The sequence below is a fragment of the Schistocerca cancellata genome, chromosome 9 (genome assembly GCF_023864275.1).
Source record: "Schistocerca cancellata isolate TAMUIC-IGC-003103 chromosome 9, iqSchCanc2.1, whole genome shotgun sequence".
Taxonomy (NCBI): domain Eukaryota; kingdom Metazoa; phylum Arthropoda; class Insecta; order Orthoptera; family Acrididae; genus Schistocerca; species Schistocerca cancellata.
The window spans coordinates 511,956,659-512,028,747 of NC_064634.1; the positions used below are offsets into that span (position 1 = coordinate 511,956,659).

At 42.4% G+C, this 72,089-nt stretch overlaps 1 protein-coding gene across 1 annotated transcript; it reads right to left on the reverse strand.

Annotated features, from left to right (window-relative positions):
• Nucleotides 1-1,311: 1,311 nt before the first annotated feature.
• LOC126100897 (CARD- and ANK-domain containing inflammasome adapter protein-like) lies at nucleotides 1,312-38,568 on the reverse strand. The gene is made up of 4 exons (XM_049911563.1): nucleotides 38,378-38,568; nucleotides 38,209-38,256; nucleotides 12,734-12,809; nucleotides 1,312-1,841 (listed from the first exon to the last, which is right to left on the reverse strand). Exons 1-4 carry the CDS (start codon nucleotides 38,463-38,465, stop codon nucleotides 1,352-1,354), a joined length of 702 nt encoding a protein of 233 aa, XP_049767520.1. The 5' UTR covers nucleotides 38,466-38,568; the 3' UTR covers nucleotides 1,312-1,351.
• Between the last annotated feature and the right edge of the window lie 33,521 nt (nucleotides 38,569-72,089).

Below are 72,089 nucleotides of genomic sequence, written 5' to 3' on the forward strand. Positions count from 1 at the left end.
TCGATACGGTGTTTCGAAACAGTGAAACAGTTTGTTTTGTAATCTAGTAAACCTACACATTTTATCATCTTGAATGTCTACTGTATAAGTATGTCCATATAAACACAAATGAAGTGCGAGAGCGCTAATCATATCGCAGAAAGTATGAAACTATCACTTAGGCGTCTTGGCAGTTTCGTATTTCCTGCAGCAAATGCGCTGCTTTCGTGTCATGTGACTTTCATTCTTTTCAATTGGCCGAGGAAAGCCTTAGCTGAAGACAGAAGAACCACCACGAACGGAACTGGAGGTGGGAGCAAAACAAGAGATATGCTACTGGGATTCCCACATTCCATTAGTATGGCTAATATACCCATCCTGCTAATTTCCATGCACACAAAGGGAATCATTGTGGATAATAGACACACTGACTATAGACTCACAAATAACGCCAAATAATTCGAATAAATAACAAAATATAACAGAAAAAATTGTGTTTCAAGGTGTTTCAAACCGTTACTATAAATTTACGATGCTTCCGTTCACCATTACACTATCAGTGATATGTGAAACAGATTGCTTGAAATTATACCTACATCAAATTTATATACATGTCTTATAACTGTCACTCTACGCCTTTTTTTTATTTAAAATGTTGTAGTCTAACTTGCGTTTCTTAATATGATTACTGTACATGAACAGAGAAGCGTATCTTACAAAAAAGTGTAATTTAACTGAATGATTTTCACATATTTATTATTTTGAATGCGAATAGTATGCGTTGTTTTATTGTTTGGTTAGTGTTTATAAAGCAGATGTTACGCCATTTCGGAATAGGACAGTCAGCTGGAAACGAAGCTTTATTTTCGGATATCTTGAGCTTCATGCTATTGCTTGTCAAAAAGATTTCGACACCCTTGAAAGTGTTTCATGAAGTGGTATGTTGTGTTTCAGTACCTGTGCCGAGCCCGAATCTCGTCCGACACAGAGCGGAATGAAACATCACTGTTTCGATACAATTAGTCCGTTCCATGCGCAGGTGGACTGAAACAGTCTTATTTTGAAACAACGATACAGTTTCTGTGTCTGGCTCGAGATCCGAGACAAGGGCGGAATGAAACACCACTGTTTCGAAATAGTGAACCATAGCCGTTCCGAAACACTGAAACAGTTCCAGGTATCGATACACTGTATCGAAACATAGAAACAGTGGCCAAGTCTAGTTTGTAGATATCTGTGTATGTTGCTATTGTTGTAATGTTACTGAAGTTGTTCTACATTCTATTCAATGGTGGGTAAGCAAAGTGGTTGCAGAATAAATTATCTGAAAAATTCACGTAGAAAGCTTTATTTCTCTTTCTCCACAGACGTTCTAGCTAGACCTCAGGACGTCTACCAGCTGCTGGTGGCCGTTCGCCCTGGCGAGGTCCAGTGGGCTGCTCCCGCGGACGTCCCTGGCATCCTTGTCGGCCCCAGCCTCCAGCAGTGCCCTCACCGTGTCTACGTAGCCACGCTCCGCCGCCCAGTGCAGCGGCGTCTGCTCTTCGTCGTCCTTAGCGTTGGGGTCGGCAGAAGACGCCGTCAGCACCCGAACCACGGCTACGCGATCACTTCCTGCAGCGAAGTGCAGAGGGGTAGCCTCGTAGTCGTTCCTTGCGTCTACCTCCGCCCCGGCCCCAACCAGGCTCCTCACAACCTCCACATGTCCCCAGAATGCTGCCCAGTGCAAAGCAGTCCACTCCAAGTCGCTGTCCCTCGCCCTCACATCCGCCCCCGACGCGAGAAGCGCCTGCAGGTCCCCAACTGCCCCGTCCTTAGCCGCCTGGACCAGTCTTCTGTTCTTCTCCTCTTGAGAAAGGTTCCTGCACAAAACAGCAGGATAATTACACTTTCCTCCAAACACACACACACACACACACACACACACACACACACACCTCATTATGAGTTTTACCACAAAAGCCACACCGTGACTAACGTTAAAAGAAAAAGAATGTTGCCCGGTGACAAATAGCGAATCTGCAATAATCTCCTTTCTACGATACAGTAAAATGAGAACGTCTGTTTGTATTATGGTACAGATGTACAGAAGTACAGGGCTATTACAAATGACTGAAGCGATTTCATAAATTCACTGTAGCTCCATTCATTGACATATGGTCACGACACACTACAGATACGTAGAAAAACTCATAAAGTTTTGTTCTCCTGAAGCCGCACTTCAGGTTTCTGCGTCAGAGCGCTCGAGAGCGCAGTGAGACAAAATGGCGACAGGAGCCGAGAAAGCGTATGTCGTGCTTGAAATGCACTCACATCAGTCAGTCATAACAGTGCAACGACGCTTCAGGACGAAGTTCAACAAAGATCCACCAACTGCTAACTCCATTCGGCGATGGTATGCGCAGTTTAAAGCTTATGGATGCCTCTGTAAGGGGAAATCAACGGGTCGGCCTGCAGTGAGCGAAGAAACGGTTGAACGCGTGCGGGCAAGTTTCACGCGTAGCCCGCGGAAAATTGGCTCATGCCACAACTGGAGACCGACAGCGCCGACTTCATCTTTCAACAGGATGGTGCTCCACCGCACTTCCATCATGATGTTCGGCATTTCTTAAACAGGAGATTGGAAAACCGATGGATCGGTCGTGGTGGAGATCATGATCAGCAATTCATGTCATGGCCTCCACGCTCTCCCGACTTAATCCCCCATGCGATTTCTTTCTGTGGGGTTATGTGAAAGATTCAGTGTTTAAGCCTCCTCTACCAAGAAACGTGCCAGAACTGCGAGCTCGCATCAACGATGCTTTCGAACTCATTGATGGGGACATGCTGCGCCGAGTGTGGGAGGAACTTGATTATCGGCTTGATGTCTGCCGAATCACTAAAGGGGCACATATCGAACATTTGTGAATGCTTAAAAAAACTTTTTGAGTTTTTGTATGTGTGTGCAAAGCATTGTGAAAATATCTCAAATAATAAAGTTATTGTAGAGCTGTGAAATCGCTTCAATCATTTGTAATAACCCTGTATTGTCCTCTGTAAGTCACCATCCACTCTTCATTACAAGTTCGCATATTCCATCCTTCAAGAAATCGACTGATGACATTTTATCACATTGATTCTTGACACTGAATTCCTTGTTGCTCAGGAAGCTGTTATTAAGCAGTCATTGACGTCCATTGAAGGAAACGCATCCTGCAGTCAACACTAGTTTTCTGTGTGAAGCAATCCCTTCTAATGCTTACAAACATAATACAGAAAGTAGTCACATCTACAGATAATCACACAAAATTTTCTGCCATGGCAGTACTAATAATTGAATCCATTTATTTGCAAATATATAGATACAGTCTTGTTGGACAAAGCATCTTATTACCAGAAAGTCATTTAATCAAAATATTTCAAACATGGCAATGACAGTAACTGTGTAGCCACACCTCTATGCATGAATACAATTATTGTCACATGCCCACATGGACACTTGTTAGAATAAACGTTATTGTATGACAACCAACATGCAGACATGCAATCACTCACACAAACACACACACACACACACACACACACACACACACACACACACACACACACACACACATACATAATTTTAACCTAAATTGTTGCTGTGATATGTCTGAAGGCAACAACAAAACTTTCAAGTCAATGGGGATAAATTAATGTCTCACGAACTTATCTGAATTACCATTCGAAATACTGTTCCAAGAAATTACAGATTTCCTGAAAAAATTATAGGCTCCACACCACTGATGTGCACACTGAGAACTACACGACGTCATTTGCATGTGACAGCCTCTGTCACTAACAGACAATATCAGAACTACTTTATAACCTAAACACTATTAAGAAGAAATTTATTGCATTATTCAGCTAAGTGAGATTTTACAACTTCAACTTGTAAATCCACTTCGATCAACTGATCAAGTACTCACTTTCTTCCTCCATATATATATATATATATATATATATATATATATATATATATAGAGAGAGAGAGAGAGAGAGAGAGAGAGAGAGAGAGAGAGAGAGGAGCTAACGTCGCTCTTTCGACTGAAAAATCACACATTTCGTATATTCAAAATGGGTCTTAGTGTTCTGAAACTGTTTCAAGTAGTTTTGATCCAACAAGTTGGTTTACCCCCCACTGTGCTTTTCTGGGTGTGGCCTGGAGGAAGTGGCGCACCCGTGATTGCCTCTTGGGTACACAACGGTTGAAATGTAGCCTACAGTCTGACATGGAACACCAGCAATGTTCCAACACAGTTTTTAAAAAGCAGAGAGTACTGGCACCTGTCAGAGTGATGTCTACAGATTGAATCCTAAGCTGTAGAATTGGTGAGTTTAGTATGGAGCAACTGGGCTCGTTGACATACACACGCTTGACCGTCGCTGTAACCTGATGCAAACTGCTTAGGATCACTGATGTTGTACGACATTTAGCCTACCACGTACTCTCATTGTTTCCGTACGTTTTTGGAGTAGGCACTTTAATTACTTCACCATGAATTCCACTGCAAGAACCCCTCTGGATAGCCGAGTTACCAGAACGCTGTATTCTCTTAGGACAATCATGGGTGACCAGTGTGTTTGCCTGTTGAAAGGCTCGGTATTCTATAGTGTTACCTATAGCAGGAAGAGATTCTGTTTTCCATGAGTGTGGTTACTGGGGCAAGCTGTGGCATCAACTTGGAGGGGTGTGCCCAGGCTGTGGACTTAGGACGACCCTAGGAAGTTTGAGCGAGGTCAGGGCATGTGGTGAAGTAGCCAACTGGTTAAGGCGACTGTTTGTGATAGGCAAGAAATTGGCCTTGAAGTCTCAATATCGTTCAAATTTTAAGTGGTCACTACATATGGAAGTATCCAAAAAGCCAGTTAAAGAAAAAATATTTAAGATTCTCATAGTTTCTTAACACACAGTCCACAACTTGTCTGATGCATGCACATAATTTTTGTTTGGCAGTATGTTTCGACATGTGAGATTACTGACCTCAAGCAAAAGCAAGTTATTTTTACCAGCTATTGGCGAAAAGCAGTGCTCATGCCATAATTTTGATGCGCTTATGCCCATTTTCTCAATCTTGCTTGCTGTGGTGTAAATGTTCCCTACTGCCCTTTCAAGACGAGGCACACGAGAAAGAGGCGTAGAAGGCAGAACACCTTCAACTTCTGGCAGCATAGTAAATAATTTTCCAACCAATTTACCATCTAGATTAACAGTCGGCAAAATCGTATACAATTGTGTTAAGGCAGTGATGTCAGTTGATGTAGACACAACTCTCTTGGTACCTCTAATTTCCGTAGTCTTCTCATATGCATTTCCCCTTCAAATCCCGATTCGTCGGCGTTGAAAACAAATTCTTTACTGAACAATGGGATAAGTATGTTTATCTCATCTACAAATTTTCGGGCCGATTCCGCAGTTTGCTGCGCATCGTCAAGCTGACGCATCGTTGGAAATTTCGTTATCTTACGTCTTCCAATTCTATAGCACTCATTGAAATTATGCTACCATCCACTGCTCCCCTTGAAAGCACTGTAATTTATGTCGTGCGCAGGTTGATGTGCGTAAGGTGGTAGGCCACTATAATGCACATCCTGCAAATTTTATCGAGCATCTCGAAACACGCAACCACCAGGTTTTGTAACACGGCTCCTTGTGCCCCCTTGAATATCTGTATTTCTTCTTATACACTACACGATCATATTGATGCAAGCTTAATCGGAATCTGTTCATAATCGTTTTTTTACTATGCTGCGTTTAATCTTCCATGTACGTAATAATGTTTAGCACCCGCTCCTTGGACAACAATATTCCTTTACTAAGCTTCACTGTGGGCGTGATTTGTGGCTTCCTGTCCAGCAAGGATGATGAAATACACGGCTCGACATCTGTTTCAGTACCAGTTTCACCTGTGAAGCACATATTGTCATCATTGTAGTCCTCATGTACGTTGACCACCCAGTCGAGCGTATACGACACCACATTCCACTGACTCATCTTGCAGAAACGCTAATATTTCATGTGCCACTTCTTTCTCACTCTGCGAAATTCCTTCGGTTCCTTTCTGACGAAAAACTTCGACAATTGTTGTTGTAGATATAACACAATGTTTTCTTTACGGGTATTTGTCGTTGCCTTTGGTTTGCTTGGTATCAGCAGCACTAGCACTGAGCACTGTTGTGAGTTAGTCGCCGGCTAAGCAGTTCGGCTGCGTTCCGTGGCCTCGTGCTGTGCTCACCGTTGCACGCCTCCAGTCCGGCATCCTGCTGCCATTGCCAGGTACTATTGTGGTTGCTCGGTGGATGTCGAATGCTGTAAACATCGTTGGTCTTTTGTGACCTCACACTCAAGGGGTTCCTTGTCTGGTCTGTTCGCGGTGCTTCGTTTTCCGTGTGGCTGCAAAGGCAGTAAGAGAGACAGAGGCGCCGTATCTGGTAACCTAGAGACGGAGAAGGGAGCGCGCGCCCTGCAGGGCCGTGCTGGCGGCACGCGTCGCGTCGCGTCGCGCTCGCGCCCGCAGCGGCGCAGCGCAGGCAGTCCGCGTGTCGGTGCCGGGTTCGTGGCCCTGCAGCTGGGCCCGCTCCCGAGTCGTGATGCAGCCTGCGGTTTGGCTTCGGTTACGCCTCGCCTGTGGAACTACAGTGAGCATTCTCGAACTTTATAATCGAGTTCCTCGATCTTTGTACAGCTAACCGTAATCTCGCTGTGCTTGAGACTTACAGGTTCGCTTTAGGCAGTGGGGGCGAGCGTGAAGGCAAGTGTGTGCCCAGTTGTCCCACACTCGACTTAACTGCTGAAATTTTGAAGATATACAGGGCTATTACAAATGATTGAAGCGATTTCATATATTCACTGTATCTCCATTCATTGACATATGGTCACGACACACTACAGATACGTAAAAGAACTCATAAATGTTTGTTCGGCTGAAGCCGCACTTCAGGTTTCTGCCGTCAGAGCACTCGAGAGCGCAGTGAGACAAAATGGCGACAGGAGCCGAGAAAGCGTATGTCGTGCTTGAAATGCACTCACATCAGTCAGTCATAACAGTGCAACGACACTTCAGGATGAAGTTCAACAAAGATCCACCAACTGCTAACTCCATTCGGCGATGGTATGCGCAGTTTAAAGCTTCTGGATGCCTCTGTAAGGGGAAATCAACGGGTCGGCCTGTAGTGAGCGAAGAAACGGTTGAACGCGTGCGGGCAAGTTTCACGCGTAGCCCGCGAAAAATTGGCTCATGCCACAACTGGAGACCGACAGCGCCGACTTCATCTTTCAACAGGATGGTGCTCCACCGCACTTCCATCATGATGTTCGGCATTTCTTAAACAGGAGATTGGAAAACCGATGGATCGGTCGTGGTGGAGATCATGATCAGCAATGCATGTCATGGCCTCCACGCTCTCCCGACTTAACTCCATGCGATTTCTTTCTGTGGGGTTATGTGAAAGATTCTGTGTTTAAACCTCCTCTACCAAGAAACGTGCCAGAACTGCGAGCTCGCATCAACGATGCTTTCGAACTCACTGATGGGGACCTGCTGCGCCGAGTGTAGGAGGAACTTGATTATCGGCTTGATGTCTGCCGAATCACTAAAGGGGCACATATCGAACATTTGTGAATGTCTAAAAAAACTTTTTGAGTTTTTGTATGTGTGTGCAAAGCATTGTGAAAATATCTCAAATAATAAAGTTATTGTAGAGCTGTGAAATCGCTTCAATCATTTGTAATAACCCTGTATTTTTAACACAGCTGTGTACGGTTGTCTTTCATTGAAGCCATCTTGTGGCAATCGTGCGACGTAATTTATGCTGAAACTAATCGAATTTCTCTGTTTGTTACAGTGCTGTGTGCGATTTTGCCGTTTCCTGAAATAACTTGCACAGTGTGCTGAGGCAGTGGCAGCTGCAACAGGTTAGAACAAAAAGGCGCCATTCACTGTGTGTAGGCTGACTGAACGTTTGGTGCGCCATGGATTAGTACTACGGGGTAATGCATAACAGGCTCATATGTCCATGGCCGTTTGGGGATAAGGAAAAAATTTAACGACCATAATTTACAATGTCTATGTGTAGATATAATTCAAACTGTTCTCTGGAATTATTGGACTTAAATCATTTTTGGGAAAATAGTAATTATTCTCATTTTGCTTGAGACTACTTCGATGTACATAAATGTTTAATCGAAACTGTTTCTATTTTCTAAGAAAACAGCCTTAATTTTAAGTGTTGTCTAGAATTAACAGTATTTATGTATAGTTTTCTACTAGAAAGGAATGTTTTACTCATGTATGCCTCTTCCTGGATTGCTCACGTACCATTGCGTGTACTGTTGGCCTTAAAGTTAAAACAGATTTTGAGAAGAGCTCAGTGGCTGACTCCTCAGGAACCGCAGTCTCCACGCATACTAGCTCCAAGGTTAAGTTCTGCCCTTCACCTCACCCTCCTTTGGCATATTATTTGGTTTATCGCTTCCTGCTTATTATTCCTTGATCTTTTCCTTTTGATGATCGCTATAGACTTAGATTCACAATTATTTATATATACCGGGTGATCAAAAGGTCAGTATAAATTTGAAAAATTAATAAACCACAGAATAATGTAGATAGAGAGGTAAAAATTGACACACATGCTTGCAATGTCATGGGGTTTATTAGAACCAAGAAAAAAAAAAACAAAGTTCACAAAATGCCCGACAGATGGCGCTGGAGAGCAAAACGTCAGTGACTGCGCATGACAATCGTGTGTAAAAGGAGCTGTAATGAGAGAGAGAATCAGATGCGCCAGCAGTCGCAGCATGTTGACGTTACATGAAAAGGCGCTTTTAGTGAAGCTGTATTTACAGAATGGGGAATGTTAGCGTTCAGCGTTCAGCGTTACGATCCAATCCCATAGGAAGGGGATTCTAACGGGTAAAGGTCCGTTGACAAATGCAGCTGTGGCGAGAATGATTTCGAAGATCGAAATCACAGGTTGTTTAGACGATAGACCCCGTAGTGGCCGGCCGAGCCCAAGGCGTAATGCTGCTGAAACAGTTCAGAAAGAAATGGACACTGTAGGGGGTTCGTCGATGAACGGGGAAGTCTGCGCTCTTGCAGTCGCACGTCGCACCGGCATTGCATACACTACTGTTTGGTTTGCACTAAGGTGTATCCTCCGATGCTATCCGTACAAAATCCATCGGCATCATGAACTGTTACTTTGCGATTTAGTGAAGCGGAGGCCATTTACGGCGTGGGCGTTTCAAAAGATGGCGGAAGATGACGATTGGTTGAGTAACTTATTGTGGACCGACGAAACTCATTCCACGCTCCGTGGGCTGTCGACGCCCACAACTGCAGAATTTGGGCTACCGAAAATCCTAGAACTGTCGTGGAAACTCCATTGCACGACGTAAATGTGTTGGATGTGTTGGATTTACCACATCTAGCGTCATCGGGCCTTTTTTCTTCGAGGAAATGCGTGATTCTGATTTCGTAACTGCTACCGTGACGGGTGAGAGGTACGCCGATATGTTACAGAATCGCATCATCCCCAGCCTGGATGATAAACACCTGCTGGAACGTACGATGTTTATGCACGATGGCGCTCCACCCCATATTGCTAGACGCGTGAAAGATCTCTTGCGCGCGTCGTTTGGCGATGATCGTGTGCTCAGCCGCCACTTTCGTCATGCTTGGCCTCACAGGTCCACAGACCTCAGTACGTGTGATTATTGGCTTTGGGGTTACCTGAAGTCGCAAGTGTATCGTGATCGACCGACATCTCTTGGGATTCTGAAAGACGACATCCGACGTCAATGCCTCAATATAACTCCGGACATGCTTTACAGTGCTATTCACAATATTATTCCTCGACTACAGCTATTCTAAAGGAATGATGGTGGACATATTGAGCATTTCCTGTAAAGAACATCATCTTTGCTTTGTATTACTTTGTTATGCTAATTATTGCTATTCTGATCAGATGAAGCGTCATCTGTCGGACATTTTTTGAACTTGTGTAATTATTTGGTTCTAATAAAACCCCATGTCATTCCAAGGATGTGTATCAATTTGTACCTCTCTATCTACATTATTCTGTGATTTACTCGGTTTTCAAATTTATACTGACTTTTTGATCACCGGGTATATTATCAAGGCTTTTTGCAGCTGCAATGCATCAAACTCATTCCGAGATTCTTTCCGTCTAGAAACAATTTGGAAGATAGAGAACCATCACTGAAAACAGAAATTGCCTCCAGCACACAAATACGTTCACTACCTCTGGGTAAGAATTTAGTTTCTTAGGATCTTTGCAGTATAGGTGTGACGGATTTGTGTCCTGATTTGAAGATAATTCACACTACGAACGCGGAGAGGGATGTACAGAATCACTTATCGTCAACATTTATAGGAGGAACGACTTATCCGGACGGCTATAAGCTCTCCTTTACTGAAATCATTCACTAAAGCGACATTCCATATTTTACTGTAATACTTCATTAACGCCGCTGCAAGTCGTGCTATACATGTGGTGAACACGGCCTTGTAGTGATGTAACTCACTGCAGGAGAGAGATGGCAGCATCGTCAAGAGAGAGAGTGGAGCAAGCAGCTGCGACGCGGGGGCGGCTGCGACGCGGGGGCGGCCGTGGTCTGCGGTGGCCGGCGTGGGCGGGTGGGCGGCGGGCAGCGGCTCGCTGAGGGCAGTCGCGCTCGGGGGTCACCCGCACACAAGTAGCAGAAGGCAAACTGCCAGCGACAATAGAGCGTCTCGTAACAATAATGACTCACCAGTGGGCTAATCAGCAGTAATGGCTCACCTATGTAGACTGTTAGTATATTAGTTTAGCTACCCTCAGTAATAACGAAGATAGGAAAATGTATTGCTAGACCACTGGACGAAGTCGCAATTAGGAGTTACTTCGTATTTAAACACGTTGTCGAATAAAAATGTTGCGATATCGGGCAGTATCTGGAAGCACTGGGGGGAGAACAGTCACAGCCAGGGCTGGCAAATGCCTGGCCACCACAGACCATTGGGACGGCAGCGTCGGCCTCAATAATATTGTTGTAGCAGTCAGTCATTCTCCGGTATAGTTTGTTGTCTTACATATTAACATTATGTACTATTATGTTGCACCAGAGCAGAAGATTCACTGAATTTCACCTTCGAAATGACTGAAAGTTTAGTGATAGGAACACTATATGGAGCAGTATGTGTATAACGAAAAGTTCAAAGTACAGGGTAGTTTCACTTGAGCTAAAGAGTTTAATACTGTCTTGAACGTTAAGAACTGGCTATACGTGAGCAGAGAGAGTGATTCAAACATACGTACACACACCTGCTGATAGAAACGCCACACTGGCACCTTTCCTATCTGGACTGTACTGGCAGTCGACAGACTTTTTGGGAGACTTTCCAGTAGGCGCAGGCTTTTGTCTTGTGTAGCTGCTCAGCTCCTCACGTCTGCACGGGGCGCAGCTCAGCTCGGCCCTCACATGCTCGACGACGTGGTGTGTGGTGCGTGCTGCCTAGACGGAGGTCCGAAGTTCGACGGCGCCGAATGCTGAGTTCCCAGAAAGGGCGGTAAGCACATTAGCTAGCTCGCTTTTTGCACGAGTACTGGCGAGCCCGTTCTGTACCTGGTCAGTCCGGAGCCCGGTGTGACGGAACGCGCTGCTGTCTCCAGGCCCAACTGGCTGGGTCGCTGACCCACCCCAGAGGCAACGTGGCCGAGCAGCGCCGCCGCTCTCGGCAATGCAGCCTGGACGCAGCACGCCCGAGAGGGCCGCGGTTGCCGTCCACACGTTCCGAGTGTCCAGTAAACGCCTACTGCGAGTTGCTCAGTAAATGAACGTAATTAGATCGAGGATGTCAAATGAAAAACCTTTCAGGTGTCAAATTTCATTGGGCAACCAGTTTTAGCGTTTTACTACGCCATTTTCAGGCCCCTGACAGACGTGTAGGAATAATCTATCTCAGTTGTGATCAAAACAGGGGACAGCAATATTATCGACTCGGCAGGTGAGTGTTGAAGTGGTAATTGTAACAAATATCCACTAACACCAGTATTGCCGACTCCTGTTTTGATCACAACTGAGGTACATTATTCCTACACGTCTGTCAGGGGCCTGAAGATGGGGTAGTAAAATGCTAGAACGGGTTGCCCTATAAAATGAGGTTGAAAAATAACGGCTGAAAAGCCGGCAGCTGTGACCGAGCGATTCTAGGCACTTCAGTCCGGAACCGCGCGACTGCTACTGTCGCACGTTCGAATCCTCCCTCGGGCATAGATGTGTGTGATGTCCTTAGTTAGGTTTAAGTTTTTCTACGTTCTAGGGGACTGACGACTTCAGATGTTAAGTCCCATAGTTCTCAGAGCCATTTGAACCCTTTTTTTACGGCTGAAAGATGTTTAATTTGACATCCTCTACCGAACAGCCGAGTCCCGCAACAATCGCTAAAAAGATAGACATACAGAGATAATTAGATGGCTCGCAGTGTGGTCGAACTGAAAATCGTGGAGATAAGACTTCTAAGTAAGCTCTAACAAGTCATTTTCTACCTACGTTCCCTGCTAGGAAACAGAGTTTAATTTAGAGGTTCAGTGAATCTCTTATTAGAAGTCAATGAAAGCATCGTGAGTGCCTTACAGCACAGAAACATGTAAGGAAAGTAGCAAACATTGTTGCCTTGGATATATGCACACGCAGAGCCAGGCAACACAGACGAATCACTTATCTCGCACTTACCTGGTTTCTGACGGCGTCTGCAGGAGCACAGCTGTGGTCTCGTTGGCTTCCTGACCTCGTTCCACCGTGGAAGATTCTGAAACATGGAGTCACTGAGCAGCCCTTTGCCCTTACGCAGTACCTTATACAGGGTGAATCAGGAGGAAAGATACATGCTTTGTGGGGTAATAGTATCAGTGATTCTGAACAAAGAACGTCATATGAACATATTCCTAATAGTTTCCGAAGAAACTATTGCAAATAATGACAACAGGACAAATTGCAGGGGATAGTAAATGAAACATTGTGATTTGATGTTTCGTTTGCCGGCCGTGGTGGCCAAGCGGTTAAAGGCGCTACAGTCTGGAACCGCGCGACCGCTACGGTCGCAGGTTCGAATCCTGCATCGGGCATGGATGTGTGTGATGTCCTTAGGTTAGTTAGGTTTAACTAGTTCTAAGTTCTAGCCGACTGATGACCTTAGAAGTTAAGTCGCATAGTGCTCAGAGCCATTTGATGTTTCGTTTAATCATGTACATTTTCTCACAAAAGACGTTCAAAAAGTCTACCATCAGTTCCAACGCGTTTTTCAGACCTTATATACAGCTGCTTTGAGCTCATTCATACAGTCCTCTACTTGAGCACAAGCATGTAAAATATGAGCAAGGTGTTTCTCCTTTGTGTCCACTTCGCACGTACCGGTGTAAACCTCATTCTTAATCCAATCCCACAAATTGAGTAAGATCATCATTCGTATTCATGAACAGCGGCTTTGGAATTCTCATTGCAAAATCCAGAGGCAAAGATCACTGCACTGTACTCTGCTTATGTGACGACCTTGGCGCTTAAATACACTGACCTGTACGGTTTTCGCTGCACGCATAACAACACTGCAGTACACTGGTGCCACCAGTATAGTACTGAGACGCAGGGTAGAAAATATGTGTGCAGTGGCAGGACTCGTCGCCATGCCGTGTCTATGTGGTGTGTGCACTGAAGTGATCAGTAACGACAACACTACATATCCCCGTGACACCTTGGTTCTATTCGTATGAGAGTGCTGGTGAAGAAGAACATGAGACTGACATCTGTGATTCTCAGACAGCTGTATATTGGATATGCTTTATGCTTAAAAAAAAGTGTACGTTCATTTGGAGCTTCTTGTCCAGAATCACCAATACTATCACCCCTCAAGCTTGTTACATGGTATGCTAATTACAGCAATATGCCACAATGATGCCACAGGTGAATAGCTGTAAATCTGAAATAACCCCAATTTAAAAAAGCCCTATTTCCTTCAGCACATTTCATTTCTACAACAAACCCTAGAAGCGGTGGAGACATCAGTTCTATAATTTCTTTCTACACTTACCTGTTCAGGAAGCCATTCGAACTGGAGATCTAGCACAATACTAATATGGCGACAAGATAGTAATACTTTATTCAATAAGCTGTCCACTTGATTTATGTTGTTATTTAAGAAAACCACGGTATTGTAAGACTAGAATCTGTTTCATGCTGCCATTAACGGCAAGTGTTGCATGCTGCTAGGGAAGAACTGGTTCACACAGTGGGTCATCTGCTACTGACGTCTTGGGAGCCTTCCTGGGAATCACTAACTCGAAGTAACAAGCATAGTAGGACTTCTGATTCTCAGACCTCCTGCCATAGTCCAATATGACAACACCCAACCATGAATAGGACGATATGTCAGAGCCAACCGTATGTGTTTCCTTCTACTAACATATGTGCTATCGTTTTGTAGCTGATGTTACGCTACCACAGCATTGGAAATGGTACTGAAAACTAAGTGATTCCATTGACACAAGTTTTCAGTAACAACCTCGAACTGTCACTAAAGAAAATCTTAGTTCCAGTTCACAATCAGTATTTAGGATGTCCACAATAGATGCTAAAGCTGATCCTTTAAATGAGTTGTTAAGTTACTATTTATTTCTTGCAATTACTTTTTATCCACTAACACCAGTCGTTGTGGTTTTCTTTTTGAAACTGAAGTCTGAACTGCCTCCAAATAATACGGGAAACAACAAAGCCTGAAACAGATAATGTGAAAAACTTAAAGAGAAGAATATCTTCATTCGCGAAAATTACCAGGCGCTTAACCTAGATATGAATGCATCATAAAATAACAATCTCCACTGTCTTCAAGCAGTTGACGCCTCGTTCTCAGAAAATGAATTTGGGTTCAGTAAAAAATTAAAGAATCGCAGGAGAAAAATTAGATTTAAAATAATTTAGACAAACGTTCGGAAAGGAATTTATAGACATAAGAAGCTTCTGTCGATATACGGAAAGTGTTTCTTAATGTAAAGGGACAAAATAAAGCTTGTGGAACTGAAGGGAGTAGGAATAACTCAGAGGCACTTATAACTTATCTGGAAGCCTTACAAACACATGAGGAATGTTACTGATGGGTGCCCAACGCAGACAGGGGCACATACTGTATTTAGAAAGGTGCCATAAGAATATCCGCAAACGCTAATTATTTTTATGGTATAAATGCTAAATGTTTTCAGTTAGGTGTTTGAACATACAGTATATACATACATATTTTACAGTGTTTCAGAGTTAAAGGCTTTTTCAAACATGTCATTGTTTACACACATATACGTATTTCTTTTTATGCCTTGCTTATTGGCTAAATGTTTCCTATCAAAAATTTCCTTGCAGCCACACATAGATTTGTTGACATATTTTTAGTGTCAAATATTTCGTTTTATGTATCTTTTCGTGCACATGTACACATATAGTTTATAGTATTTATTTATTGAATGCTCTTATCATATGTCTGACTGTGAACAGAACTGTGTTTTTGTCTTCTTTTCATGTGTACTGTTTGACATGCATCCACAAAAATAATAGTTTTTGGCAACAATTAATTCAGATTCGATTTTCTAGTTACGTCGAGTATGAAGCTTACATTTTAGTGCCACTGAAAAAAAGGAAGATTTGTTTTTCAATTTTGTTTCTTGTTTCATTCCATCTAGTGCATACACGAACAAATCGTGTCCACAAGAATAAATCAGGAAGTTTTCGATGCACAAGAAGGGGACATACCGATGTCCATGAGAGAAGGATGGAGTTGCCAAACTTAATCTGTGTACTTGTAGCAACTGCAACTGTTTGTTTTATTGATAGTCACTGCAAATGCGAATCACATCAGAAATAGCATGCGTTTGAATATGAGTGACATATCTGTCGAAATCAATGGGACATGTGGCAACAGTAAATCTTCTCCTGTAATTACTCCATTTAAAATTGTAGCTTAGGTAACATCCATCAACATTTTCTTCAGAAAAAACCTAGTACCATAACAATGTCTTGGTTCATCTATGCCTGCAAGGAGAATAATAGGCACGTTAATTTTCAGCGTTAGAACTCATGGTGTCGGGCTTGACATATCTAGTAAATTCAAGAATTCGGTTCTACATCAGATAGCTTCGTCTTCATTAACTACATTAACAATAAAAAGATGCACTGTCACTTCGCGCGGTATTTCGTTTCTAATGTTGAAACAGACGACACTGGCTGCTAAAAAGCACGTGTGCTCTTGTCATTTGTAATTCTTTGCGAGTTCTGAAGAATCTCTGTAAGTCGATTCGTCTGTGTCTGCTCCAATACTGTTGAAAGTTATTGAAAATGTGGCAAACTATGTGTATTTATCCTTTGCCATTTCCCAGTCCCAACATTCGAAAGGATATGCAAAACGTTCAGTGGCTGTAATAGCAGTTGTAAACATTTATTGATCCTCAAACACCATTTATGTGTCACTATACAACCGACGATTTGGTTTGCCTTCCGTTCATCTGTGGCTGTGAGTTTGTCAACAATCAACAGAAAATAAGGTGAGTGCATCACCGAACAGCTGTTCAGTTCCATTCAACTCTCTCAGTTTAGAATAAAGAGCTTGCAACTGTTTTTTATCCACTGTAGAACATTAGTTCCATGTAACGAGCTGGCGTACATTACCCGTTACAGAATTTTTGTTGGTACTGTGTAGTAATGTCAACGATTTTCATATCCAACAGCCACTTCAGTCTGAATACGCTGTTTGGCGAACATCCAAAAGAGTTTCCCAATTCCGGATGATACGATTGCCAGTCGTGTTTGTGTGGTTACCAAATGAGAGTAAAATGCCTCTGGGCGCATATAGGAAATAGAATCCACCTCTTGGGCCTGCAATTGCATGTATAAGCAATATATATTATAAAAGTAGGTGTACAGTGTGCGTGCCGCTAAAATTCAGAAGCGAGACCCGGTACGGTCAAGGCAGTTATATGGCATGGTAGCCCTCTACCCCCATCCATGAAGAAGGTTCCCATTTTTACATGAAGGGCGTGCTTTTGAAGATATAAGAGCTGGGAAGTTTCGCCCTCTAGAAATTTCTACAACATTCCAGAAAATTCTAGAGTATTCGAGAACATCCAGACCTTCGAGAGTATTCAGGAGAATTCCACAACATTTCAAAATGTCCGAAATGTTACACAATGATCCAGGATGTTCTGGAATTTCGGGAATAGTCTGGAACATTCGGGAAGATCCCGCCGTCGTTTCGTAGATCAGTTCCTTATCAGTGACGAAAGCAGGAAACGGAATAGTAGTGCAATGAGTGAATGAAAACAAATAGTGAAGTGTGAGTACTCAAAGTATATAAATCGAAGATAAAGTGTGTAATAGCTACTTAGTGTATTTAGTGGTAAAAAGTTGATTGGATTTATATTTTATACAACCCCGAAACGTAAAAGAGGAGGAGATTTTGACAGTTCTGAAGCAAAATGGCGGAAATAGAAAGCACGTTTTAAGTTCCCAGCGAACAAGAATGAGCACCGCAAGAAGCAGAGAAAGGGAAGAACAACGTGATGGAAGGACTGAAGGATCAAGAATTGAGACACAATCTTATAATAAAAGACTGAGAACTCTAGACAGCCTTGAAAATATCACTCTACGATAAGCGCGGTAGAGGTCAAGTCAACAGTACAACCTAACAAATGAAGCATTCCACAGCGATGCAACGAAAGAATATAACAAACATAAACACGCCGTAATCGTAGAAATGAATTACATCTGCCAGTTCTGCAAAGCGAAAAAATTTAGCACAGAAACAACAGTAGTCTGTTTATGGATGGAAAAATTCAATTAGCACCACTGGAGCAGGAAAACTGTAGAGCGAAACACTTTTTTCAAAATATAAAACTGTACTACGCCTGCTTGCAAATGACTTCTTTCAGTCTCACTTCGATCAACACTAAGAGAGATGAAATCGATTAGGTTTATGCCATCCAAGGGCAAATCTATGACAACGTGGGATCATTACTACCGCTACCCAACAAAGATCACGAATTTCTGCAAGTATATTTCATCACAAAATAAGAAACAGAGATTGATCAACGGTGAACAACTATTACCTCATAAAATTCACATGCAACTTACCGTGGCCAGAAATCAAGGAGCAGCCAAGATACGGGTTAGCCCCCATGCATCGACACGACATAATAGCCTGAGTTTTCCGACAAAAGCAAGTGAGATTTATTTAAGTTATCACAAAATACGACATCTCTGCAACCGTTAGATGTGGATGTACGCAATGGAATGGCAAAAACGAGGACTGCCTCACAAAATCTCATATGGCTACGCGACAGAACTAATCCCACGGATATCGAAAAAATCATCCAAGGTGAAACCGGTCCACAAGAACATCCGGAAATGTACGACATAGTAGTGAAAAACATGGTTCACGGACCATACGGGCCATTTAAATCCGGTTTACCATGTATGACTAATGGACAATGTACAAAAAAGCATTCAAAACCTTGCTTGGACGACGCACAAACAGGAGTTGATGGCTATCTCAAATATAGAAGACTATCAACCAAAAACGGTGGCTTCACACCAAAAATACGAATACGAAGCAGCGACGAACTGGAAACAGGCATCCGTGAGTAGTACCATAGAACACATCACTTTCCAAAATGTTCCTAGCACCCATAAACGTAGAATACTGCAATTCAGTGAAATCCATCAAATATCTGTAAGTATGTGAGCAAAGGCAGCGACTTGCCAGGACAGCGAACAGCAACGAAGCAGCGTGGCGGATTTTCGGTTTTCCCATATACAAACGCGAACCATCTGCGCAACATCTAGCAGTTCATTTGGAGAATGGACAGAGAATTTACTTCACAAAAGACGCCGCCATAAAAATAGCAAGCGGAACCATCTCAGAAAACAGCACTGACAGCATTTTACCAACTCTTCCAAACGGATCCACTCGCAATAACATTACTATGTGTCGACGTCCCTATCTACAGTATCATACGTCGAGGACAACGAGAAAAATCTTACAACGACGAAATTAAGGAATTCCAGTAGAAGATCATCTGGGAATCACATAAACGGGCGCACTACGCGAGTATACACCGTATATCAGAACAACGCGGAATGCTTCTATCTCCGGATGTTGCTACACAAAATACGGCGACCAACAAGTTTCACAGATCTCAAGACTGTTGACGGTTGCTTATGCAGCCTCAGATGAATAAATGAGAGACTTATTCGCCATAATTGTAACAACATGTAACCCATCGAATCGAAAACAGCTACGAGACTCCAAAGAGAGTATTACTGTTGACATACTATACCAAATCCGACAAGCTCATCCTGAACTGAATTCAACAACGATATATTCAATGAAACACTTATTCGCCTAGAAGATAAATATTTAGTAATAAACAACCAACCTTAGTACAATTTGAGATGCAAGCACCACGAAAAGATGCTATCAGTGTGCTTAACTTCGAAACTACAAAGGTAAAAAAGCTACGACGTCAACGACCTACTTCAATACATTGCTCATAACAAACCACTCTTCAGTGACAATAAAAAGGAGATTTACAACGTTATTATGCACCGCATCGGCGACAACACTGGGGGAATTATTTACTTGGACATAATAGGCGGCAGCGCAAAAATGTTTCCAAAAATCGATCGCTGGCGGAAATACGTGCTAAATAACATATCGAACTTGCACTGGCATCATCCGACATTGTACCCATGCTTATAGGAGGAGGACGAACGGCCCATTCCGCCCTACAACTACCGCTGAATTCAGCCGAAGATCTATTCCCGGTATGTAAAATCTCAAGAGCATCTGGACGGGGCGAACTTCTAAAGCAAGCTAAAATTATCTTGTGGGACGAATGCACAATGGTACACAGGAAATGACTCGACGCCATGGAGACTTGCGAGGAAACTCTGAAGTGAAAGGAGGAGCTGTACTCAGGAGATTTTCGACAAACCCTTTCGCTTATCCCCAAGTCAACACCAGCAGACGAGATAACAGCATGCTGAACAAAAATCACACCGCTGGCCATACATGCAAATACTGTGACTAAGAAAAAATATGACAGTTGAACTATCGAAAGACGACTAACTCATCGGCCAAATTTATTGAAATATTGTTCATGACTGTACAAATCCGGGCTGCCTACTGAAAAGGCCAATTTTGGCAATTTAACAAAAATATCGTTGACGATATAAACTTTAATATTCAAAAGAAAGTTCCCGGTGAACAGAGAATGTACAAATCAATCGACTCGATGGTAAAAGTTGAAGAAAGTGTGAACGTCCCTATAGAATTTCTAATATCTTTCCATTACACTGCCACTGACTTAAAATTGGATCTCCGATCATACCTCTCAGAAATTTCAGCTCATCAAAACTATGTAATGAAATAATGATGATCGTCAAACAGCTGTTGAATAACATCTTCGAGGCAGAACTTATGACTGGAAAGTACGAAGGACACACACTACTTGCCCCCAAAATGCCACTGATCTCTACTGCATTACCATTCCAATTTAAATTACTGCAATTTCCAACCAGATTAGCTTTCAGTTTTACAATTAACAAAGAGCAAGCACTAACTTTAAAATATTGCGGCATCAACCTCAACGAAGACCCCTGCTTCTCTCACGGTCAACTATACGTAGCTTGCTGAGCAGTAGGAAATTTGAAAAATTTGTATATATATATATATATATATATATATATATATATATATATATCCTGGATAGCTAAAAGAAAAATGTTGTTAATAAACAAATATTGTGAATAGTTTATGTTTGCAAAAAAAGTTTTTACCTCTTATAATTTCAAGTTTATTCTTCTATTCCAACTACCATACAATCTCATATCAACTCCTTGAGCGAAGCCGGGTATCACAGATAGTTCTAGCATAAGAAATGATTTGTTCTGGTGCCTGTTTCGGAAGATTAGTTTGAACAAATGTACCTAACCTGTCGACATCAGGAAGTGTTTTTCGTTGCAAATCACGATAAAAACGTCGTTTGCAGATTGATTCAGTGCAGACTTCCCAACTGTTTTGCTAGCAGTTGCCAAACATACGTCCTCAGTCAAAACCAGTGGCGCATTGGTATTAACTGAATATCTGGATTTTGATTCGTAACACGCAAACGATGTAGTATGTCTTCCCTCAAGTATTCTTTGCATTCTTCTCAGAAGTCGTTTGGTTACGACGGGAGGCACGTCACAAGTAATGTACGTATATGGGGTGGCTGAGCAGCTCAGTACTTCAGCGAGTGACGTGCCGCAATGTGCATAACTCTGAAGACGATTTAATTCCTGGCAAGAGTTCTCAATTCTCGGAAGGACAACAGTCTACGTAGGTTGATTGACAGTTATCATAAGTGAGAGCATTTAGTTTTGTTCGCGTGAATAGCATACAGGCGGCCTAATGTGACGATGTAACATAAAATGGGACATCCTGAAAATACTTTACCTAATTTACAATGTTAAAATCTGTTCACAAATACATTCTATATTATGTAATATTCTGGCACTTCGGAGTAAAGTCTTAGCAGATATTACGCTTTCATGATTAGAAAATATCCAGTTAACGTTGTTGGCGGTGTTAACAACATTCTTATACGTGTATTGTCTGTCATAAAGCACAAGTACCGTCCATTTTAGAAGTGAGCTGTCAAATAAACAACTGTTAGTTGTCCCAGTTACTACTAGTCGCTTGTTGCGTTTTCCCTGCCATAACTCTTCAGGTTTTGAAATGTTTGATCATGTGTTTAATGCATTTCATCAAACTGCACTACTCGATACTATTGTGTGATTTGTGAGTTTTCGAGAGTAACTGTGAATGCGGTACATCCTAACCATTATTGTCCTTAACATCATTGCTTAGTACTTTTAAAGTGATGGATTGTTCACCATCTTCAGTTTATCGTGTATAGAAGAGTAGATAGCCACCACTGCAGTTAAATGCCTTGGACCATTAATATCGGATTGTATGGTGAAGTGTTGAATAAGCCACATGGACGTTGATGACAACTTCAGATAAGACTGGATCAATGTCAGCAACTGGTATTTCCGCTGAGACGATTCGACAGTTTGATGTGGTGCGACTTTATCGATTAATCAGATTAACATGTGTGCAGGTAGCAATGCTCTTTTTCACCATTCAGTGCAATACATCCAACAACGTGTCTCTAGAAAAACATAATGGTTCTTAGTGAAATCCATTAAAGGTTTCAATTTTTGTTTCAACACAGGTACAGAAATATTACGACGATCCGATGATGATTGTCCAGTTAACAGAAGGTCGTTTATTTCACGCCATACGGGATTGCATGTGAATGTGACAAAAGACTGGGCGGTCATATGTCATTATATCTTGTGTATATTCATGCATGTAATGCAACCAGTAGTACGACTGTTGTAGACAATTCGATGCGATTCATACTACTGTCATAAACAACTGCACTAAATAAATGAGTGTACTCCTTGTAACGCAACTTGGTTTGATTTATTCGAATGCTGAGGAGTTTATCGGTCTCGATTGTCGCATACATATCCATAATGTACTGATGTAACAATTGTAGATGTTTTAAAATGCTACTTTTAGCGTTTTCAAATATCCTCAATTGATATGGATACCAAATTCCTTTTCGTTTCGTAATCCGCTTATGAAATTAGGGATATTGGTCTGTCATTTTGCGTGTCCGTTCTTTTACCCTTCTTGTATACTGGAGTCATCTGCACTTTTTTACAATCGCTTGGTACTTTGTGCTTAGCAAAGATTCACGATAAATGCGAGCTAGGCAATGGGCCATTGCCGTAGAGTACTCTTTGCAAAATCGAACTGGGATTCCATCTGTACCTGGCGATTTATTTGGTTTCAGATCTTTCAAAAAAAGTTGATTCAAATGGCTCTTAGCACTATGGGACTCAACATCTGAGGTCCCATAGAAATTAGAACTACTTAAACGTAACTAACCTAAGGACGTCACACACATCCATGCCCGAGGCGGGATTCGAACCTGCGACCGTAGGAGTCACGCGATTCCGGACTGAAGTGCCTAGAACCGCACGGCCACTGCGGCCGGCCAAATCTTTCAGTTGTTTCTCTAAGCCAGGTATGCTTATTACTCTGTCGATAATACGAGTACGAAAGTAAGTTTTTACAATTCTCCTGAGTGAACGATTTCTTGAATATGAAATTTAAAACGTGGGCTTTCGTTCTGCTATCTTCAACCGCCACGCCGGACTGGTCAACAAGGGACTGAATGGAAGCCTTAGACCCGCTTACCAGAATTTTCTCGGGTTTTCTGCCAGATCTTTTGCTGATGTGTGACGGTGGTAGTTGTATGCTTCGCGTATCGATCTCATTTGTGTGTTCCCTTTTGAACAGTCTCTGCTTTTTCAGCATCCGCCGAATTTCGTTATTAAACCATGGTTGGCCGTTTACATTCTTTATCCACTTACTATGCACGTAACTCTCCAGACCACGATTTACAATCTGCTTAAACTTTGCCCGTAGTTCGTCTATATCCATCTTACTAGAACTAAGTGATGCCAAATTACTGTGTACTGCTTATCTGCTCTAACTTGCAGAAACACCCTCCTAGCCTTGTTGACGGATTTATTAACTTTCGTAATCATAGTTGCTATAATGACATCACGATCGGTAATTCCTGTTTCTATACTGACGTTGTCGATAAGACTTGGCCCTGACATTGTCGATAAGGTCCGAACTATCTGTAGCTACAAGCTCTAAGAAATTTCCATTGCGTGGGGGCTGACGAGCGAGCTGCTCAAGACAAATTTCAGAAAACGTGTTCAGAAGTATGACTGTCTGGCTGTACCCACCGCAATGAACCCATGGACATTCCAGTCTATAATCGACAGGTTAAAGTCGCTTTCAACTAGTATTGCATGATTTGGGCATTTACGTGCTATTGACCGAAAGTTCCTTTGGATGACTCTAGAACTGTCACAGCAGAGTCGGATGACCGGTAAAAACATTCAACAGTTAACTTGGTTTCACGTAGACCTGTTATACGCGACCAGATGACTACAATGTCACACTCAACTTCCACCTCAATAGCAAGAAAAATTTTTTCTACTGCAATGAACATTCCCCCTCCTATGGCCTCTAATTTGTTTTTACTATTTACATTCCACGATTCGCTAAATATCTCAGAGGTTTTGAAACGGAACTTGTTGTACCGGTCCAATGTATTAATAAATTGCTAGGACGCAGAAATTATTAGCAAGAGTTTCTTCTCTTGCAGGTAATACCTCCGCTGGTGTCCAAAAGGAGAGAATAGACTAAACGGTGTTATTTATTGAATTTTTTTCTGTTGTGTACCACGTTTCCCATTTTCCTTTCCTTTGTGCGGCCTGGACTGTATAAATGAGTGAGTGTGTGAACTAGCAGAAAGCTTTAGGCACATATTTAACACTGCATGAATGGTCGTTCTGGGGTAGGGTAGTACCAACCCCCCAAGCGTGAACAAGTTTAGCGGAGACCAAGTTTGCAGGTCAGGGCAAAGATGACACGTAGGCGCGCGTATTGGCTCTGTCAGGTTGGCGCGCCAACCCCACCACGTTTTTAAGTGGGACGGTTGGGCGAATTCGGTTGGAAGAGCACTTGTTCCTGGGTCGTGGTGCTGGACACACATGGAGAGGAGCTCTCGTTTTGGTAATGTTAACATAGGTATTAGATTGTCTGAAATCTGCTCTGTAATGAAGTCCAGATCTTGAAATCAGGCACGAAATTACCACTGAACCCCATAAGGGAATTGATTTTCTTAATTTAATCGAATTTCAGTAGACCTTGCGTTAGTGCCTTGTTCAGGCAACGCACCATGTGGCTTAAGCTCACGGTCACGTTATTGCTCAGTGCTTAACGGAAATTCACTCATTCAATGTATTTTAATCTGCTCTTCCATTTACAGTAATATTTTGTTTTTTTTTTATTTATTTTCCATATGTTTTCTTTGTGAACTTGGTTTCGCGCCACGTGGTCCGTTGGAGCAACCGCCGCATTGATAAATTGTAGTTTCAGCCTGAAAATATATTGTGCACGATGAATAATCATACGATAGTGAGCGAGGGTGAAATAGGGAAGGAATAATCGTGTGGGTCCATATTTTTCTGGGTTTCTGTTGGCTACTGAAACTTGGCCATGTGGGTTGAACAGCATTGAAGTGATGTTTCTTGTGCACCCCCATAGCGAGTTGATTTGTTGGCGATGATGTGCGTTAAGTAAAATACACGTGCCACTAGGAAAAGTATCGGATTTTAATGCCCACTGATTTGATAAAGATTTGCGAAATACTCTTCCACCCTCACCTATTTTTGCTTGTATTGTCTTTCGCAACTTGTTCTGAGTAATCTATAGTAACTGAATGTAATAACCGAGGGTTTAGGTATAATTGTGCGGTTGTATAGAATTACATTGAAGCCAGGTCTGTGCTCCTCTGTCCCATTCCATAATTACGTGGCGAAACTGAACCATATTAGCTAGAGACCGGTTTTGATGTACATTGTAAGAGAAACACGATAAATTGTTGAAATACCATCGGTACTGAATAAATATCAATTAATCTCTACCCTCGACTGATTATTTACTCCTTCCATCATAAAGAATAGGTGGCAGTCAGTACCACAGTCGAATTCTGGGTCATGAAAGCAAATAAAAGCTAGATAATGCCTATTAAGCCCTGTATAGGTGCCTTATGTTGTGGTTAAAAAAGTGCGTTATCCGTTGCGTTCAAATTTCTACCGGTTCGTTAAAACATTGCGCTAGAAATTATTAATACCCAGCAATAACTCGCAGGGGCCAGTAATTCCGTGGATCACACGAATTTAAGAAACCATTTACTACAGACGTTAGCTTGCAGGAATGGTAGGACATGTCAAAGCGACGGTAATCTGCCTACTTAGATGGACTTATACCACCACCAATACTGGAAGGTTACGTTGCAGTTTCAACATCCGGTTGCAGGCAGCTCTCTTCCCCAAGAAAAATTTGAGCTCGAGAACTTTGGTTTAGTACCACGCCTCTTCACACAGCATTCTTCTATCGCACGTCACAGTATTTCGCTCTATGAAATTCAAACGTGTCTATTTTGTAATGAACACCATGAACTTGTACTCAGGACAGTGGAAATTAGTAAGTCCTGTCATGTCTTTCCCGATCGCAGTAGGTCGGTTTGACATCTTACCCCGTCAAAAAGAACTCGCAATTAACACTGGGTGGGATTATTTGTGACCGGGAGAATAAGAACTCTTCAGAAAATTTGCACTGTTTTTGTCTAGTAGCTGATAACTTTCTCTTTTGTGTGAAAAAATGTCGTTGTCTAATAGTGAATAATCCGTTAATTCGAATAATACCCAAGGCTGGTGTAGTTTCTCGATTTGATTACGTTCATTTTGTCACTGTCTGCTACATAAAAGAAAATAGCTCTTTCTAATATTTCAGCAGTTGTAACACATGCCAAATAAGCGAGACTGCTTTGCCACAAATATTCATTTTTATCTAGCTCGTGTACCTAAATAACACGACAGAACATAATTCATGAAGTACCAGTATCAAATACGTATTAAGCTTATCACAGACAAAACGTTTATGCTAGGTAATAGTTTCACATTTCATTTATATCTTCCAGTTTCTCAGAGGTCTAAAAGTGGTAGCAGTACGAAATGTTTATATAAATTTGGAAGCGTCATATTCTTCCATATAATTTGTGTGATGTTCCTGTCTCTTCTCCTCCCACGTTCTAACAAACAATCTTGCCATCATTAGATCTGTACTATTCCTGTCACTGTCATAACTTATTCTCCCGTTAAATTCGCTAACCCTGCCGGAATCACCAGTTAATTTGTCCCGCGTTTATTCTCCGGTTAGGCGTCACGTATTCGTACAATGCGTTTTCCGCGAAATTCCGAGAATAGAACTTACGCGGCTGCTAACCGGAAGCTGTACAACTGTCCCTCAGTAATGTAGCAATCTGGCAAACATTTTCTGTCAAAATTTCATTTTGCTGGATATCGCTGAGAAGATAATATGTAATCTTTTTTACCTGTTATTCTTGTTAGTCGTTTATTTCCACTGTGGTAGTTTGAATCTACGGATGTCGTTAATAATTATGACAACACTTATCATTCGCACACTCAATCAACAACATTAACATTGATTGGCATTCACCCGTTCGGTTTTTTATTCGGCCCCGTTAGTATAGCCGCGTCGCCTTTTGTCTGCGCGAAAGTTTTTTACCTCTTGATGCGACGGGGATTTCCCTGGCAGATACATCACTTACACTATGCACGCATTCTAAAGACAACTTATGATTCGTTCAGAAATCAACTTACATGTTCAAAAATGTTCAAAAACCAACAGGGATGCGTTTCAAAGTCGTATGAAAAATCGATAGACCAATATGCTCTGGTTGCTAGGAGGTTCGTGAAACAAGATTTTTTCCTTCTTTGGCGATCCCGGTTCGCCCGCCTCCCCTCCCTTCCCACCTAAACCTGTTCCTGCGCTAGTGCGACCTATTCTCGAGTACTGCCCGAGGGTCTGGGATCTGTACGAGGTCGGGTTAAAGGGAGACACCGAAACAATTCTAGGTGGGCTAGATTTCAAACTGATATGTTCCAACAACACGCAAGTGTTGAAGCGGAGAACTCAAACGGGAATTCCTGACGAGAACGCGACGTTCTTTTCAAGGAACACCACTGAGAACCGGCAATTGAAGCTGACTGCCGAAATATTCTATTGTCTCCAACATACATAGCGTGTAAGGACCACAAAGGTAAGATACGAAAAACTGGGGAACATACGGACGCATGCGTATAGATAGTCGTTTTTCCTTCGTTCTGTTTCCGTGTGGAACAGGAACGGAGTTGAGTATTAGTGGTATAGGGTACCCTCCGCCATGTGCCATAAGGTGGAGTGCGGAGAAGCGATGTAGATGTAGATACATCCTCACTAAACGTAAGCGATTTTTCACTATTTCAATATTTACATTTAGCAACTCTGGAAGTTTGCAATTACTTTCACTATTTACAGCAGCAACATCTTGTTAAATTCCGGTACGATGTTTAAACTTGCGTTTTCAAGCGCAGCACTGCACCGTCAAAGAGCTGCTAAAAGCATGACAAAGGAGGCCAGAATAACAAATAAAAGAAACAGAACTAAAGATGATGAAAAGGACACTCAGATTCAATAAGACTATGGAGCTGGTATATTTTAACATTTTATCATTGAGAAGGAAATGGCATGAAAATCTTTCAATTTCCCATAATCATTGTTTTGCATACGTATGTATCTTTTATCTCATACTATATTAAAGCTTCAAAAACAAAATTTTGCACGAATAATAATATAGTGCTTGCCTACTCAGCGAACCACATTACCGAACAGTTTATTAAATATTTTTACCTGAAACTTGTCATCGTTATAAATTATTAGGACGGAAAATTGACTTCAAAAAAATATTTTCGGTACATACACAAATTAACAAATTGCTAAATATTCCCAGTTTCCTCTTTCAAAACGCTAATAATTAAAAGAATAAAAATTCTTTTTTCCTTCTGTTTTGAGAAGCGTGGAAGTACAGTGTACCAAAATTAAAAACTGCACAAAATTTAGAATGTAGGATACAAATTAATATTCCTCCGCTAAGTATTCCACAGTTATGAATTTCTTTTTCCCCTAGGGGAAGCAATATACTAATTATCTAGTTAAAGTTTGATTCAAATATCAATTATGAGTTATTAAATTATTACTACAAAGAAATTGTAGCAGAATTATATTAAAATTATTTATTGGAAGCACACTGCAGTGCCTTATTAATCAAAATAGGAAAGTATTACAGACAGCATTTTTCCAGGTGAAAAAAATGGTTCAAATGGCTCTGAGCACTATGGGACTTAACATCTGAGGTCATCAGTCCCCTAGAACTCAGAACTACTTAAACCTAACTAACCTGACATCGCACACATCCATACCCGAGGCAGGGTAGCGGTCACGCGGTTGCAGACTGAAGCGGCTAGAACCGCTCGGTCACATCGGCCGGCTTTACCAGGTGTTAATAAAGTCTCAACAGACAGACTGAAGACTGCAGGTAATGCTTTTAGACAATTTTAACATTAAGTGTTTACGTGATTCTCATCTCCCTGCTGTAAGAAATGAGTAATACAACGACTAGAGACCATAAAGTTGGCACCACAAAAAGTTACCTTCTACAATTCCCATTATCACCTTCACCACGACACGCTCTACCATTGAGAGGTGGACAAATCATTTACTTTGGATTAAGCAGAAGGTAGCACAACGAATAATGTGAGTTCCGTGTATAATGACTTCTGGAGTACACGCTGCATCAAGTATAGACTGGCCTACATCCAGGACGCAGGCGTAGTGAAGTGACTTAACTGTGTAGGTAGGGAATATACTGTAAATCACCAATCTCAGGTTCGCTGGCCACTATGGAAAGAGCCCCACAACAAACTTTCCAACTTGTTTTCAGAACAAAATTTTAATTTTTAATTTAAAAATGTAAGCTTAGAATGGTACACAACTTGGCATTACCCATTTCTATAATTTGTCCATTGAACCACAACTGAAGTGTACACCGAGATTCCACATTTGTAAATGACATGTACACCGACGTAAAATTGTTTGCAAACTTTTAATACTATTTTAAACACATATAAAGAATAAAAGTTTTTTTCCTACTTTTCACTGTATGAGCGATGTTACGATCACGATAATGGCTTTTCTCTTGACTAATGTATTCAAACAGTACAACTGAATTCAACTGAGTTCGAATCTTATTTGCTAGAAATGAAATACAAATGAGCCCAACAGCACCACAAACGTTCTTTTGTATGTACAAGCCGTCATAACTGATTCTCGGACAAGCGCTATCACAATTATTGTATGCTTGCTGTGATCAGAATTATTGACGTACGTGACACACAAAAGTCATCACACAAGGAAGGAGTCATGTTATTAAAAGAACGAATTATTTTAAGTGTGGAGTGATCTAGACAGTGTAGAACCCTCCACTGCTACTGTACTTTGTAAAAGTGAAATGATACTACGTACCGTTCATATCTGGGGGGTTTCTAAAATCCAAGCTATTCAGAAAGGGGAGACAATATTGCTGTTCAGTTTGCCACGTAACATTCCACCAGTGCACCAAAGTCTAATCGCTGAAATACGGACGGAAGAGAACTTGCAGTTACAGTGGACTGGTGGTTCTTACCAGCCCTCAGTTCAGGAACACCAGGTGCGCCAAACCTAAACACAACCAACTAAGATGAATAGCAGGAGGATGCAGAAGGCAGGGGGAACTACTGCATCAAAGACACATATGTGTTTACACGGAACATGTGGCCTATAAACGTCAAAGATGTAATGTTAACATTTCCGTTGAAAAACGATTTTGGATTTCCTGTCTCTACAAGAAGAGTACAAGGGGGATGGCGATTATAAGGAAAAAACTGAATACCGCAACCAACAAAATGGTAACATTGTAAGGATCAGAGAGTGGAGTGTGAGAAGTATGAGTGTGATACTGATGCTCGAAAGTCTGTAAAGTGTAATGCCAAGGCTCATTGTAGACGGTGGGTGAGTCAAAACGTTTGGGTCAAATTGAAACAGATGCCCATAACCGATTATTATATTGAGATACGGAACCAATGGCTGGCACTTCCCATTTATTGTGGTATGGATAAACACATCATACACCACATAACAACAACATAGCTAATAATACAGGGTTATTACAAATGACTGAAGCGATTTCACAGCTCTACAATAACTTTATTATTTGAGATATTTTCACAATGCTTTGCACACACATACAAAAACTCAAAAAGTTTTTAGGCATTCACAAATGTTCGATATGTGCCACTTTAGTGATTCGGCAGGCCACAAGCCGATAATCAAGTTCCACCCACACTCGGCGCAGCATGTCCCCATCAATGAGTTCGAAAGCATCGTTGATACGAGCTCGCAGTTCTGGCACGTTTCTTGGTAGAGGAGGTTTAAACACTGAATCTTTCACATAACCCCACAGAAAGAAATCGCATGGGGTTAAGTCGGGAGAGCGTGGAGGCCATGACATGAATTGCTGATCATGATCTCCACCACGACCATTCCATCGGTTTTCCAATCTCCTGTTTAAGAAATGCCGAACATCATGATGGAAGTGCGGTGGAGCACCATCCTGTTGAAAGATGATGTCGGCGCTGTCGGTCTCCAGTTGTGGCATGAGCCAATTTTCCAGCATGTCCAGATACACGCGTGAAACTTGCCCGCACGCGTTCAACCGTTTCCTCGCTCACTGCAGGCCGACCCGTTGATTTCCCCTTACAGAGGCATCCAGAAGCTTTAAACTGCGTATACCATCGCCGAATGGAGTTAGCAGTTGGTGGATCTTTGTTGAACTTCGTCCTGAAGTGTCGTTGCACTGTTATGACTGACTGATGTAAGTGCATTTCAAGCACGACATACGCTTTCTCGGCTCCTGTCGCCATTTTGTCTCACTGCGCTTTCGAGCGCTCTGGCAGCAGAAACCTGAAGTGCGGCTTCAGCCGAACAAAACTTTATGAGTTTTTCTACGTGTCTGTAGTGTGTCGTGACCATATGTCAATGAATGGAGCTACAGTGAATTTATGAAATCGCTTCAATCATTTGTAATAGCCCTGTACTTCTTCAAACGACAACCGCCATATCAATGCATGTCACACAAAGTCTGGAGTGATAACAATCCCCTTTCCACACAGACTGGTGTCCAGCAGCAACAATTCTCTGTCCTGTTTGACTGATCCACATCACCTGCTGTTCCTGCGAGATGTGCTCCCACAGTTGTTAGAGACTGGACTCCTTGTTGCCTACGAAAGGATGTTGTTTCAGCCCTACAGTGCATAAGCCCACTTCGTTGTCAGTGTCCGTAAGCTCATGAACAACACACACCCTCAAAACTGGATTGGCAGCTGCAGTCCTGCCCCATGGCCAGTACAGTCATTGTAACTCATGCCTCTGGACTTTTTCCTCGGGGTTTACTTCAAGATTTCGGCGTGTGAAGCCCCCGCAGACCCCGCAGGTCCAAGCTGTCTGTCTCTTAACAAAAACGGACACCAGGCATCCCTGAGAGAGTGCAACAGAACTTCGTACGCCATTGCCATACATGCATTGAGACTCGTGGTCGCCACTTCGAACAATTACTATGAGCTATGTTGCTGTTATGAGCTCATGTATGCCCAGTATGCCGTCCTCGACAGCGAGTGTTTATGGCAGACAGGGGTAACATAAGGCGTGCTCCAGGGAAGTGTGATAAGACTGTTGCTGTTTTCCACATACATAAATTATCTGACAGGCAGGATGGCCAGCAATGTGTGGTTGTTCGCTGATGACGTTTTGGTTTGCAGGATGGTGTCGAAGACAATTGCGGTAGGTTGATACAAGATGACCCAGACAAAATTTCTAGTTGGTGTGATGATTGGCAGCTAACTCTTAATGTACAAAAATGTCCGTTAAGGGGGATGAGCAGAAAAACAAACCCGTAATTTTGGGATATAGATATACCCATAACACAATAAATATGCATTTCGGAACGTTGGTGCCCTATCTCAACATAATCTGTTGTGAACCTGTAATAATCACCTGTTTCAATTAGATCCAAAAGGTTTGAGACACCTTGTACAGTGGGCATCAGCAATGTGCAATGGAAGGATGATGAGGAATTTTATTCATATGAATATAGGATACTATCAACAGGAGCAGATAATGGTGTAATGGTAGTAGGTTATTGAGAGGAAGATAGGGCAGAGACTGAGCTACCATGAAAAGTTTTTACCGAAATCGTCAGCGAACTGACTTGTAAACCAATCGGGTAGAACTTTCAAATGACATTTATCCGGAATCATTGAGAAAGTGGCAGACAATCGACTCTTCCAATGTGTGTATAGAATCTATAAGACTACAGGCATTCGATAAAATTTTTGGTAAAATACCATCAACACAATCATGAAGACAGAAAGAGCAGTTAACTGCGACAACTATTGTATAATCATTTTAATATATCAGTGTGGTGTCACCGCCAGACACCACACTTGCTAGGTGGTAGCCTTTAAATCGGCCGCGGTCCGCTAGTATACGTCGGACCCGCGTGTCGCCACTGTCAGTGATTGCAGACCGAGCGCCGCCACATGGCAAGTCTAGTGAGACTTCCTAGCACTCGCCCCAGTTGTACAGCCGACTTTGCTAGCGATGCTACACTGACAACTACGCTCTCATTTGCCGAGACGATAGTTAGCATAGCCTTCAGCTACTTCATTTGCTACGACCTAGCAAGGCGCCATTACCAGTTAATATTGAGATTGTGAAGCATGTACAGTCAAGAGAGATGTACACCAATTATGGATTAAAGTTAAGTATTCCAGCAGCAACCTACCTTATTGGCTATATTAATTACATTGTCATTTTCCAGACCTCACGCCAGCCTGCGTGAGCTTAAAGTCGTGCATTTCGGCCTCCTCTAGCAACACGGTGTTGGTTGGCTCTTCTGCCAACACAATAATCAGGCATCCAAGTTTCTGACAAGGATAACATACATAAGAGCGGCAGAGAAAAATTGTGGTTGAATTACATGACGGTCTGTTAGCCTACAGGAAACATTACAGAGGCAAGTGTTGCAATGTACTTGGTAATGCAAGAGAGAGATAAGAAAAATCAAGAGGCATTTACAGGGTTCGTAGGCCTAGAAAAAGCATTGTACAAGAACCAAGACGGACCATTAAGTAAGGAAGACAAATAGAAAAGAGCTCACTTTACGGACAGTGTAAGGCTTTGGTGTAATTGCTCCCGTACTCTTCATTCTGTACATCGAAAAACCAGTTACTGAAATAAAAGGAAGGCTTGGGAGTATATATAAAATCAGAGTGAAAGGACATCAGTAATAAAATTCACAGATGAATTGATATCAATGAAAGTCAGGAAGAATTATAAGGTTTGTTGAATGAAATGAAGTGCTGAATGAATACAGATTATATACTAAGAGTAAACCTAAGAAAGACGAACGTAATAAGGTGTAGCAGAAGTGAAATTAGTCGCAAAATTAAGATAAAAACCGGGGACAGCGAAATATACAAAGTAAAGGGATACTGATTTCTTGGAAGCAAAATTACTCATGAAGGACGAAGTGAGGAGGATATATGAAGGACACTAGCAGAGGCAAACAGGGCGTTTCTTGCTTAAGGAAGTTTATTAGTTTCAAACGAAAGCCATAATTGGGAAGCAAAACCTAAGAATTAATGTCTCGAGCACAGCGTTGCATGAAAATTAATCATCGATCATGGAGAAATAGGAGAAGAAAAAAATCGAAGCGTTGGAGACGTAGTACTATAGGAGAATATTGAAATTGAGGTGGACTGACATAACAAGAATTTTTTTAGTTTCTCCACAGAAAGAATGAGGAAAGGAATATGTGGAAAATAATAAATGAAACAACTGGATGACGGACATGTGTTCAGACATCGGGGAATAACTTCTGTGGTACCAGAGAAAGGGTAGAGGGCAAAAGCTGTATGGGAAGACAGACACTGGAACATATCGAGTTAATACTTATAATTGAGAACGTAGGGCAAAAGTGCAGCTCTCAGATAAATAGACCGGCACAGGATGGGAAGTCGTGGTGCGTCGATCCAACCAGTCCTTATGAAAAGGGGGCATGCGAAACTCTTCAAATGCCACTGGAACTGCACCTTGCAGTATGTGTCCTCTAGCAACTAATTACCTCCGTCGATCAAGAAATTACTCAATCACCTGTAACCATCAGTTAACACGACAGAACCATCACAGCCGGCCGCTGTGGCCGAGCGGTTCTATGCGCTTCAGTCTGGACCGCGACCGAATCCTGCCTCGGTCATGGATGTGTGTGATGTCCTTAGGTTGGTTAGGTTTAAGTAGTTCTAAGTTCTAGGGGACTGTTGACCTCAGATGTTGAGTCCCATAGTGCTCAGAGTCATTTGAACCATTTTTGAACCATCACACCTTTAAGAAATACACATAATTTGAGATGATAGTACATCAAATAAGCTGTTGAAAACCTAATCAAGGGAAATATGTACAGTACTGGTATTGAGTCACGTCTTTCTTGCAGCAGTTCACCACGGTATTTTTCTCAACAGAATGAAATATGTCATTCTATGATTTCTTCAAGAAAAGGCAACATACACAAAACAATGACAGACCATAACAGGATGCCACAAACGTCACCTACTACAGACACTTCCATCTTCTACCTGTCTTTTAGAAATTATTAGAATAATTTATTAATAAGAAAGGGGCAAATATCTTGAAGGCTCCGTAATCATTAAAAGAAAATAAGTTCCCTTTCAGAAGAATGTTGCAGTCATTAAAATTATGACAGAGCACCTAAACTAGATAGTATTTGTCAGTAAGTATAGTCTGTGGTTTGACCGAAGCCCTTGTATTTATCACAATCTCCTATTAGCAAACGCTGACCACTATACCATCAATAGCTCGTCAGCTAATCAGCTGAAATCCTGTCCTACTGACAGCTATTGTCTATGGCATCACGTTAGTGTTTTGCATACTTTTAGGTTCTTTCCTGTGTTCCCTTTCGTCTCCAGTCTATGGTAACAACAAGGTAAAGGGAGGAAAGTGTAATTTAAATTAATGACTTCCGGCGACGCCAACAGGATGACTAAAATTGTGTCAGCTACAGACCAATCACTTCCTTTCCCTGTTTGCCTCATGTTTACCATAAACCCCCTATGAGCCAACCTATCTAAGGCCAATTACATTCAATTTCCCTTCAGCCATAAAACGTAATTTATATTTATGTACAGTAATTAACTGTTACAGGAGGTACATAGCATAAAATTCGTAGGTATTTACTCACATTACAACCATGGACCTTGACCTTGGTGGGGAGGCTTGCGTACCTCAATGATACAGATAGCCGTACCGTAGGTGCAACCACAACGGAGGGGTATCTGTTGAGAGGCCAGACAAACGTGTGGTTCCTGAAGAGGGGCAGCAGCCTTTTCAGTAGTTGCAGGGGCAACAGTCTGGATGATTGACTCATCTGGCCTTGTAACACTAACCAAAATGGCCTTGTTGTTCTGGTAATGCGAACGGCTGAAAGCAAGGGGAAACTACAGCCGTACTTTTTCCCGAGAGCATGCAGCTTTACTGAAAAGTTCGGAGTAGGTATTAAAATCCATGGAGAAGTAATAAAAACTTTGAGGTTCGCCGATTACATTGTAATTCTGTCAGAGACAGCAAAGGACTTGGAAGAGCTGTTGAACGGAATGGACAGTATCTTGAAGAGAGGATATAAGATGAACATCAACAAAAGTAAAACGAGGATAATTGAATGTAGTCGAATTAAGTCGGTTGATGCTGAGGGAATTAGATTAGGAAATGATACACTTAAAGTAGTGAAGAAGTTTTGCTATTTGGGGAGCAAAATAACTGATGATAGTCGAAGAAGTAGAGAGGATATAAAATGTAGACTGGCAATGGCAAGGAAAGCGTTTCTGAAGAAGAAAAATTTGTTAACGTCGAGTATAGATTTAAATGTCAGGATGTCGTTTCTGAAAGTATATGTATGGAGTGTAGACATGTATAGAAGTGAAACATGGACGATAACTAGTTTGGACTAGAAGAGAATAGGAGCTTTCGAATTGTGGTGCTACAGAAGAATGCTGAAGATTAGATGGGTAGATCACATAACTAATGAGGAGGTATTGAATGGAATTGGGGAGAAGAGGTGCTTGTGGCACAACTTGATTAGAAGAAGGGATTGATTGGCAGGCCATGTTCTGAAACATCGAGGGATCACCAATTTAGTATTGGAGGGCAGCGTGGAGGGTAAAAATCGTAGAGACCAAGAGAAGAATAGCTAAGCAGACTCAGAAGGATGTAGGCTGCAGTAGTTACTGGGAGATGAAGAAGCTTGCACAGGATAGAGTAGCATGGAGTCTCAGGACTGAAGACCACAACAACAACAAACAACTAAAATGGAAATCTAACATAGTTGACACTGTGAAGAGATAACTCGACAGGTGTTTTTTAATAAATTTCTCTCTTTATTGACCAGGGAGTCATAAAGGTTCCTCTTTTACTTGTATACGTTCCATTACGAGATATGTGGCTAATTTTTAAGCGAACTCGGCTCTTTCTCAAATTATCTTTATTACCCAGAGAAGAATGAGTAGAACCATTTGTAAAATTAGTGCGAGGTCCTTCCCCATTAAATTGTCTAGTTGTGAACATTTACCACTGCTCCACAGTTCACAGATTTTCTCTTGCGGATAGTTCTAACCAACTCTGTATTGTATATCACAGTAAGTGTTCACATAAGCTGTCGTAATGGCCTCCGGCAAGGACTGAAAGTTCTGCAGTTCATGAAAGGATACAATGCTGTTGAAAACTGAAAGTTGATGAAAGGAAACAATTCTGTCATGAGTTTGAAGCAACTTGAATGCGTAAGAAACAGGAAACCGTTTTCTAAACACGACCCTAACAGTTTCTGTTCGGTAGCTCCTGGAACTCTACTCATCATTTTGTAAAAGACAAATACAAAATAAGTGACTGACATTATTAGCTTCATACTTTTCGATTGGTTACATATGTACTGTGAATATAAGGAGTTTACTATGATAACATTGTGTAGATAATGCCAGAAGAGTTTGCCATTGCTTGTACATCAGCATTGTGTTTTTAAAGCAGCAGCTTGTTTAATTGTTATCGATTCGTTTCTTACTTACTTGCGTTCTTACTTTTTACTCTTCATATGTTATACTGATCTACACTGAACAAGCATTTGTTTGTCAGAATGGTAGTGATACATTCCACAGCCGTGCTACAATTATTCGTGCAGTGACCTATGGAGCATGTATACAATGGATAAATAAATAGCATTCCAACTACTAGAGTATATAATACCAAAAAGCAATGATGTTACAGTGATCATTCATAAGAGTCACATGATTATACTGTGACTCGAGGCAGTTATTAAATCAAGAAATAAGACAACCACGATGAGATGGGACAGCTGCGACTGAAGTTCTTGAACCACTATGTGTGCTAAGGAATAATGGAACAATAATAGGCTACGTACCTGGATTAGCGGTTTTGAAACGGTAGACCGTCAATTCCGGATCAGATCCTGAAAAGGAAATTAATACAAATCTCAGTGGAAAAACTGAACATGCATTTCACGCCTTGCTATAACATTGTTATTCATGATTATACACAGAATTATAAAAGAAAAAAAGTAAAATTTTTACCTTTAAAGGAATTTCGCTCACTGAAGTTAGTCGCTGTGGCTACTGTCATAAAAATGCAGATAGATAAGCTGATGCTTCTGAGGACCATAATGAAAGAACGAAAGTACTGAGCCAAGAAAAGATATTTTCCCTCCAGATATTTTCATAAAATGTGCGCACTGTTGAACAACCTGTAAGTTTATGAATAAATATAGTTACGCAAATAATTTCATTATTACACGTTATATATCAAATTAACTAGTAAAATTAATGTTTCAACCTAACTTAGATTACGTTACATAACAAGACTCGCTGTGGCCAATATATGCTAACTGCTCAAATATTAACCACAAATTTTTCCGAAGCAGCTGAGTTATCGTAATGCTATTTACATCTGATTAATTGTGAGAAAGTGCTAAAGCAGAGTATCTGAAGGTGGGAGGTAGTACCGTTGATGGTACAGTCGCAGGGCGTCCTAGCTTCAAATACCAGGGCGTGGCACTGCCGTCAAATAGGAGAAGTTTGGATGATATCAACGATAAAAGTGGCCTGACAAAGCGAGCGGCAAAACAACTAAATTGTATCCTCTGGAAAAGCAATATAACATGCAGAACACAACATACCATCTATCAGTTCACTGTCGAAAGTGTCACAACCTATGGAGCAAGGTTGTGGGGTTGCGGTAGCTTACAGACTGAAAGACCTCCTGCTGGCTGTCGAGATGGATATTTCAAGACGCATTTGTGGCTTTTCCACGCTTACTCATGTTACAACTGACTATCAGAGCGATCATGGACGTCAATAGTACAATTTTAGACTGCACAGAAAGAAAGGGACCACTCTAGTATAGTCAAATGGTTCAAATAGCTCTGAGCGCTTTGGGACTTAACTGCTGAGGTCATCAGTCCTCTAAAACTTAGAACTACTGAAACCTAACTAACCTAAGGACATCACACACATCCATGCCCGAGGCAGGATTCGAACCTGCGACCGTAGCGGTCTCGCGGTTCCAGACTGTAGCGCCCAGAACCGATCGGTCACTCGGGCTGGCCTAGTATAGTTACTTGCTTTGTATGCCCGATACAAGATGGCCAAAACGCAAATGTCCACAGACTCCCCATGAACTGAAGAAGAAAATTAATAACTAAACAAACAGTTTCAGCTATCATAGCGCACAAGATATCGTATGAAAGCTAAAATGTATACATCGCAAAAGGTAACAGTTCATTTACTTCAGATGTCTTAAGAGTTACACCTGGTGTTGTAAGAGTATGATTTTGTAAATGTTTGACGATTCGACACAAATGTAGGTCGTTTTCTATATTGTAACCCCCACCCTCCACCCTGCCCCCAAGTAAGTGTTTGCCTATACCAGTTTTTTTCATATAGTAATCAGTCAGATTAGAATCTGTTCAAACCTTACAGATATATGTACAAATATATATTCACACATTCATTTTAATTTTCGCATCATTGCGAAATTGTGCATCACTAGTTACGCGTTATTTCCATTAGACCTACTTCAGACCGAAGCGAATGGAGGCTAATGCAGCAGAAAGAGCATCCGCTGACAGCTTTCCTCTGTCCATCTGTTCACAACAATTCGCTTGCACCCGAGACCTGGCGTTTACCCTGGAGCGAACTCACGGGAACGCGAGGCAACTAATGAATGCTGAACCGCTTTCAGTAAAACTATACTAGAATGACAATTCATACAATTTTTAATATCAGATCAGCCCTGCACACAAAAAATTAAACCCTTTGTCAAAAGAAACGGGAACTTTGTTTGACCAGAAAACTTTATGTGGCGTACACCTTTCTTATGCTCCACTACTTTCAAATAAGAGAAAAGGAATACGGCAATGTACTGTTGTAACTGGACACTCCATGCGGTCAGTCGTAACTCATTGTATTAGGCCATTTCATCAAATATCTTGTTTAAAAATTAAACCTTAATTTATGAATCACTACGAAATAAATATTATGAGGCAGCGAGTTGTAGAAATAAATGAATAACCACCCACACTTCCTCTCTTCACTGCACTATACGGTGGCGGGGAGCACTTGCGCCCGCTCCGCCGTAGCAACAGCCTCGCTACAGCTCTTGTACCTCCCCCCCACCTCCCCCCACCGCCAGCCATTCTCCTACGTGTCTGGCCGAACTGCGTCAGCACCACGGGGAAGTCCCAGCGTCTGTCGACACGCTGACCGCTTCCTGTTGACAAACCGCTGTTTCGCAGTGCTAACATATTATCTCACAACTTCCATGCTTGCAGCAACAGCATCTACAGCGCGTCTGTCAAAAAACGATAACTTCTATCTATATCTACATGTTGTTGTTGTGGTCTTCATTCCAGAGTCTGGTGTAATGCAGCGCTCCATGCTGCTCTATCCTGTGCAAGCCTCTTCATCTCCGAATAACTACTGCAACCTACATCCTTCTGAATCCGTTTAGTGTATTCATCTCTTGGTCTCCCTCTACGGTTTTTACCCTACACATTTCCCTCCAATACTAAACTGGTGCACCCTTGATGCCTCAGAACATGTCGTATCTACCGATCCTTTCTTCTAGTCAAATTGTGCCACAAATTCCTCTTCTCCCTAATTCTGTTCAGTACCTCCTCATTAGTTACGTGATCTACCCATTTAATCTTCAGCATTCTTCTGGAGCACCACATTTCGAAAGCTTCTTCTCTTCTTGTCTAAACTATTTATCGTCCACGTTTCACTTCCATACATGGCCACACTCCATACAAGTACTTTCAGAAAAGACTTCCTGACACTTAAATTTATACTCGATGTTAACAAATTTCTTCAGAAACGCTTTTCTTGCCATTCCAGGCTGCATTTTATATCCTCTCTATTTCTACCATCAGTTATTTTGCACGCCAAATAGGAAAACTCATCTACCACTTTAAGTGTCTCATTTCCTAATCTAATCCTCTCAGCATTACATGATTTAATTCGGCTACATTCCATTACGCTCGTTTTGCTTTCCTTGATGTTCATATCTGCATTTATATCCCGCAAGCCACCCAACGGATTGTGGCAGAGGGTACTTCGTGTACCAATATCATTGCCCATTTTTCCCGTTGCAATCTCGAATGGTTCGCGCAAAGGACTGTCGGTGGGAAGCGTTCGTCCGGGCACGAATCTCTGATTTTACCTTCACGGAGTTTATCGAGATTTACATAGGAGGGGGCAATAGCTGTTATTTCGAAATGGATATACAGGTTTTAAGGTATCGTAGCATTTATTACATTCAATTTACAATTATAAATAACACATCAACTGAAATAGCAACTCAAACAGTTTCGTTTGTACAGCTGTGCGCAAAGGGAAGAATATGGAACGACCAAGAGTGACTGAAGAACGTGTTGAGGGAGTGACAGTCTCTTACGCGTCGTCCCAAGAAATCAGTTCGGAAGTCTAGTCGTGAATTAGCAGTTCCAGCAACGTCTGTGTGCAGACGTTTAAGAAGACGCTTACAACTACGTCCTTGTCGAAGCTTTAATGCCTACGGACTACGGTTTACGTGCCGACTTTACAAACGAAATGCTGCTGCATGACGATAAATATTTTCTGGATGCTGCTGCATGACGATAAATATTTTCTGGATTGTGTAGTCTTCAATGATGAATGGACATTTGGCCACAGTTGAAAGGTGTACACACATAATGTGAATTGAATGTTTTGTGTGTCGTATCCCGGTTTGGAAAGAAATCGCCTATTAGCTCGATATGTGACGAAAATGCTCACAATGAACACTTCAAGAAAAACTGTTTGAGTTGGTTTTTCTATTGACCTATTATTTAAAACTGTAAGTTGAATGTAATAAATGCTACAAAGCCTTAAAATCTGTATATTCATTTTCAAACACCCTGTATATTTCTTGACTCTTCCAGGAACTCACGCTCCCGGAACGGCTAATGGTAAACCACAGCGTGATGTAGAACGCCTCTCCTACAACGTCAACATCTGGAGTTGCCAGAGCATTTGTCTGATTCTTTTACGCCTACGAAATGAACCTGTAACAGAACACGCTCCACTTATTTCGATCTTCTCTATACCCTCTATCAATCCCATCTTCAACCCTATATGGCACGAATTCCTGACTGACGAGCAATATTCAAGAACTCGTCGAACGAGTGTTCTGTAAGCCACTTTCTTTGTTGATGGACTACATTTTCTAGGCATTCTTCCTGTGAACCTCAGTCAGGTTTCTGCCTTATTCACAATTCATTTTATGTAGTAGTTCCGTACGCATACGCTTTAACATAATATCAAACTTCCTACGTTATTATGTCAAGTGGACAGATCATTTTAGTTTCAAATATATTTTCGCTTCACGCCTGCCCATCCTTAAGCTGCTTTTGGTTTCGTTTTGGGCTACGCGTAACTTCGCAGTGTGCCTCTCTTTTCTTTATTAGCCGGCCGCGATGGTCTCGTGGTTCTAGGCGCGCAGTCCGGAAACGCGCGACTGCTACGGTCGCAGGTTCGAATCTTGCCAAGGGCATGGATGTGTGTGATGTCCTTAGGTTAGTTAGGTTAAAATAGTTATAAGTTCTAGGGGACTGATGACCACAGCTGTTAAGTCCCATAGTGCTCAGAGCCATTTGAACCGTTTTTTTTCTTTCTTAGGAGTTTTCTAGGATGGTCGTCGAACCGTGGTTAATCTATTCTGCCTCTCGCACTGGGCACATTGCAAACTGCAAGTGACAGGAACTTGAGGTAACCACCTGTACTAGCCATATAGCGGTCAGCGAACTGGACCACCCCACAGCTTTCATGTGCCAAGTCAGCCTTGCCAATCATTCGCAGTTTCGCAAACAGGTGGTCAGTGTTGCGCTGCTGCTGCTATGGTTGTCAAAGTGTAAACATGGTTGTAGCTCAATTACTTTTGCCACATATAGTTTGATAAAAACTTGCCTTTGCGACGTAATTTTATTCAGCCAAGGGTTGTTTCAAAGAATGCTATGAGCTTCATCAGGAGTACATTTAGTCATACTTTGTTTTATAAACGTGGAGTAATGTTTTTTACGCAGGAGGAAAATTATGAGTGATCCATCAATTGCTAACATCCAAGTAGATTCCAAGTAAATGGCATCAATGAAAGTCAGTCATACATTTCACACGTGTTTGTTTTGATTGCACTGAAACAATAACAAAGTAGCTTCTTCCTATCTGATTAATCACAGCAAATATTGAAAGCTATAAAACTCGCCTGTGCTTTTCCTCTGTTTAAACTGAAGTCAAGATATTACTGGCGGCAACAAATATTAGACTACGGTGAATAAAGTTCGCACATTCCACAGGAGGAGACGGATACGTATCGTCCAGGTAAGTGTGGCAATGAATATGCGATGCCCCATGACTGCAGCTTTGAGAGTGTTTACTCTACATTGGAAAAGTTTAAGTAATTTGGACGTACCAGCGAAACTTACACGTTAAGTACGATGGACCGCCTAAACTCCCAGCAGCAAATAACAATGTGCAATGACGAAAACATAACTATTTCATTGTCAGATAGCGAGACAATAAGACAGGGAATTATTTTTTCTTTCTCATTTTCTACAGAATGTTTCAATCGGAATCCTTTGATAAATTGTTACCGCCTTCGTTTACGTCATGGTGACACTCACAGCCTAAGACGGCCAGCGACGAGCGCCTGAGAAAGCTGCGCTTCTGCAGTCTATCGTGATCCTGTCATTTGTGAACTACACGTCATTTATCTTTCGAAAAGGATGTTTACACGCTGTGTGAAAAATATGAGTTTTAGAAACTAAGAAACTGCGACTGGTAGATTTGTGTCGTGATGTCAACCGACTGATATTGTACGTTCGTTTCGGAGCTACGTTTCGACCAGTTTTTGGCTCGCCATCTTCTGGCGAACGAACACATTTCTCTTGAAGAGCAAATCAGAGCGACTCGCTGAGACACGTTGCCGTAAAAAAAGTGGCACTTCTTCAGAAGCGGAAAATTTGTTCTCGTTTCCTTAGCGGTTCAAAATCTTCACCCCGTTCCCAACAGGACGGCCTCATCCGTGAAGGCATTCACGCCTGCGCCGTCTCACACTTGAAAAGAGCGCCAACAACAAACTCGGCCTTTAATTTCCACGAGTGGCTCTGTATTGTGACCGAAGAGCCGCGACGTGAGGAAGCGAAATGGGAGGGCAGCTGACACGGGGCCGCGAGCGTAGCCTACAGCCCCTCCCACCATCTGAGGCGTGACTAGACGGTCTCGAAAATCGTGACTCGCCACTGCCAGCTGCGCACCGTTCTCCAGTACTAAATTCTTCCACAGTTCGCTTCATACAGGGTATTTCAAAAATGACCGGTATATTTGAAACGGCAATAAAAACTAAACGAGCAGCGATAGAAATACACCGTTTGTTGCAATATGCTTGGGACAACAGTACATTTTCAGGCGGACAAACTTTCGAAATTACAGTAGTTACAATTTTAAACAACAGATGGCGCTGCAAGTGATGTGAAAGATATAGAAGACAACGCAGTCTGTGGGTGCGCCATTCTGTACGTCGTCTTTCTGCTGTAAGCGTGTGCTATTCACAACGTGCAAGTGTGCTGTAGACAACATAGTTTATTCCTTAGAACAGAGGATTTTTCTGGTGTTGGAATTCCACCGCCTAGAACACAGTGTTGTTGCAACAAGACGAAGTTTTCAACGGAGGTTTAATGTAACCAAAGGACCGAAAAGCGATACAATAAAGGATCTGTTTGAAAAATTTCAACGGACTGGGAACGTGACGGACGAACGTGCTGGAAAGATAGGGCGACCGCGTACGGCAACCACAGAGGGCAACGCGCAGCTAGTGCAGCAGGTGATCCGACAGCGGCCTCGGGTTTCCGTTCGCCATGTTGCAGCTGCGGTCCAAATGACGCCAACGTCCACTTATCGCCTCATGTGCCAGAGTTTACACCTCTATCCATACAAAATTCAAACGCGGCAACCCCTCAGCGCCGCTACCATTGCTGCACGAGAGACATTCGCTAACGATATAGTGCACAGGATTGATGACGGCGATATGCATGTGGGCAGCATTTGGTTTACTGACGAAGCTTATTTCTACCTGGACGGCTTCGTCAATAAACAGAACTGGCGCATATGGGGAACCGAAAAGCCCCATGTTGCAGTCCCATCGTCCCTGCATCCTCAAAAAGTACTGGTCTGGGCCGCCATTTCTTTCAAAGGAATCATTGGCCCATTTTTCAGATCCGAAACGATTACTGCATCACGCTATCTGGACATTCTTCGTGAATTTGTGGCGGTACAAACTGCCTTAGACGACACTGCGAACACCTCGTGGTTTATGCAAGATGGTGCCAAGCCACATCGCACGGCCGACGTCTTTAATTTCCGGAATGAATATTTCGATGATCGTGTGATTGCTTTGGGCTATCCGAAACATACAGGAGGCGGCGTTGATTGGCCTCCCTATACGCCAGACATGAACCCCTGTGACTTCTTTCTGTGGGGACACTTGAAAGACCAGGTGTACCGCCAGAATCCAGAAACAATTGAACAGCTGAAGCAGTACATCTCATCTGCATGTGAAGCCATTCCACCAGACACGTTGTCAAAGGTTTCGGGTAATTTCATTCATAGACTACGCCATATTATTGCTACGCTTGGTGGATATGTGGAAAATATCGTACTATAGAGTTTCCCAGACCGCAGCGCCATCTGTTGTTGAAAATTGTAACTACTGTAATTTCGAAAGTTTGTCTGCCTGAAAATGTACTGTTGTCCCAAGCATATTGCAACAAACGGTGTATTTCTATCGCTGCTCGTTTAGTTTTTATTGCCGTTTCAAATATACCGGTCATTTTTGAAACAGCCTGTAAATTCTCATCTCATAAGCGTCTGCTCTGAAACAAGGAAGGCAGCGCGTAACAGAGGTGCTGGCTCGGCGCTCCTACCTGCTGTACGCGCGCACTGCTGCAGAGACGGAACACAGACTGTTGCGCTCTGACGCGTCACACCGCTGCGACGCCTCGCGAGCGACTGTTCCACAAGACGCGCGTCTGCGGCTCTGCGCTGGTGTGACCCCCCACTCTCCGGACGCTGGAGGAGAAGGCGAAACTCGTGGGGCACGACCGCTCCGTCCATCTTTACTGAAGAAATGAGCCGACTCGACACTTCCTACGGCAGAAGCTGCATTCCGTGTGAGCCATTCGACCTTCCATTTGCCTAGACAACGCTGTACCACATCCTCTACACTCTGTCGCCAATCGTGATACGATCGCACTGAGTGTCCTCGAAGATGTGTGGCTGCTTCCACGAATATCCGACTGATGGAACCGAGTGAACGAAATTAACAGAATTAACAGAAACGAAATTAAGAGGCCGTGCTGATAAATAATGCCTCCGCATTTTTATGTGAACAGTTTTAAAGCTATGAAAGTCTGCAGGCTTTCGTGGCCGTTGTCACTGAAGTTAAAATCTTCTGGGTTATTAGGCCGCGTCATTGTTCGACGTTTTGACCCCTCTGGTGGGATCTTCCTTACTAACGTCCCAGTATCAGATACAATGGAGATCATAAGAGAGAATGCTGCTGCGGCCACAGTATAGCCAGCGTATTACCGTGAGAATGAGGTGAGAGACATTGGAGGGAATGAGCAGCCATTTCTCCCTCGCTCAATAAGCGAATCGAATAACAAAGAAAGTCCACAATATGAGGTCGAAGTACCCTCCGGCATGCAGCGTACTATTTTCTGTGGTTTAGGTGCGCAGATGTGTAGCCTTGTGACAGTTACATTGTATTTTAAGCTGGAAGATGTGTCGTTGTAGAAACAACATGATCTTTCTACTCATTACAGAAAGCATCTACTTTACATAATGCGTGAGAGTAGTAATATTTGAGATTTACAATGTACTCCTTAAGACGTTGTGTTCAGTTCCAGAATCACAAGTAGCGTAAGAGAGGTTAAAGTCCCGCAATTTATAGTTTTTCTGATGTCGCAGGCAATCACGAATCCATTTTCCGCAATTTCAAATTGAAGTTATAGGATGGATTGTTACCTATTACCTATTCAAGTACCAGCTCTGCCTCGTAATTAATTGCAGAGAAATTCACAAATAAACTAAAAAAAAAAACTGCTAAGTTTTACCCCAAAAAATGGAGTAAAGGCCCGCAGTGCAATTCGTTGTCCCACGGGAGATGTTGTTGTTGTGGTTTTTACCCCAAGCACTTCCCTCCAGTACAAAACTGGTGACCATCTGATGTCTCAGAATGTGTCGTATCAATCAAAAGTGTTCAAATGTGTGTGAAATCTTATGGGACTTAACTGCTAAGGTAATCAGTCCCTAAGCTTATACACTACTTAACTTAAATTATCCTAAGGACAAACACACACATACATGCCCGAGGGAGGACTCGAACCTATCAATCGATCCCTTCTTTTGGTCAAGTTGTGTCACAAATTTCTTATTACCCCAATTCTACTCACTACCTTCTCGTTAGTTCGACCCATCATATATTCATGTTTCTTCTATTCTCTTTCTGTCTAAACTATTTATTGTCAATGTTTCACTTCTATACATGACAACACTCCATACAAATATCTTCTGAAAAGACTTCCTAACACTTAAATCTATATTTGATGTTAACAAATTTCTTTTTTTAGGAACGCTTTTCTTGCTATTGACAGTCTTCATTTTATATCCTCTCTACTTCGACCATCATCAGTCATTTTGGTCACCAAACAGCAAAACTCGTCTACTACTTTAAGTGTCTCATTTCCTAATGTAATTCCCTTAGAATCCCCTGATTTAATTCGACTACATTCCATTATCTTTGTTTTGCTTTTGGTGATGTTCATCTTATATATTCCTTTCAAGGCACAGTCCATTCCGTTCAACTGCTCTTCCAAGCCCTTTGCTGTCTCTGACAGAATTACGATGTTACTACCAAACCTCAAAGTTTTAATTTTTCCTCCCTGGTCTTTAGTTCTTACTGCAAATTTTTCTTTTGTTTCTTTACCACTTGCTCATTATACGTCTTGAATAACATATGGAATTGGCTACAAACCTATCTCACTCCATTTTCAAACAGTGGTTCCCTGCCATGCCCCTCGACTCTTATAACTGCCATCTGGTTCCTGTACAAATTGTAAATAGCGTTTCCGCTTTCTGTATTGTACCCCTGTCACTTTTAGAATTTGAAAGAGAGTATTCCAGTCAACATTTTCGAAAGGTATCTCTAAGCCTACAAATGCTATACATGTAGGCTTGCCTTTTCTTAACCTATCTTCTATGAGAATTTGTAGGGTTAGTACAGCCTCGAGGGTCTCCACATTTCTCCATTTCTCTGAACCCAGTCTGACCTTCTCCAAGTTCTTCCTTTTACCTATAAAGAAGTTAGCATTTGGCAGCCGTAACTTACTAAACTGACAGTTCGGTAATTTTCACACCCGTCGGCATCTGTTGGATTTGGAATTGGAATTATTATATTCCTCTTGACGTCTGAGGGTATCTGGTCTGTCTCGTACATCTTGTTCACCAACTGGAGGAGTTTTGTCATGGCTGGCTCTCCCTAGGCTAGCAGTATTTCTAACGGAATGTTGTCTGCTACCGGGCCTTCTTTCGAGTTGGATCTTTAAATGCTCTTTCAAATTCTGCACACAGTATTATGTCTCCCATCTCATCTTCATCTGCGTCCTCTTCCATTTCTATAATGTTGCCCTCAAGTACTTCTCCGTTGTACACAAACTTCACCCTTCAGCTTTCCCTTCTTTGCTTAGGACTGGTTTTCCATCTGAATTAGTAACTGATATTCGTACAGGTGGTTCACTTTTCTCTAAAGGTCTCTTTAACTTTCCTGAAGACGGCATCTATTTTCCCCCTTAGTAGTATGTGCTTTTAAGTCCTTACACTTGTCCTATAGCCATTCCTGATTATCTATTTTCCACTTCCAATCAATCTCAATTTTTATTCGTTTGTATTCTCTTTCGCCTGCTACATATACTGCATTTTTATGTTTTTTCCTTTCATCGATTAAATTCAAATCTCTTGTGTTACCCAAGGATTTCTTCTAGCCCCCGTCTTTTGCCTACCTGATCCACTGCTGCGTTCACTACTTCATCTCTAAAGCTATCCATTATTCTTCTGCTGTATTTCTTTCCCCTGTTCTTGTCAATCGTTCCCTAATGCTCCCTCTGAAACTCTCTGCAACCTCTGGTTCTTGCAGTTTGTCCAGATCCCATCTCCTTAAATTCCTACCTGTTTTGCTATTCCTTTAGTTGTAATCTACAGTTCATTACCAATAACCGAGCGAGGTGGCGCAGTGGTTAGCACACTGGACTCGCATTCGGGAGGACGACGGTTCAATCCCGTCTCCGGCCATCCTGATTTAGGTTTTCCGTGATTTCCCTAAATCGTTTCAGGCAAATGCCGGGATGGTTCCTTTGAAAGGGCACGGCCGATTTCCTTCCCCATCCTTCCCTAACCCTCGTTGTCGACGGGACGTTAAGCACCACTAACCTAACTAACCATCATTACCAATATATTGCGGTCAGAGTCTGCATCTGTCCCTGCAAACGTCTTACAATTTAAACTCTGGTTCCGTAGTGCCTGTCTTACCATTATGCAATCTGAAATCTTCCAGTGTCTCCTGATCTCTTCTTTATATACAACCTTCTTTCATGATTCTTAAACCAAGTGTTAGCGATGATAAAGTTATGTTCTGCGTAAAAGTCTACCAAGCGGCTTTCTCTTTCATTCCTTCCACCCAGTCCATATTCACCTACTATTTTCCCTTCTATATCTTTTCCTACTATCGAATGCCAATCCTCCATGACCATTAAATTTTCGCTTTGTTTAACTGTATTTTATCACATCATACGTTTCTTCAACCTCTTCATCATCCGCAGAGTTAGTCGCCATATAAACTTGTAATGCTGTGGTAGGCGTGTACTTCGTGAACATTTTCGCTATGATAAGGCGTTCACTATGCTGCTTACAGTAACTTACCGGCATTCCTATTGACTTACTCGTTATTAATACCACTCCAGCATTGCATCTATTTGACTATGTATTCATTTCGTCAGAAGTCCTGTTCCTTCTGCCACCGAACTTCATTAATTGCTGTTACATCTAACTTCAACCTATCCATTTCCTTTTTTAAATTTTCTAACCTACCAGCCTCATTGAGGGATCTAACATTTCACGCTCCGATTCGTAGAATGCCAGTTTTGTTTCTGCTGATTACGACATGCTCCTGAGTAGTCACCTTCCGGAGATTCGAATTGGGACTATTTTATCTAAGAGGACGCCATCACCATTTAACCATACAGTAGAGCTGCATGCCCTCTGGAAAAATTACATCTGTAGTTTGCTTTCAGCAGTTCGCAGTACCAGCACAGCGAGGCCGTTTTGGTTGATGTTACAAGATCAGATTAGTCAGACATCCAGACTGTTGCCCTGCAACTACTGGAAGGGCTGCTGCCCTCTTCAGGAGCCAAAAGTCTGGTACCCCGCGCCGCGGAATTTGAATCCGTGCCAGATGTCATGGACGTCGAAGACCCACAGAGGTCTCTGCACCATCACGCCTTAAGCTGTGTGCGGCGCGCGCCTCCTGGCCCGCTTTTGGTGTGAGGGGGCGCCACAGTGGAACACGTGGTCCCAGCGGCCAATAGCGGCGCCGCCGATAGCGTACTTAAGCGCCGGCCACTAGCTCAGCCAGTCGCCTTTACCGTTGTGTCCCTCCCTCTCTCCATCTCCACACCCTCCATCTCCTTTCCCAACACAACTTCCACCGTCTACCCCTCACGGATGATGAGCTTCGCCCTGACATCTACCTTTCCTACCAACTCTAACCCCCTCTCCCTGCCTCCTCCTCAGGGCTCCCTCTCCTCCCCCTCCCTCCTTCTGAGCGGATTTCCCCTCCTACTCCCCCTCCATCTCTTGTGCCTTCTTTCAGTGTCTCTGTGCTCCCTCCTGCCCTGTCTTCCCTTTTCCTCTCCCGCCCCATGTGTCTCCTGCCTCTTCGTGAACCCACGGTTGCCCCTCCTCTCTTCATCCCACCGCTTCCCCAGCTGCCCCATGCTCTCCCCTCCATTTCCATCCTCTTTGACCTTTCCTTCGGCAGGTCCCGCCTGGTAGTTTTATTCTTCGTCGTGTGTGCTCCAAGTGGGTTTTAAGTGTGTTGTTTCGGGGTGTTTTTAATACTGTGGCCAACTTTTAACTTGTGCATGAGCATCCAGTGTCTTCTCTGTGTTTTAAGAATCGCCAACTGTATTTTTTAACTTTCTGGTGACTTTTTTAACTGTGCCCCATAAACGTCTACATGTCCATGTCTTTTTACCTCCATTTTCTCCCCTTACTCTGTTTTATGTTCCCGTTTTTTATCTCCTTATGTATGTATTATTTTATTCTTGTTTTAGCTGTCGTGTCACTCGGATGAAGAGCGGCGGATTGTGCTGCTGACAGCCCTCCCCTGCCCATATGGGGCAGGGGAATGAAATCACAATAAAGAAAAAAAAAAACTCAGCCAGTCAGCCTAACCTCGCTTACGTCGGGTTACACCTCGCTTTGCGCTAGACTGCTTGCTTCCTGGTTCGTGTACGAGTTTGTTTGCTTGTCACTCTGTTGTTCGGACTTGTTGTATTCGTTCCATCCTACGTTGGTCGTGTCCGTCCTCTTCCGTTGTGTTGTTGTTCGCGGGCCTCTCCGCGGGTCCCGCCACACCCTCCGTCTTTGCTACCCCCACGACCGTCCTGGTCGCAGTTACAACAAAAACTTTGTCTGGCCTCTCAACAGATACCCCTCCGCTGAGGCCGTACGTACGATACGGCTATCTGTATCGCTGAGGTACCCTAGCCACCCCACCATCGGCAAGGTCCATGGTGCATTAGGTGGGGGGTGGGGGTGAGGGGGGATGGAGATTTGAGATAAATCTGCATAACAGTGGATGACTGCAAAAAAAAAAAAAAAAAGAAAAGGAACTGAAATGTCACGTAATTCTGAACATCATGCACAAAAAAAATCTTTGTAGTGGTTAACAACGAAGATTTGTATTTCCACTCTCGGAGCTGAATGGATTTATGACGAAATGTCTGCCGGAATTTCTCCCACTGTCGGTTTTGGGTTCCAACCGGAACAATTATTTCCACGCTAAGCTTAAATGCTATAGTGACAACTAGTAATTCGTTGATTCTTCCTTCTGAACCCTACATTAGAAATCGTTCAAGCAAAGCATTAGAAAAATTACATGTAAGTAGCAAACTTACCTTCTCACCTCTGGACCAACTTGCCGGGATCAACTTTCATGGAACACTAAGTCACGATGCCACAGACCTACCAGCTGTTGGTCAGCTCCTGAACCGAAGGCACCCTGTTCAGAAACTCGGAGTGGGTTTTAACACCTCGCGGCGTTAGGCCTTACACCCCACCTATCCTACCTTAAATGTAGCACAAATTTCTCTTTCTGTTAGGGACGTGAAACTACACTACTGGCCATTAAAATTGCTACACCACGAAGATGACGCGCTACAGACGTGAAATTGAACCGACAGGAAGAAGATGCTGTGATATGCAAATGATTAGCTTTTCAGAGCTTTTACACAAGGTTGGGGCCGGTGGCCACACCTACAACGTGCTGACATGAGGAAAGTCTCCAACCGATTTCACATACACAAACAGCAGTTGACCGGCGTTGCCTGGTGAAACGTTGTTGTGATGCCTCGTGTAAGGAGGAGAAATGGGTACCATCACGTTTCCGTCTTTGATAAAGGTCGGATTGTAGCCTATCGCGATTGCGGTTTATCGTGTCTCGACGTTGCTGCTCGCGTTGGTCGAGATCCATTACTGTTAGCAGAATATGGAATCGGTGGCTTCAGGAGGGTAATACGGAACGCCGTGCTGGATCCCAACGGCCTCGTATCACTAGCAGTCGAGATGACAGGCATCTTATCCACAGGGCTGTAACGGATCGTGCAGCCATGTCTGGATCCCTGAGTCAACAGATGGGGACGTTTGCAAGACAACAACCATCTGCACGAACAGTTCAACGACGTTTGCAGCAGCATGGACTATCAGCTCGGAGACCACGGCTGCGGTTACCCTTGACGCTGCATCACAGACAGGAGCGCCTGCAATAGTGTACTCAACGACGAACCTGGGTGCACGAATGGCAAAACGTCATTTTTTCGGATGAATCCAGGTTCTGTTTACAGCATCATGATGGTCGCACCCGTGTTTGGCGATATCGCAGTGAACGCACATTGGAAGCGTGTACTCGTCGTCCCCATACTGGCATATCACACGGCGTGATGGTATGGGGTGCCATGGTTACACTTCTCGGTCACCTCTTGTTCGCATTGGCGGCACTTTGAACAGTGGACGTTACATTTTAGATGTGTTACGACCCGTGGATCTACCCTTCATTCGATCCCTGCGAAACCCTACATTTCAGCAGGATAATGCACGACCGCATGTTGCAGTTCCTGTACGGGCCTTTCTGGGTACAGAAAATGGTCGACTACTGCCCTGGCCAGCACATCCTCCAGATCTCTCACTAACTGAAAACGTCTGGTCAATGGTGGCCGAGCAACTGGCTCGTCACAATACGCCAGTCACTACTCTTGCATGGGCGCTAATGACCATTGTAGTTGTGCGCCCTAAAACCACAAAAAAACTACTCTTGATGAACTGTGGTATTGTGTTGAAGCTGCATGGGCAGCTGTACCTGTACACGCCATCCAAGCTCTGTTTGACTCAATGCCCAGACGTATCAAGGCCGTTATTACGGCCAGAGGTGGTTGTTCTGGGTACTGATTTCTCAGGATCTATGCACCCATAATGCGTCAAAAGTTAATCACATGTCAGTTCTAATATACTATATTTGTCCAATAAATACCCGTTTATCATCTGCATTTCTTCTTGGTGTAGCAATTTTAATGGCCAGTAGTGTAGTTTGACAGAAGCTGATAGGTGCCAAGTCTGTTACAGAATTAATTCATATGAGTCGGTAACGAAGATGTTTTCCAACTACGCTGAGATGGGCGAAACGGTTATTTTGTGGCTCCACTTACTGAATTAATGATTATTTTTTATCCTAGTTATTTTTAATTGTTTCTTATGAGTGGCTGTTATCTGTGCTGTATATGGATCATGGAGAACAGATTGAGCAGTTGCCCAATATTGCATTATAGTAGAGACATTTTCTAGCCGTATTTATAGAGACGGGCCTACAGGCAACCGAAGAGGTAAAAATCAGACGAAGCCATGTCCGGACTTGGACTTACATAACAGTTCAACATGCAGTGCAAAAACTATAAACCTGGGTGTCTATAACACTTCCTGTTGCGGTGTAGCATCAAGCGCCGGCGCGTCGGCCGGAAACGTAACGGCAGAGAAGGCTGGGAGACGACGTGAGCTGACTAGACTAGGACCGCACCACTAGAACAGAGGCGGCGCTGCTGCCAGCCTTGGCCGGACGAAAGGTCGGGCACTAGGAGGACGAGCCTTGACTTGTGGTCACTATTATTTACTTGTATGTAAACTGTGTATAGCGGAGGACACTGATTACCCAGGCCAACAGTGGTGAAGCTTTTTTGCTGAAAATACGTTATTCCTATGTTTTTTAGGGTGGTAAATCCAAATATGATACTTAAAAAACAGTGTCACCCACCATTTGTTCACATTTTACAGTCAAATTTATTGAATTTAGCGATCTTTTAAACAATTTAACAGCTTTTATATGGTTAAAATAATTTAAAAAGGAGGTGTAATGAATGTAGATGACGTTGGTAGCACTGCTTAGAAACATTTGCTGGCAAAAAAAGGGTCGATTCTATTTTTGTGATAGCAGATGCTGTTGTGTTTACTGTCACCCTAACCACACTTTCCCGTTTCCTGTACATGTGCTCAGTACAATGCCTCATCGTGGTTGTAAAAATTCTGCTGGCAGTTTTTGTTAAATTTGTGGTGAATTTGTGATTAAAAAACACAAAATAAACAGTACAGACTTCGTGAAAAACGTTTATCTATAATACTTTGAATCTAAACTTGGTGATCAAGGTAAACCTTGGGCGTGGCATAAGGTATGTTATGTGTGCGTTGAAGACCTGAGAAAATGGTCCAAAAGGGAGAAAAAAGCCTTTAGATTTGCTGTTCGTATGATATGGAGAGAACCAAGAAATCATTCCGATGATTGCTCGTTTTGCAGTGTTGATGTTACTGGTCATAATTCGAAAAACAAGAAGGTATATTAAAAGAAAAGATCTTATTGGCAGTTGGAACCAGCATATACATGTATAGAAAGAGAGAGCGGCAATTTTCCAAGCTTTTTCAACAAGAAGGTGATTTAGTGTACTGCTCAGTCGTTCCCGGTCTGATGAAAGAGTTTGGTATTGAATACAACAAGAAACACTGGAGGCTGTTTATTGATTCATGCAAGACTAGTTTAAAGGCTGTTTTATTACACAGTGGTAATATGTATGCATCTACACCTGTTGGAAGTTCTGTACATCTACATCTACATTCATACTCCGCAAGGCATCCAACGGTGTTTGGCGGAGGGCACTTTACCTGCCACTGTCATTACCTCCCTTTCCTGTTCCACTCCCGTACGGTTCGCGGAAAGAACGGCTGCCGGAAAGCCTCCGTGCGTGCTCGAATATCTCTTATTTTACATTCGTGATCTCCTCGGGAGGTATAAGTAGGGGGAAGCAATATATTCGATACCTCATCCAGAAACGCACCCTCTCGAAATCTGGACAGCAAGCTACACCGCTATGCAGAGCGCCTCTCTTACAGAGTCTGCCACTTGAGTTTGCTAAACATCTCCGTAACGCTATCACGCTTACCAAATAACCCTGTGGCGAAACTCGCCGCTCTTCTTTGGATCTTCTCTATCTCCTCTGTCAACCCGACCTGGTACGGATCCCACACTGATGAGCAATACTCAGGCATAGACCGAACGAGTATTTCGTAAGCCACCTCATTTGTTGATGGACTAGATTTTCTAAGGACTCTCCCAATGAATCTCAACCTGGCACCCGCTTTACCAACATTTAATTTCTGTACATATGAAGAAAAGCTCTGAAAACCTAAAAATAGTGGTAAATAAAATAGGCTATTCTGCTCATGGTTGGATGATATGTGGCCATCTAAAAGTAACATGCATGCTCCTTGGTCAGCAAGGTGGCTTTAACAAATTTCCATACTTCTTGTGTGAATGGGACACTAGTGTTAGGGACCAACACTGGTGCAGAAAGAACTGGCCTGTGAGGGAGCCTTTGAAACCCGGTAAGAAGAAAATTCTACGCAAAAACCTTGTAGGTCCAAAAAAACGAACTCTTACCACCTCTACATATAAAGTTAGGCCTAATGAAACGGCCTGTAAAGGCTTTGCCGAAAGATGGACCGTGTTTTAAGTATCTGTGCCAAAAGTTTCCACACCTTTCAGAAGCTAAACTAAAAGAAAGCGTCTTTGTCGGACCTGACATTAGAAAATTGATGTTTGATGTTAACTTTGAATCCACCATCACTTCAGATGAGAAAGAAGCACGAGTATCACTCAAGTAAGTCGTTACGAAGTTCTGAGGACATGAAAAAGACCCAGAATATGTTTCTATTGTAGCTATAATATTAAGTTTGAAGCTTTAGGATGTATAACGAGCCTGATAGTTGACTTTTTGAACAGTCACTTTGATTACTTCCCGGACAATATGGGAGATGTTACTGAGGAGCAAGGAGAGCGTTTTCAGCAGGACATTAAAGTGATGGAAAAACCCTACCAAGGCCGACGGAACACCAACATGATGGGGGACTACTGTTGGTCACTTCACTGAGAAGTTCCGCAAGCGAGTCATCGTAGAAGAAGCTACACAAGAAGCTTCAAAGAAAAAAGAGGAAGAATATACAAACGAATTCCATCTGACAAGAGAAACGTCTATTAACAGACATCATTGTTTGAACTAGCTTACTGTAAATACAAACCATGCTCACCTCGTAACAAAGCGTTTCATTAATTTCCCCGTTTACAGTATAGCATAGGATTTTTGTAGTATACAGGGTGATTCAAAAAGAATACCACAACTTTAAAAATGTGTATTTAATGAAAGAAACATAATATAACCTTCTGTTATACATCATTACAAAGAGTATTTAAAAAGGTTTTTTTTTCACACAAAAACAAGTTCACAGATGTTCAATATGGCCCCCTCCAGACACTCGAGCAATATCAACCCGATACTCCAACTCGTTCCACACTCTCTGTAGCATATCAGGCGTAACAGTTTGGATAGCTGCTGTTATTTCTCGTTTCAAATCATCAATGGTGGCTGGGAGAGGTGGCCGAAACACCATATCCTTAACGTACCCCCATAAGAAAAAATCGCAGGGGGTAAGATCAGGGCTTCTTGGAGGCCAGTAGTGAAGTGCTCTGTCACGGGCTGCCTGGCGGCCGATCCATCGCCTCGGGTAGTTGACGTTCAGGTAGTTACGGACAGATAAGTGCCAATGTGGTGGCGCTCCATCCTGCTGAAATATGAATTGTTGTGCTTCTTGTTCGAGCTGAGGGAACAGCCAATTCTCTAACATCTCCAGATACTGTAGTCCAGTTACAGTAGCACCTTCGAAGAAAAAGGGACCAAAAACTTTATTGGCTGAAATGGCACAGAAAACGTTCACCTTAGGCGAGTCACGTTCATACTGAGTTGTTTCCCGCGGATTCTCAGTGCTCCATATACAGACATTGTGACGGTTGACTTTCCCGTTAGTGTGGAAAGTTGCTTCATCACACAAAAAGCTTTCTGTTGAGCGGTCGCCATCTTAGCATCAACTGACGCTGACGCCTAGTCAACAGCGCCTCAAGCGAACAAATGTACAACTAAATGAAACTTTATAGCTCCCTTAATTCGCCGACAGATAGTGCTTAGCTCTGCCTTTTGTCGTTGCAGAGTTTTAAATTCCTAAAGTTGTGGTATTCTTTTTGAATCACCCTGTATAATAAAAAGCTTATTGCTCGAAAACTATGGCTGTTCCAAAAAGTTAAGGCTAGATTTGTATTCAGCTCATAAAAATCTATAAAGATCAGCTATCAATGTAAAAAGAGGTTTCCAAAAAAATTGTTCGTTGGCCTGTGTTATTGTCATGTTGACAGTTGCTTGCGACACGTCATTGTAGAAACGTATGTTAAGTAATGCCAATTCAATTACTGTAATGTTGTTGTTGTTGTTGTGGTCTTCAGTCCTGAGACTGGTTTGACGCAGCTCTCCATGCTACTCTATACTGTGCAAGCTTCTTCATCTCCCAGTACCTACTGCAACCTACATCCTTCTGAATCTGCTTAGTGTATTCATCTCTTGGTCTCCCCCTACGATTTTTACCCTCCACGCTGCCCTCCAATACTAAATTGGTGGTGCCTTGATGCCTCAGAACATGTCCTACCAACCGATCCCTTCTTCTGGTCAAGTTGTGCCACAAACCTCTCTTCTCCCCAATCCTATTCAATACTTCCTCATTAGGTAATAAACTTCATTAATGTGATTTGCTTGTATGTTGTCTAGCTATCCGAGTAAACAGCTTCCTAGGCACCCTAGGATCCCACACTACTAAGTCACGCTTCTAAAACGCACGTCATCTGCATCGAAACAGTTAATCGTGCAAACCTGCAAATTTACTGGAAACTGAAGCCGAGAATGTTACGTAGTCAATGCATACCGTGACGTGGCGAATCGCCGACGGGCGACTCATGCAGAAACAGTCAGTTAAACATGGCAGTAGCAAGCTGTACAAAGAACTGATTTAAACAAAACTATAGCTTCTCCCAGTGGAGTACTGGCCGTGTATCTTAGTGTTTAACCTGTAAGTCAGGTTTCGTCAAACTGCTAATTGTTCTGTAGATGGAATGGGTTGGTTTTAGTATTATGTCTTGTCTCTGTCAGTGTGTGAATCTGATCCAACTGTCGACTATTTAGTGATAAGCGTTCCGTATGTACTCTGAGACTTCCGCAAACAACACTTACACGCCATGTCTTCTTAGCGTTGTATGTACTTGCTGCTTTCGTTGCTAGCGTATCAGCTACTGTATATAACGCTTCTGAGTTCCGTATCAGACTCGGACTCTTAACTGCACTGTGGAGTCTGCTGCGTGGGAGAGGGGGAGGGGAGGGGGAGCGGTAAGCTCTCTCTCCTTCTCCGTCCTCGGTCAACAGTGGCATTCAGACCACACGCCAACTGGATGTGCCTAATTACTTTAATTTAGGGCAAATGAAGCTCAGAATTCAAATACTAGTCTCCCTCGCAGCAGTCTGATGCAATCCTCGAACAGTCTTGAGAAAAGTCTTTGAAGTTTCTCGGATCATCTTTATTGCGCTCCAGCAACATCTGTTTTTTGACAGGCAGCATAACGCTGTGGTAGAATATCTGCTCACCACGTTGGCGGTTCAGATTCAACTCCTGGCTGTGGTAAATTTTTAAATGAAACGGATTTCCGTGAAGACGAAAAGAAATTCATTTGTAATGTTTTTTCGCGTTATTAACGATCTTTTTCAGAAAATCTCTAATTAAGAACACGTATTTGCGATGAAAACTGGATTTTTGCTTGTGATGTGTAATTAGAAATGAGAAGACGTGCATATTTCGCAGAAATCGTAATTAGAATGTGTTAATTGGCTTACATTTGATATATTTTATGTTTAAATTGAACTGAAGAGAAAAAAAAATGAAGACCGAAACGGAACTCGAATTAATCTATACCAGTCTCGAGTGCTACCGATTTCTTTGCCATCTGTATGTATTTTACGCTTTACGGAAATGCTCGTAGATAATGCATCTTTGTTTAAAAATTTGCACTGGCCGGGAATCGAACCACAACCCGCCTATGCGCCAAGCGAACGCTGCACCGCAGAGCTACACTGCCCGGTGAAAAAGTTGTTTTACTTAAGATTACTAATACTCTCGGAAAACCTCAAAACTTGAAAGCTGATTTTCAGAGATTTTTTGAGAGTTGCATCAACTTGCTTGTTTCGATCGTCATTTGAGATCTGATCTTCACGTTTCACAAATATATATAAACTTTACGAGACTGCGGCTGCCGCGCGGTCTGTCTCTCGGAAGTTGTGGGACGCGGCCGCGTTACGCCTGTCAGCTGTTTACGACGCCACGTGGTCACGGCCTCGGCTGCCCCTGGGCTGCTGCGCGCGCTTATCTCTGCTGTTTACAGAAGTGCCGCTCTGCGGTATCCGACACACGCTCTGCATAGTTATCGTTTCGAGGAAAAGTGTTGCAACGAGATTCTTTACTATAAGGAAACGTCAACCACATTTTATCTCGCTTGAAGACAAGATGTCGCAGACAGAAGCGAGTCTGCGAGCCCCGGACCCCAGTCTTCCCCGGCAGGTTCTCTTCCTGGCTCTGCTAACCGCAAGGCCTGCTTGCAGACAGCGGCCGTTTCTGATTTCCTTCATAAATGTGCTCGTAAATCAGGTTCCTAAAGCAGTTCCACCCACTTCTAAAAAATACTAGAAAAAATCGACTAGGAAAATTTGTGATCTCAATTAAGCATCGAACTGCCGAACATAAAGCGTTTGATCTTAGATTCTTAGATTAACATAGACAATACACGAGATCATCGAAAATCTGCGTTGTGTTAACTTTAATCCAAGATTTTATTGCAGTAAAGTATGAAAACCTTTGACTAGCGGAAATTAGCGAATCAAAGTTGGGTTCAAATGTAATTGTCAGCTTACCGTGTGGTGACGTAACAAAACAACGCAAATACAAGCTGAAAATTAAAGAAGTTGTTACTAATATGTAAATATGTGACTATGTCACTCCAACACTGCTGAAGCTCGAAACATATTTTTCGATCTTTAAGGTTAAGTTAAAGAAATTATCAGCTATGTACGTAATGAATGCAGATAATAATTGATCTCATAACAGTACTTGGAGACGTCTCGTAATTTTATACACACTCAGCGCCACCGACGCATAGTAAGAAAGGAAATTCGCAATATTTGGCGTGAATAGTTATGTATGTTGATTCTGACAGCAGAAAATAATGACTCAACATCTCTTAAATGTGCTGTCTCAGCTCGAGTAGTAGTAATAGCACAATGCGTATTTTTTTATTTTTTTATTTTTTCTAACACCCGAGCACGAGCCCAAACTGCTATGACAATTGCATGCACGTTGATGAATGAAGCACATGCAAGTGTATGTAAGTTGTTTAGCAACGCCGTTTCCGGGCGTGCTAGTGTAAGAGCTGTTTCATACGTATGTGGTTCCATTCGGTTCGGTTCGTTTTCAGGTGCAATAGAAAACGAATTAAGCCTTTTCTCACATACACGCTTCATATTGGGTTTTCTGTTGCCTTCCCTAGACAGGCTCAGCAGTGATCATGATGTGAAGTTAAGTTGTTGCCATGTTGTTTCTTTACAGAAGAATAAAAAAACGAAAGAGGAGTACTAGAATTCATTGGCAGTACTCTATCATCACTTTACAGCACGGACTTGGAGCACTCTACACCATTTTCCCGAAGCAATGAGGCCACGAAGACAAATCTTTTAATTACTTCCGGATGTCAACCAATTCATCTGATGAACTGGTGTACCTAAAGGACCATTATCAACGCCAAGATACAATTATGAGGGACAGTGCTCAACCGATTCAGATGTTATCCATAATTCTAAGGTAAGACAATGCAATCAACACAATTTTTAAGGAGTCTCTTTCTTATTTGAATTAAAAAATTTAAGTAACAGTTTTATAAACAATAGGTTAGACTAAATGCAAGGAAAACTACCGTTAAATGATGTTTGACTAATTGCGAAACGCATATTCTGGGCGTCCGTCGGTAGAAGAACTGTGGAGAAAGTTCAGACCAAGGTTCTGTGCGTCCTGGCAGAATTGAACATCGAACACTTGTGACTGAATTGGCTTCTGGTAGGCTGAAGCAGTGTGTTGCGGATTTGGCTGGCGTTGTACATATTGCTACCGACTGGGGGCCGTCGGCACAGTACCAGATGGAGAGACCATCGGTCGGGTACTAGATGGACGGGCATACCGTGTATCGGATGTAGGATGAAGAGGATACTTCCGCTGCCTGATTGTCTTTACAGATTACAGCACCTCCATTTTAAAACAATATGCCAAGTTCTTTGAAATCTTCACGAGAAGAGAATAATTATATGAAAAATAAAAGATGCCGATTTGGTGTTTCCTTCAGTGCTATAACAATTTCCACTTCAGCAGAATCCAATTATCCATTTTCTGTTTTTTTATGTTGGTTCAAAACTGGTTCAAATGGCTCTGAGCACTATGGGACTTAACATCTGAGGTTATGAGTCCCCTATAACTCAGAACTACTTAAACCTAACTAACCTAAGGACACACACACATCTATGTCCGAGGCAGGATTCGAACCTGCGACCATAGCGGTCGCGCGGTTCCAGACTGTAGCGCCTAGAACCGCTCGGCCATCCCGGCCGGCATTTATGTTGGTGTTTTTAAAGATGTGGTACGCTTGGAACTGAATGTATGGGAGCCTCATCATTTTCAACGGTTACATTCGCAACACGACTATCATTACCATCAATATTTTGTGAAATAGTGTCCTCTGTTTCTGTTTCTTCAGAACTCCGACTGAGTTGCGTAAATGTAGTTTTTTTTTTTATTTTGAAACTTTTGCTCGGGGTTTCGTCTTAGTTTTGCCAGTTGATTTTCGGTACAAGTTGCTCAATTTCTTCCATCTCTTCAGAACGCGTCTACCTTTAAAAAATATGTATGTCATTAATCACAAGAACTGTCAACTTCTCATTTGTTGTTTCTTGTAACAACTTGCGTTACAATATTTTAATCTAATTGATTAGTTTTTCTGTTTTAGGTATACTTATACTTTCTCAAATTTGCATTACACCTATTCCCTCGGGATTTAGACTATAAGAAAGATCATTGTGAAATCTAGATTACGACTGGAATGCATTCTTGTTCCACATAAGAATAAATGGGAATCAATCTCCCAGAAATTTGAATTATCATTAATTTCCCCTTTGTCTTTAAAAAAAATAGCTTTATTCTTTATTTAATCATGTGTTCAAACTGTTGTCCATGGGCTGAAAGGCGCATTTGCAATCGGCGTTCGGAAGAGCGACGAATAGATGTAATTTACAGTGGACGATACGGTATGGCACGCACTGGTGATTCGGCGACACATATCGTCCGTCGGGGTTGCATCTTCGAGTGCTCCCAAAAGAAAGAAATCAAGAGAAGTCAAATCGGGGGAGCAGTATATTTATGCTCAGTCTGACGCAAAGAGCAAACAGGATTAAAAATTTCAGGATAGAAATCGAGATTATAGTTTCGCGGTATCGCCCAACCAAAAAAATTTAACTACACCCACAGAACGGAATTTTCACTTAATTAAAAAAAAATAAAAAATACAAAAATCTGTAAAATTTATTCAAATTCAATAACATGAATCAGACGATCTTTATTTTGTTTTTTACATCAATAAATAAAATTTTATCTAATTTATCATCGCCATTTGTCAAGGCTTTAGCATTACGCTCTGGAAGAGTAATTTTATATTTATCATCTAAAAGAAATAAAACTTTTTCACGAAGTTTAGTTGGTAAAATTACAACTTTTGAAATGTTGTAAGATTTATGTTTTCTAAGTACTGACAATTTAGTGGACACCTTTACACAACCATTACTATAATTATTAAGTTCAGTTAACAGATTTTCATTGTTACCATTGTAAGGTCTCAATCAAATAACACATCTTACATTTAATTCCTGAAATAACTCCAGTTGAATCGATATGTCACATGGCATAGTTATGTGAAACTGTGGAAATTATTGATAGACAAAGCGAATAATCAAGCCAGCATTTCGTGAATATAAACCACTAACACTCACACTAGTAAATGCATGCAAGTAATTTCCCAGACCCGAGCAATGAGATACAGTCCTGAGGGAAGGAGAATTTTATGACAGCAACGCCCATCCCAATGCTAGGGCGAAAACCTTCACAGTGGGACATCCAGTGGACACAATGAGACCCCAGAGGCACTGTGTAGCCTTCCGACAAAAGCTGCCCTTGTCCCTGCTTTTAACGATGACCCTTCAGAAAGCCTTTCTACATGATAACAGCTGGAGATGGCAGATAAATGTCCAGAGAATTCCAATTTAAAACGCTGGTGACTTTCTGTCGCCACCTGCGTAAAAAGCCGAATGAAAGAAAAAACTGTTGGTCTCAATATTACACTGCAGAAGTTAAACCTTGCCCAACAAAAGAAACGACGCCTGTAGTAGGCTACAGAAGCTCTAGTGGATGGAGTTATAACAAGTACGAATGTTCTCACTGGCCAGAAAGAAAACACCTGGCCACCAGCTTTGGTACAGGCAAAGGGAGCCAGAGAAACGTAGAATGTTTGAGCAAGGCTACTCACACTGTGCTGAGACGATGGCGAGAGTAATGATGGGAACACTTGTTCATTGTTTCGTTACGACTCTAAAGGAGATGAACTGCAAAGTTTCCTAGTGTGGAGAATTGCTCCGAGCACTGACAATTAAGGGGCTCCGGAACGCCCTATACTTGCAATGTTAAAATAACGCTTATAAATTACATCTTTCCACACAAAGTATTTGAGGTAGGAAGTTGAACTTTTTACAGATTATTTATTGGAATATGGGCTACAACTTAACACAGGGATTTTACAAAATTTTAGTTCAGTTATTAAAGATGATATTTTTTCAATTGTAATGAAAATTCACAACATTTTTTGCAATTTTTATTTATATATTCAAAAATATACAGTTTTTTGGAAAAAGGCTGTGTTAAATTATGCAGAAGGTACTGTGTAACATTTACTGAAAGTTTGAAACAAATATGTTTGGAAGATCCTTAGAAAACATGTAATTAGTATGTGAAAATAAAAGTTTTGGGAATCGAGCGACAAAGATTGGATTAACTTTTTAGTGCATTCCAGGTCCATAGGATGGATTATCTTCATCCTCTGCAAACTCCTCCTCCAGCTTCCTCTTGTTCCTCCTCCTGTTTACTCTTGCTTGTATTTCTAGACTCTTTACAGCCCTGTCTGCAGCCCGAAGGCGTTCCTTGTCTAAAGCAAGCATCGCTCGTACCATGTTAGAACCTATCTTCATTCCCATAATAACACATACCTTTGGCTTTCCAACATTTCTCCTTTTCTTAAAAGCCTTCATAGGATTTCTAATGACTTTACTTTTACTCATTATTATACTTCAACAAAACAGAGACTCAAGAAACAGAATTAATTACGAATATTTTCGAGATAACGACAGAGTAAATAAACATGAAACAATCGACAATCACACCAGCGATATATATTGAACCATCACAGGTTAGCCACAACACATACTTTATCTCACATCACTAAAATGTACCTGATGAACACGGACCTTAATAATAACAACACCATTTGACAGCAGTTTAACAGCGCCACAGTGGGTCACGCCCATGTAGAACACATTTCAAAAAAAATTTAAAATAGTTGTAGTCTTCGGAATTGAATAAATAATATATCTATTAAAAGTTAATAGTCTGCAGATTCAGAAAACGCAAAAAAGTAAAAATTGAACTTTTCATGATTTTGAGCCTTTCCGGAGCCCCTTAATGCATGTGAGTAGTTAGCGGACAATGAAGTACACGCCATTCCAGACAAATAGCATGTGCCATGCCAGTTATCTTATCTAGGGAACAAGTAGTAGTCTCGGCTTCACCAAAGTGTGCTCCCTGCCGCCGTTGGATAAGCAGCTGCAGCAGCAAGTCGTATACTCCTAGCTCACTCATTTGTTACATAGTTTAATTCTTAATTTATTTGCGTGTTTTTGGTACTTGCATTGTTAAATTCATAAATTTCGGGCGTATTATAGTATTTGAGAGTTGTAGCATCGCGTTTTAGTACCTGAATAGTGTAAATTCGCGTAGTCGTCTGTCTTATGTTTTTGTTTTGAACGGCCAGTGTCGGTTGGTCACAGTCAGTGTGCTCCCTGCCGCCGTTGGATAAGCAGCTGCAGCAGCAAGTCGTATACTCCTAGCTCACTCATTTGTTACATAGTTTAATTCTTAATTTATTTGCGTGTTTTTGGTACTTGCATTGTTAAATTCATAAATTTCGGGCGTATTATAGTATTTGAGAGTTGTAGCATCACGTTTTAGTACCTGAATAGTGTAAATTCGCGTAGTCTCCTTCCGCCGCCGAGCAGTGTGTCAGCAGTGCACAAGTTACTGCATTTACTAGGCAATCTCGTATTTTAATAACCGTTTAAATTTTGTGTCGATTTGTTTGCGCTCTGTGTAGATTAGTTCAGACGTTCTTTGCACAAGTTTTTAGCATGGATAGGGACTGCAACTGCTGTGTTCGGATGCAGGCTGAGTTGGCATCCCTTCGCTCCCAGCTTCAGGCAGTGTTGACTTCGGTCACACAGCTTGAGGCTGTTGCCAATGGGCATCACTGTGGGGGTCCGGATGGGAGTTTGTCGGGGACGGCCAGCTCGTCCCACGCATCCCCCGATCGGGCTACGACTGTGGTTGCCCGGGATACTGCCCGCATTGAGGCTGATCCCTTACCTGCGGTAGAGTGGGAGGTCGTCTCAAGGTGTGGCAGGGGGCGAAAGACATTCCGGAGGGCTGAACGGAAGGCCTCTCCAGTTTGTCTGACGAACCGGTTTCAGGCTCTGTCTCTGGCTGATACTCAGGCTGATACTGATCTTCGGCCTGACATGGCTGCCTGTCCTGTTCCAGAGGTCGCCCCTCAGTCTGCAAGATCCGGGCGGTCGCAGAGGGTGGGCTTACTGGTAGTTGGGAGCTCCAACGTCAGGCGCGTAATGGGGCCCCTTAGGGATATGGCAGCAAGGGAGGGGAAGAAGACCAAAGTGCACTCCGTGTGCATACCGGGGGGAGTCATTCCAGATGTGGAAAGGGTCCTTCCGGATGCCATGAAGGGTACAGGGTGCACCCATCTGCAGGTGGTCGCTCATGTCGGCACCAATGATGTGTGTCGCTATGGATCGGAGGAAATCCTCTCTGGCTTCCGGCGGCTATCTGATTTGGTGAAGACTGCCAGTCTCGCTAGCGGGATGAAAGCAGAGCTCACCATCTGCAGCATCGTCGACAGGACTGACTGCGGACCTTTGGTACAGAGCCGAGTGGAGGGTCTGAATCAGAGGCTGAGACGGTTCTGCGACCTTGTGGGCTGCAGATTCCTCGACTTGCGCCATAGGGTGGTGGGGTTTCGGGTTCCGCTGGATAGGTCAGGAGTCCACTACACGCAACAAGCGGCTACACGGGTAGCAGGGGTTGTGTGGCGTGGGCTGGGCGGTTTTTTAGGTTAGATGGCCTCGGGCAAGTACAGAAAGGGCAACAGCCTCAACGGGTGCGGGGCAAAGTCAGAACATGCGGGGACCAAGCAGCAATCGGTATTGTAGTTGTAAACTGTCGAAGCTGCGTTGGTAAAGTACCGGAACTTCAAGCGCTGATAGAAAGCACTGAAGCTGAAATCGTTATAGGTACAGAAAGCTGGCTGAAGTCAGAGATAAATTCTGCCGAAATTTTTACAAAGGTACAGACGGTGTTTAGAAAGGATAGATTGCATGCAACCGGTGGTGGAGTGTTCGTCGCTGTTAGTAGTAGTTTATCCTGTAGTGAAGTAGAAGTGGATAGTTCCTGTGAATTATTATGGGTGGAGGTTACACTCAACAACCGAGCTAGGTTAATAATTGGCTCCTTTTACCGACCCCCCCGACTCAGCAGCATTAGTGGCAGAACAACTGAGAGAAAATTTGGAATACATTTCACATAAATTTTCTCAGCATGTTATGGTCTTAGGTGGAGATTTCAATTTACCAGATATAGACTGGGACACTCAGATGTTTAGGATGGGTGGTAGGGACAGAGCATCGAGTGACATTATACTGAGTGCACTATCCGAAAATTACCTCGAGCAATTAAACAGAGAACCGACTCGTGGAGATAACATCTTGGACCTACTGGTAACAAACAGACCCGAACTTTTCGACTCTGTAAGTGCAGAACAGGGAATCAGTGATCATAAGGCCGTTGCAGCATCCCTGAATTTGGAAGTTAATAGGAATATAAAAAAAGGGCGGAAGGTTTATCTGTTTAGCAAGAGTAATAGAAGGCAGATTTCAGACTACCTAACAGATCAAAACGAAAATTTCTGTTCCGACACTGACAATGTTGAGTGTTTATGGAAAAAGTTCAAGGCAATCGTAAAATGCGTTTTAGACAGGTACGTGCCGAGTAAAACTGTGAGGGACGGGAAAAACCCACCGTGGTACAACAACAAAGTTAGGAAACTACTGCGAAAGCAAAGAGAGCTTCACTGCAAGTTTAAACGCAGCCAAAACCTCTCAGACAAACAGAAGCTAAACGATGTCAAAGTTAGCGTAAGGAGGGCTATGCGTGAAGCGTTCGGTGAATTCGAAAGCAAAATTCTATGTACCGACTTGACAGAAAATCCTAGGAAGTTCTGGTCTTACGTTAAATCAGTAAGTGGCTCGAAACATCATGTCCAGACACTCCGGGATGATGATGGCATTGAAACAGAGGATGACAAGCGTAAAGCTGAAATACTAAACACCTTTTTCCAAAGCTGTTTCACAGAGGAAGACCGCACTGCAGTTCCTTCTCTAAATCCTCGCACAAACGAAAAAATGGCTGACATCGAAATAAATGTCCAAGGAATAGAAAAGCAACTGGAATCACTCAACAGAGGAAAGTCCACTGGACCTGACGGGATACCAATTCGATTCTACACAGAGTACGCGAAAGAACTTGCCCCCCTTCTAACAGCCGTGTACCGCAAGTCTCTAGAGGAACGAAAGGTTCCAAATGATTGGAAAAGAGCACAGGTAGTCCCAGTCTTCAAGAAGGGTCGTCTGACGTCGATCTGTTGTAGAATTTTAGAACATGTTTTTTGCTCAAATATCATATCGTTTTTGGAAACTCAGAATGTACTATGTAGGAATCAACATGGATTCCGGAAACAGCGATCGTGTGAGACCCAACTCGCTTTATTTGTTCATGAGACCCAGAAAATATTAGATACAGGCTCCCAGGTAGATGCTATTTTTCTTGACTTCCGGAAGGCGTTCGATACAGTTCCCCACTGTCGCCTGATAAACAAAGTAAGAGCCTACGGAATATCAGACCAGCTGTGTGGCTGGATTGAAGAGTTTTTAGCAAACAGAACGCAGCATGTTGTTATCAACGGAGAGACGTCTACAGACGTTAAAGTAACCTCTGGTGTGCCACAGGGGAGTGTTATGGGACCATTGCTTTTCACAATATATATAAATGACCTAGTAGATAGTGTCGGAAGTTCCATGCGGCTTTTCGCGGATGATGCTGTAGTATACAGAGAAGTTGCAGCATTAGAAAATTGTAGCGAAATGCAGGAAGATCTGCAGCGGATAGGCACTTGGTGCAGGGAGTGGCAACTGACCCTTAACATAGACAAATGTAATGTATTGCGAATACATAGAAAGAAGGATCCTTTATTGTATGATTATATGATAGCGGAACAAACACTGGTAGCAGTTACTTCTGTAAAATATCTGGGAGTATGCGTGCGGAACGATTTGAAGTGGAATGATCATATAAAATTAATTGTTGGTAAGGCGGGTACCAGGTTGAGATTCATTGGGAGAGTCCTTAGAAAATGTAGTCCATCAACAAAGGAGGTGGCTTACAAAACACTCGTTCGACCTATACTTGAGTATTGCTCATCAGTGTGGGATCCGTACCAGATCGGGTTGACGGAGGAGATAGAGAAGATTCAAAGAAGAGCGGCGCGTTTCGTCACAGGTTTATTTGGTAACCGTGATAGCGTTACGGAGATGTTTAACAAACTCAAGTGGCGGACTCTGCAAGAGAGGCGCTCTGCTTCGCGGTGTAGCTTGCTCGCCAGGTTTCGAGAGGGTGCGTTTCTGGATGAGGTATCGAATATATTGCTTCCCCCTACTTATACCTCCCGAGGAGATCACGAATGTAAAATTAGAGAGATTAGAGCGCGCACAGAGGCTTTCAGACAGTCGTTCTTCCCGCGAACCATACGCGACTGGAACAGGAAAGGGAGGTAATGACAGTGGCACGTAAAGTGCCCTCCGCCACACACCGTTGGGTGGCTTGCGGAGTAGAAATGTAGATGTAGATGTAAAGACGTAGGAAATGAGGCACTCGGTCGTGAAAGATGGTATCTAACAATTTTTGCCAATTGGCGTTTTTGGCAATGTCGGACTCTTTACAGCTGATTCCATAGGTTGGTGAAGGAATCTGTGGGATATGTGTACGTTGCAAGAAATTATGTTGGTATTATGTTATGGTAAGTGACAGCTGACTGCAGGTAAAACATTGTAAGTAACAAACCTGGCGGCCCGACACAGTCTGTTCCGTAGTGATGAGGAACTTGAATCGAAAGTTTCGAGCGCTAACAATAATTCTGACTACAGTTCTTCCTGTAATGATGAAGATGAAAGCCCAGAGTATTATTCTGTTTATCAGTGCTAACAAATCGGATGCAAATTACTCCTTAAAAAGGTAAGAACAGATGCCTTTATTTCTTAATCTGTTTGAAGTAAAACGGAAATTCTGAACGTTCCTCTCATCAAATATGAACTGAGTACGTGGTAACCAAACGTCGTAAAACACCAACACAATGCATTATATAGAAATAACCGTAACAGGTTTCATTTTGACTCGCAAATTATAAATATGTGCGAAGGTGACCACGGTGTCTACTAGAGTTACCATGTTTTACACCCACTAGGTTCAATCACTCAGGATTTTTTCTATTATCATGGTGTAACTCAGCTCTTCAGAAGAAATGTCTACCTGAAACGTAAACACAACACCTTTACCTTACGTCCTGTAGTGTAGCGATTTAAGCACTTGACTACCAAGCCAAAGGTCACGAGATTGAATCCTGGTCGGATCACGAAGCGTTTTCAGTTAATCTTCGGACCGATCGTTTTCAATAAGATACGAATTACGCCAGATACAGCCGCGGTTCGGCTTCAGCGATGAACTTTAGATCCCTTCTCTTGCAGGTTGAGGATACGGGAACCTCCCAAGTGGCTTCAAGTTGAATCGGGAGGCAGACAAGATTTTTATTATTATACCTTGCACTTTTTTTTTTTTAGAAAGAAGGGTAATGAGCTTTTCGATACAAGTATTCCTTGTTTTGTTTCAGAAATCAACCGCGCTCAATATCAAACAGGATTGTAAATCGGAACCATGTACCAGTAGGTCTACAACCAACAGTCATGATGAAACAATGCGGATGTAAGGTCACCTACTGCTTCTGGAAAATCTAATCCGCCTAGCAGAGTCCATTATGCAGGATCGTCGGTATCTCTTGAACAAAAGGATACTGTAGATGATCAGGAAAAAACAAACAAAACAAGGTAGAATAAGGAAACGTGGGGTAAACCAACAGGAAAAAAATAAAAAATTAAGAAATTTAGGTAAATGCTATTTGTCTTATCGAAGAAAAGGAAATCCACAAGCACCTCGAGAAGCAGGCCCAGATTGCCTTTGTAAGAAAAAATGTTTTTCAAAGACTGATGCTGACGAATTACGCTCGGTGTTTCAAGAGTTCAATAGAATGGGAAACTACAACATCCAAAACGCTTATCTATTTGGTCTAATAGATGTCAGAACTGCCAGAAGTACGAAAAAGAGTGGAAGACCCTCTCGA

Excerpts from the sequence above, each read along its gene's own strand:
- LOC126100897 (XM_049911563.1), bottom strand. The coding sequence starts at position 38,465 with ATGGTCCTCAGAAGCATCAGCTTATCTATCTGCATTTTTATGACAGTA. Across the intron at positions 38,257-38,377 it reads TGAGCGAAATTCCTTTAAAG|GATCTGATCCGGAATTGACG; the intron begins GTAAAAATTTTA and ends TTTCCTTTTCAG. Across the intron at positions 1,842-12,733 it reads CAGACGCCGTCAGAAACCAG|GAACCTTTCTCAAGAGGAGA; the intron begins GTAAGTGCGAGA and ends TGTTTTGTGCAG.